At 46.6% G+C, this 72089-nt stretch overlaps 1 protein-coding gene and 1 pseudogene across 4 annotated transcripts; one reads left to right on the top strand and one right to left on the bottom strand.

The window, feature by feature from the left end:
- Positions 1-27101: 27101 nt before the first annotated feature.
- On the top strand, positions 27102-27320 carry LOC140208739 (U2 spliceosomal RNA; annotated as a pseudogene).
- A 248-nt stretch (positions 27321-27568) lies between these two features.
- On the bottom strand, positions 27569-54909 carry LOC140206723 (NACHT, LRR and PYD domains-containing protein 12-like). 4 transcript variants are annotated; one of them, XM_072274906.1, is made up of 13 exons: positions 54647-54909; positions 43957-44112; positions 40221-40322; positions 35987-36153; positions 34202-34373; positions 34038-34103; positions 31226-32981; positions 30572-30658; positions 30246-30416; positions 29920-30090; positions 29590-29760; positions 29267-29434; positions 27569-29102 (listed from the first exon to the last, which is right to left on the bottom strand). In XM_072274906.1, exons 3-13 carry the CDS (start codon positions 40228-40230, stop codon positions 29015-29017), a joined length of 3027 nt encoding a protein of 1008 aa, XP_072131007.1. In that variant the 5' UTR covers positions 40231-40322; positions 43957-44112; positions 54647-54909; the 3' UTR covers positions 27569-29014. The 4 variants fall into 4 exon arrangements, with proteins under 4 accessions (XP_072131007.1, XP_072131008.1, XP_072131006.1 ...); XM_072274907.1 differs by having other exon boundaries at positions 54594-54666; XM_072274905.1 differs by lacking the exons at positions 40221-40322; positions 43957-44112; positions 54647-54909 and having other exon boundaries at positions 35987-37707.
- Between the last annotated feature and the right edge of the window lie 17180 nt (positions 54910-72089).

Genomic DNA, 72089 nt, shown 5'->3' with positions numbered 1-72089 from the left:
CTACCATCACACTGCCTAACCTCTTTGCAATGGGAACGATCGGACCACTTTCTGTTCCCTGCCCTCAGGTTGCCCACGTTCGACGGCGACTGACAGCTGGAGCCGTGAGTAAGGAATTCTGTGCTGACTGGAGGAGTCCCGTCGCTCTGGGCTCTTCTGTGGGCTATGGGTTCCTGAGAGCTCTCTCTCTCTAGGGAGTTCGGCAGGAACCATGGCAACGATGAACCGCAAATACATTATTTGTTGGCTGGCGGCATTGGGGAACAGTACAATGGAAGGTCTGGAGGCTGTTAACAGAGAACTGGTAGAGTTGCGGCTTTACGCACAGCAGACCAGGTATGCAGTGGACTATCAGTTGCCCCCACAGGGAGGGGTGTGCGCCATAGTCAGAGACAAATGTATCACCCATGTCACTGACGAATCATACAACGTGACCCATGCTATTCAGTCAATGAAGAAACAATTGGATGATTTCAGCCAAGGTTCGGGGAAAGGGGACGGCTGGTTAGGATGGTTACAGGGAGGATCATGGGCATCTTATTTGCTGCATGGGCTGATTATTCTTATTGTTATAGTTATTGCCTGCTGTGTGATGATGACCTGCCTGAATGCTGGCGGCTGACTTTGCACGGAGAGACTGATGATGCTTCGCTTGGTCCCTGTTTAATTGTTCATCATAAAGTAATAAAAAGGAGGAATGATAGAATGAAGGGACAGGTAAATGGGGGAAAAACAGAGGACAATGATTAATTAATGATCAATCACCTTGTGGGCGCCTTAGCTTACTGTTTTGGACAGTCATAAAGAAACTTTACCCAGCAACCGGTGACGTACTAGTCATTGTTCTCTAAAGAGAGGCAAAGGCTCAAATCAGGAACTATCTGATCTTGCAGAAGCAGCTCAAGGTAGAGCTAAATATGGGAAGTATAATGTAGGGGCTAGGATGTTCTGGAGAAAAGGGGAAGGGTCCAAATGAGGAACTGAGGTGCTAGCTTTGGCTTAAAATAATTATAACTAACTGACCAATGATTATTTTACATCTAATTGTATCTTAATAGGTGATTAAAATGATTCTAATATTATCTAAACTTGTAATCGTAAGATTTCCTGCTACCTTATCAATGTTATAAATTGTGGAGAATTGTTTAATTCGAGGGCAGTGTCTGCACTGACTCTTTTGGGAGATCAGTCTGTAACTTCCCCCATAGCACGCTATGAGTAAAGAATAAAGGTTTGAAAAGAATTACATGTGTTAGTGTATTTATGGTACAATTGCTATTGCATTAGGTCGGATCGAGTACGACACTGGGAGATCCTGCTTTCTCCGGCGGACAGAGCGTAGGTGTTCAGCGAAAGGATTTCCCAGTCTGCGTCGGGTCTCACCAATATATAGAAGTCCACATCGGGAGCACCGGACGCAGTATATCACCCCAGCCGACTCACAGGTGAAGTGTGGCCACACCTGGAAGGACTGTCTGGGGCCCTGAATAGTGGTAAGGGAGGAAGTGTAAGGACATGTGTAACAATTTTTCCGCTTACAAGGATAAGTGCCAGGAGGGAGATCGGTGGGGAGGGATGGGGGGGGGGGTACGAATGGACAAGAGAGTCGCGTAGGGGGCGACCCCTGCGGAAAGCAGAGGGGTGGGTGGAGGGAAAGATGTGCTTAGTGTTGGGATCACGTTGGAGGTGGCGGAAGTTACAGAGGATAATATGTTGGACCCGGAGGCTGTTGGGGTGGTAAGTGAGGACCAACAGAACCCTATTCCTAGTGGGGTGGCGGGAAGATGGAGTGAGTCCCTTGAGTCTGGAGAAGAGAGAGTATAGGAAGCAGAAATTCAGGGTGAGGATGAAGGAGGGTTGTGGTGGAGGGGAACTGGTCATGTTGTCAGGAAGGAAGCAGAGAGCTTTAATACCTTCCTGCTGTGTGGGGATGGTTGGGTTAGAAGTGCATAGGGACTGGACAGCCCCGGTGAAAGTGAAACGATCAGGGCCAAGGATCTGAACGCTTCAAGGGGACATCAAGAGCGTGTGAAAGGTCATGGATGGAGGTAGTAAGGCAGGGGTCCCCAACCTTTATTGCAACGCGGAACGGTTTATTATTGACAATATACTTGCGGACCGGCCAACCGGGGGTGGGGTGGGGGGGGCGGCTGGTTGTGGTAGGGTTGCCAACGGACAAGAGTAGCAGTCAAATACGTTGTGTTTACCCTGAGAAATACTACAGAGACCATGAAGCCTTGCGCGGGCACCAGTGTGCATGCGTGTATGTGCCGATATTTTTCTCGCAAATCGTTTTTGGCGATCCTGTTCGGGGGTGGCGGGGAGTGTTAATCACAACTGGAATATAGCTGATAAGTGGCTAATACACTCAATTTCGTTTCTAAAAGGGTTTATCTAACGAATTTAATATTAAACACACAGCGCATATTTTCCCCGCATGAATATAGTGATAGGTCAATTATCAGGGACGCTTGAAGTAAGTGTTGAACGAACTTCCAGTAGAAGTGGTAGAGGCAGGTTCGATATTATCATTTAAAGAAAAATTGGATAGGTACATGGACAGGAAAAGAATGGAGGGTTGTGGGCTGAGTGCAGGTCGGTGGGACTAGGTGAGAGTAGCATTCGGCACGGACTAGAAGGGGAGAGATGGCCTGTTTCTGTGCTGTAATTGTTATATGATTATATAAGTCACTTATAAGTCAATAGCATCATAACATTTTAAGTTACGTTTGGATATTAAACACACAGTACATATTTTCCCCTTATGAACATATAAAATCATTGCAACACACCAATATCACTGAATCAGTGGGAGCCCTGGGCTGAATACTTGTTTTCCTGCAACAACACGGTCCTATCGAGGGGTGATGGGAGACAGCGATACTCAAACGGAGTTCCTTCTGTCCAGTATATTCTGCAATTTAGTTTTCGTTGCATTCATTGCAGAGATATGTTGGAAATAGAAGCAACGTTTTCGGTGCTTTCATGGCTATCTCAGGATATTCAGCCTTGACATTGATCCAGAATGCTGGCAGAGATGTTATATCAAACATACTTTTCAGCCCGCCGTCATTTGCAAGCTCGAGGAGTTGATCTTCCCGCACTCACATGGATGACGCGCAGGTAATGACCTCGCGTGTGTTCAAGCTCAACAGTGGGCGTGACAGGGAATGAGGAAAGGTGCAGCTGACTCATATCGCCAAGCCATCTTGTTTCCTCACGGCCCAGTGGTTGGGAGCCCCTGTAGAAAGGGACTGAACCAAATGGAGTCGAGGTATGTGGGCAGGAGCTCAGAGGAGCAGGAGCAGGCAGTGACAGTGGGCCTACTCGGACAGTCAGGGAAGAGTTTTTCCACACGTTCCCCTTGAATTTTCACCTTCCCCACTTACCCATGACCTCTGGTTGTCATCCCACCCAACCTCAGTGGAAAAAGCCTGCTTGCATTTACCCTCATATTTGTGTATACTTCCAACAAATCCTCAAAGCAATGTATAATTTCCTTGTTTATGTTCAGAGCCTCTTTTCGGTGTGTAAGATGATGAGGGGCATTGATCATGTGGATAGCCAGAGGTTTTTTTCCCAGGGCTGAAATGGCTAACACAAGGGGGCACAGTTTTAAGGTGCTTCGAAATGTGTACCGAGGGGATGTCACGGGTAAGTTTTTCACACAGAGAGTGGTGTGTGTGTGGAATGCACTGCCAGCAACGGTGGTAGAGGCGGGTGCAATCAGGTATTTTAATAGACCCTTAGATAGGTACATGGAGCTTAGAAAAATAGAGGGCTATGTGTTAGGGAAATTCTCGGCAGTTTCTAGAGTAGGTTACACGGTCGGCACAACTTTGTGGCCTGAAGGGTCTGTAATATGTTGTAGATTTCTATGTTCTCTGTTAAATAGCAAAATAACATTGGCTGTTCGCCAATCATCTAGTAACTCCCCCTGTCCCCAAGGATGATTTAATTATCTCTGCTAGGGGCCCGACAATGTCTGCACTTACCTCCCATAGGGTCCGAGGGAGCACCTTGTCATGCCCTGGAGATTTATCCACCCTAATCTGCCTTAAGACAGCAAACATCTCCTCTTCTTTAATCTGTACAGGGTCCACGATGTTAATGCCGTTTCCCACACTTCGAAAGACCCTGTGTCCATCTCCTGGGTAAATAGAGATGAAGAAAATATTCCCCGTCTGCTTTGGTTCCAAACATGGATTACCATTCTGGTCTTCCAGAGGACCAACGTTGTCCCTTGCAATATTTTTGCTCTTAATCTATCTCTAGAATCCCTTAGGATTATCCTTCAATTTTTCTGTGAGGGCAACCTCATACCTTTTTTAGTCATCCTGATTATTTCTTATGTGTTCTCTTGCATTTCTTATACTCCATAAGAACCTACCTGCCTATCCCTGTTATCCTGGTCATATTGCGACCGAGGAACGTGTTTGTAGGCTGGATATTGAACGTTTTGCTGTTGGATTCCGGCCACATTCCACCGAGATACAACACTGGGCGTTACGGGAGGTTGTTCCTGCCTGTGGCCATCGAACTTTGCAGCTCCTCCCGAGGAGTGTCAGACACCCTGAGCCAATAGGCTGGTCCTCGAATTATTTCCATCTGGCATAGTTTGCATATTGTTGTTTGATTGTCTGTGGTTTTTGTATTGCTATATTTATGCTCTATTCTTGTTTGGTGTGGCTGTAATGAAACCCAATTTCCCTCGGGATCAATAAAGTATACCTATCTATCTATCTATCTTATGCAACTCCATTTTGTGCCTCACTGGGGTCTCAATATCTCTTGAAAACCAAGGATCCCTACAGTTTCTAACTTTACGTTTTATTCTGACAAGCACATACCCGCATTGTACTCTCAAAATTTCGCTTTGAAGGCCTCCCATTTACCAAGCACACCTTTGTCATAAAGCAGCCTGTCCCAGTCCATAGTTGTCAGATCCTAGTGTCATAATTCCAGTGTTGTTCCATGCTCTGAACATATCCGCCTTTCCTACGCTGCTCCCTGTGTTGAAATATACAGGGCTCAGCATATTCACTGCACCATGCTCAACTTTTTCATTCCTGACTTTGTCTGAGGACTGAACAACATCTGTCTCCAGAACCCCTCCACTATCTGTTCTGTTATTCAGGCTCCCATTCCCCCTGTCAACTTTAGTTTAGTCATAGTCATACTTTATTGATCCCGGGGGAAATTGTTTTTTGTTACAGTTGCACCATAAATAATAAATAGTAATAGTAATATTACTATTAGTAAATAGTAAATAGTAATAGTCATAGAAATAATAATAGAAATAGAATAGTAATAGAAAATAGAAATAAATAGTTAAATAGTAATATGTAAATTATGCCAGTAAATTATAAGTCCAGGACCAGCCTATTGGCTCAGGGTGTCTGACCCTCCAAGGGAGAAGTTGCAAAGTTTGATGGCCACAGGCAGGAATGACTTCCTATGACGCTCTGTGCTGCATCTCGGTGGAATGAGTCTCTGGCTGAATGTACTCCTGTGCCCACCCAGTACATTATGTAGTGGAATGGATACATTGACCAAGATGGCATGCAACTTAGACAGCATCCTCTTTTTAACCCCCCACCCCTACCCCCACCTCCCACCATGCAGCTCTATCACCCCTTTGGCTTTCATCTCCCAGATCAATAAAAAGGGGGTGCATACCAATTGGATGAGACACTGGTTTTGGGGGAAGCCAGACTGTGGTAGCAGATGGTTGCCTCTCTGACTGGAGGCCTGTGACTAGTGGTGTGCCACAGGGATCAGTGCTGGATCTGTTGCTGTTTGTCATCTATATCAGTAATCTGGATGATAGTGTGGTTAGCTGGATCAGCACATTTGTGAATGACACCAAGATTGGTGGTGTAGTGGACAGCGAGGAAGACTATCATGGCTTGCAGTGTGATCTGACCAGCTGGAAAAATGGTTTGAGAAATGGGAAATGGAATTTAATTGAGACAAGTGCGAGGTGTTGCACTTTGGTACGACCTTGATCTTACACAGTGACTGGCCGGGCAGTGAGGAGTGCTGTAGAAGAAAGGGATCTGGGAATGCAGGTCGATAATTCACTGAAAGTGGTGTCACAGTTAGATAGGATGGAAAGAAAGATTTTGGCACGTTGGCCTTCATAAACCAAAGTACTGAGTACAGGAGATGGATGTTTTGTTCACATTGTACAAGACATTGGTGAGGCCTAACTTGGAGTATTGTTGCAGTTTTGGTCACCAATCTACAGGAAAGATGCAAAAGAGGTTGCAAAAATTCAGAAAAAATTCACAAGGATGTTGCCAGGTCTGGAGGACTTGGGTTATAAGGAAAGATTGAACAGATCAGGACTTTATTCCTTGGAATGTAGAAGATTGAGGGGAGATTTGATGGAGGTATACCACAGTTATGAGGGGTATAGACAGGGTAAATGAAAGCTGGCTTTTACCATTGATATTGGGTGGGACTACAACCAGAGGCCATGGGTTAAGGGTGAAAGGTGAAACGTTAGGGGGAATATGAGGGGAAACTTCTTCACACAGACGGTCATCCGGGTGTGGAATGAGCAGAAAGCACAAGTGTTGCCTGCAAGCTCAATTTCAACATTTAAGAGCTTCGTATCGGTACCTGGATGGTAGGGGTATGGGAGTAGAAAGTTTAAATAGCTCGGCACCAACTAGATAGGCCAGACATGTTTCTGTGTTGTTCTTTGTGAGAAGAATCTTAATTAATACTGATATTCACTCTCAAAGTTGCTGGTGAACGCAGCAGACCAGGCAGCATCTCTAGGTAGAGGTACAGTCGACGTTTCGGGCCGAGACCCTTCGTCAGGAGAATTCCTCGTGTTTGTGCTGATATTCACTGTAATTCCATTTAACAGCTGTGCAGACCAACCATACATCTCAGTAGGAGATATTTACATGGCGTTACAATTGTGGCACTTTAAATTAACAGTACGTAAAAGAAAATCCCAGCTGCACGTCGACAAAGGCTATTTGTGTGAGAGTGTTTCAGTTACTGTGGGGCCAGGCACCCATGCAGCTCAGTGGGAACAGGGCATAATACCAATGGAGAGAGTCAAACTGAGCCAGGTCACAGATTGGAGACAGTAGAAATGCCCCATTCTTATAGAGACAGAAAAAGCATCAGATCGTGTGATGGTCATCCCAGATACCAGCACAGTGCCCAGTTACAAGATGATTTCTCTCTCCAACTTGGGTTGACCCTCACTGTAACAGTGTGATACCAGATCACACCTTGGTGACTAAAGTAATCTCATCTGAAATGTTGTCCTTCACCCATTGATGGATTTTGTAAATCTTTTTACAGGTTAAAAATGACAAGGAATTTGTCTACAGGAATCTCAAACACAACACGCCAGTTTTGCTGTCTCTGTGCAGATATTTAAGAAGTGCAGCAAGGGATTCACTCGATCATCCTTCCTGCTCAGACCGTGGGGAGGGATTCACTCGATCATCTGAACGACTGGCATGCCCGTCATTTTACACGGGGGGGGGGGAGGGAACCCGTTCATCTGCTCAGACAGTGGGTTGGATTGACTCGATCATTTGAACTGAAGGTACATCAGCAAGTTCACACTGGGCAAGGCTGTTCATCTGTTCTGTGGGTGAGAAGGAATTCAGTCGGTCTTCCCGCCCGTGGACACACCAGTCAGTTCACACTGGGCAGAGGCTGTTCATCTGCTGAATTTGTGGGGAAGGATTCACTCGGTCATCTGACCTAATGGCTCACCTGCGAGTTCACACTGGGGAGCGGCCGTTAACCTGCTCAGACTGTGGGAAGTGATTCAATCAATCGTCCACCCTCATGGTGCACCAGCGAGTTCACACTGGGGAGAGGTCATTCACCTGCTCAAACTGTGGGGAGACATTCACTCGGTCATCCAAACTACAGAGACACCAGCGAGTTCACACTGGGGAGAGGCCATTCACGTGCCTGGACTGTGGGAATGGATTCACATCGTCATCTAAACTGAAGGTACATCAGCGAGTTCACACTGGAGAGAGGCTGTTCACCTGCTCAGATTGTGGGAAGGGATTCATTCAGTCATCCTCCCTCTTGGCACACCAGTCAGTTCACACAGGGGAGAAGCAATTCATCTGTTGAGACTGGGAAGGGATTCGCTCGGTCATCTGATCTACAGAGACACCAGCAAGTTCACACTGCAGATAAACCGTTCACTAGTCAAACTGTGGGAAAGGATTCCCTCACTCTTCCACCCAACAGATGAGATGTTAAAGGATAATTTGTCCTGTTAACTTGCTGGAAATTAGATGCTCTCAGGTGATTAAGTGGTCTTTGTCAAGTACTATTGAGATTTTAAAGGGTTAATTTGTGCTGATGACATGCAAGAATTTTGATACTAATCACACACATAGTACTTGGGTGGATGACCTTTGCTTCTGCTTTAGGTGCTGAAGTATCTTTGTCTCGTACTATTAGTGTTGCCAGGCACGTGACTGTGGGAGTAGCTAAAATTTGTATCTTGTATACGTGACTGACTGTGGTGTAAAACCCTATAAAAAGGGAGGACTGTTCCCCTGTTCAGAGAGCATCGCTTGACAGGGTTCTGCAAGTACTGCGAAGCTTGTTAAGCGAACCTCCAAAAAGTTTGTACTTGCTTAAATAAAGAATCGTGGCTATCCACAGAAGTTGGCGTATTGCATTTGTATCAACTGTGTAAGAATCTCAAGAAAACAAACCGACATGACATGTGGTGACGAGGATGGGATTATAACGTAAACGGAGCTCTTAGGTGGAATGAATAAGTGATCAGTTGTGTGACGGTGACGTGAGACGGATGGGCCCACAAGGTAAGATTTAACTTGATCTCTCTCATTAACCTATCACTCAGTCGACCCCTTGTCCCATAGAGCTCTGTCGTGACGGCACTTGTACGCCGACGGATTCGTCTCAGGGAGGTTCGATTCCCCGGAGTTCGGAGGTTAGAGTCCTCAGAGCTGTAAGTTTTCGGAAAAGGAGGTGAGAGTCCTCCGATAGTGGGGTTCGAGTCCCTGAAAATAAGGTTAATTACAGTGCCCATCTCAACCACCCGGTCTCAGACCGGTTGTTAAGACGGGAAGTCCCCCACGCAAAGGTCAGGACCCTGAAGTGTGTGTGGAGAGCAAAGACACTGGGCTAGTACATAGAGATAAGTTAAGGAGTTGGCACTTTAAGTTTGGGACAGACATTGGATAAGCCGGGTGTTGGAACCCCTTTGTATCGGTTATGTCGGGATAACCCCAAAGATGAGGAACGGTTCAGATGCCTGTCGCCATGCTGAAATTAAAAAAATTGAGAAATGAAATTTGGCCAATACAGGGAACTTAGGATGTAATTAAATGTATAAAAGCAGAAGAGGCAATTTGGAAATGTAATACAGGGACTAAATGGAAAACTTTAATATCCACGTGGAGGAAGTAACAAATAAATCTATGCAGATCAGCTGGGAGAATAACACGTGTCGGAGAGGGATAAGTTCATGTGATCTAAGCCAGGGTTCCCCAATTAGCTTTCCACGAGGGCCAAATTATGTCAAACATGCCAAGCCAAGGGCCATAACGTCCAGGGATTTTTTATTGCGCCAGTAAGTTGTGCACATTGGCTTGGCCCAGCGGATGTGCACACTACGAAAGAAGATCAGGGTCCTCCGCCGCGCAGAGTGGCATCGGAGGCGGTGTCGTGAAAGGGCTCGAAAACGTGCTGCCTTTATCGCCAACCCCTTCAAGTTCACCAAGGAGTTGCTGGGGGAGAAGCGTAGTGGGAAACTGGCTTGTTCGCAGGAAGACATAGACCAACGTCTGAAGAAGATATATAATGATCCTGAAAGGGAGCAGGAGTTGGGAGAGTGTGACATCCTAATAGACCCACCTGAACCGGATGTGCAGTTCGACGTGTCAGAGCTGCAACTAAAGGAAGTCAGAGAGGTCGTCCGCAAAGCAAGGGCAAGCTCGGCTCCAGGACCAAGCAACACCTCGTACAAAGTGTACAAGAACTGCCCCAAACTCCTGCTGCGTCTGTGGAAGATCCTGAGAATCTTCTGGAGAAGGACGAAGATCCCAGAACAGTGGAGAGTGGCTGAAGGGGTGTGGATACCGAAGGAGGAAAATGCCACCCATATAGATCAGTTTCGCATCATCTCCCTGCTGTGTGTCGAGGCGAAGATCTTCAGTGCAGTTTCTAACCGGCTGTGCACCTACCTAGCAAAGAACACCTATATTGATACATCAGTCCAGAAGGGTGGCATTTCAGCGATGCTGGGCTGTCTGGAGCACATCGGTGTGGTGACACAGCTCATCAGGGAGGCCAGAGAGAACAAGGGCAACCTGTCAGTGTTGTGGCTGAACTTGGCGAATGCATATGGCTCCATTCCGCACAAGCTGGTGCAGCTCACACTGACCAAATATCACGTCCCCAGCAGAATCAGAGACCCTATCGCTGATTATTACAGCAACTTCAGGATGAGGGTCTCTTCAGGAGCAATTACATCAACCTGGCACAAGGTGGAGATCGGCATCATCACAGGGTGCACTATCTCAGTGACACTGTTCTCCCTAGCCATGAACATGCTCACTAAGTCTGCTGAGCCAGAGTGCAGAGGGCCCAGAATGAATTCCGCTCAACAGCAACCACCTATCAGGGCATTCATGGATGACCTGACAGTCACCACAGAATCAGTCCCAGGCTGCCGGAGGATTCTGCAAGGGCTCGAAAAGCTGGTGGAGTGGGCCCGGATGCGTTTGAAACCCACCAAATCAAGATCGAAGGTGCTGAGGAAAGGGAAGGTGGAGAACAAGTTCCGGTTCAGCATCGCAGGCACAGCCGTCCCAACCATCACAGAAAAGCCAGTCAAGAGCTTAGGCAAAGTTTTTGACAGCTCTTTAAGGGACACAACATCCATTCAGGCAACCTGCGCCGAATTGGATGGCTGGCTGAAATCTGTGGACAAGTCTGGCCTACCTGGGAAGTTTAAAGCCCGGGTGTATCAGCATGGCATTCTTCCCAGAATTCTGTGGCCCCTCCTTGTCTATGCAGTTCCGATCTCGACAGCCGAAACCTTAGAGAGGAGGGTTAGCAACCACCTCAGGAGATGGCTGGGGCTGCCAAAGAGCCTGAGCAGCATCGCACTCTATGGACACCACAACAAACTGCAACTGCCCTTCAAATCCTTGGATGAAGAATTCAAGATAATAAGAGCCAGAGAAGTGCTACAGTATAGGGACTCAGGTGACCCGAAGGTGGCTGGAGCAGGGATCCAAGTAAGTACTTGCAGGAAGTGGAGGGCAGAGGAAGCTATTCAGGAGGCAGAGGCGAAGCTGCGTCACAGGAGGCTGGTGGGAGTGGTCACACGAGGCCGAGCTGGGCTAGGAGCCTTTCCAACTCCCCAAATGGACACCAGAGGGAAGGAAAGGCGTCGTCTAGTTCAGGAGGAGGTGAGAGCAGTAGTGGAGGAGATGAGAGCCTGCAAGGCGGTGGGAATGAAGCAGCAGGGAGCTTGGACAAGATGGGAGAATGCGGTTGAGAGGAAAGTGACCTGGGCTGATCTTTGGAAAGCCGAACCACACCGCATCAAATTTCTCATCCAGGCAGTGTACGATGTGCTTCCAAGCCCATCAAACCTGCATACATGGGGCAAGGCAGAGTCATCTCCGTGCCTACTGTGCTCCAAGCGAGGAACCCTGGAGCACATCCTCAGCGGCTGTGCAAGGGCACTTGGTGAGGGACGGTACAGGTGGAGGCATGATCAGGTCCTAAAGACCATCGCTGAAGCCGTCAGCGCAGGAGTTGAGTGGGCGAAGCGGTCCCGACCCTCCAAGCAGACCATTGTCTTTGTCAGAGCTAGGGAGCAGCCAATACCTGCCAAAAGAACATCTGCAGGCATTCTGACCTCTGCAAGGGACTGGCAGCTGTTGGTGGACCTCGGAGGGCAACTGAAGTTCCCTAACCATATTGCAGCCACCACCCTGCGACCAGACATTGTCCTAGTGTCTGAGTCTACTAAGCAAGTGGTGCTGCTGGAGCTGACAGTCCCATGGGAAGATAGCTTGGAAGAGGCCTTTGAAAGGAAGCTCTCCAAATACACAGGACTGGTCAGCAACTGTCAGCAGGCTGGATGGAGAGCGAGGTGTCTCCCAGTGGAGGTTGGTTGTAGGGGATTCGTAGCCCGTTCTTTAGTTAGAGCCTTCAGCATTTTGGGCATCGAGCGAGAGGGGAAGAGGAGAGCCATCCGCAGTACCACTGATGCAGCAGAGAGGGCCTCAAGATGGCTGTGGCTCAAAAGAGGGGAGCCATGGAGTCATAAGTAGCTAGCCATCTGGACACAAGCTGGGGTCTGATCAGCCCCGGCTGGGTCACCTGGAGGAGGCTGTATGATGTTGAAAGATCCGAAACACCCGATGATTCCAGGAACATCACTGAAGATGTGTCCAGAAGCATCAATAGATGTATGTACACAGCTATGAGCAGATGTTGTTGTTGCTGCTATTAACATTAATAGTATTGTTATTATTATTATTAGTAGTAGTAGTAATAATATAGGCCTGGGATTCTGAAAGCCTGTGTTGTGGGTCACACAAGAAAAAATGCACTCTTGCAACAAAATAAGTCCAAAACCAACCATTTAATTATGACTCTAGCTCTCGCAACTGTCAGCTGTCACATTGAGATGGTAGCGGACCCAAATGCAAGACACAGACACTGAAGTACTGGGAACAGAACAAGGAAGCAGGACCTAGGCTTAGACATGGACAAGAAACAGGGAAACCGGACAAGGGACTATGAACCAGGAACGTGGGCTAGGGAGAGCGGGACCACAACTAGAAACTATGGACTAGGAGACAAGGCCTGGACTCCGAGCCAGAGACTGGACAAGGACCCAGAACCTGGGACTTGCCTCGGGCTCGGACCTCGGAACCAGGCAAGGACATGACATGGCTACCAGACAGGACGTGGCTGGGGTCTTGGCTCTTGAACTCGGAGACAGGTTGGGGTTTAGGATCCCAAGGCTGCAGGCCGGGGTCTGGGCTCTCGTGGCTGCAGGCCGGGGTCTTGGGTCCCGCGGCTGCAGGCCGGATCTTGGGTCCCGCGGCTGCAGGCCGGGGTCTTGGGTCCCAAGGCTGCAGGCCGGGGTCTTGGGTCTCGAGGCTGCAGGCCGGGGTCTTGGGTCTCGAGGCTGCAGGCTGGGGTCTTGGGTCTCGAATCTCGAGGCTGCAGGCTGGGGTCTTGGGTCTCGAGGCTGCAGGCTGGGGTCTTGGGTCTCGAATCTCGAGGCTGCAGGCCGGGGTCTTGGGTCCCAAGGCTGCAGGCCGGGGTCTTGGGTCTCGAGGCTGCAGGCCGGGGTCTTGGGTCTCGAGGCTGCAGGCTGGGGTCTTGGGTCTCGAGGCTGCAGGCTGGGGTCTTGGGTCTCAAATCTCGAGGCTGCAGGCTGGGGTCTTGGGTCTCGAGGCTACAGGCTGGGGTCTTGGGACTTGAATGCGGAAGCTGATATCTCGGAGGCTGGAGCTTGGAGACAGACTGGGAAATGTACATCAACATAGAGCCGGGAGTTATCCTTCGAAAAGCCGGGACTCATCTTTAGCACGACACCAACATGAGACAGGACAGTACATAGACAGAGAGCCGGGATTATACTTAGACAGACCAGTAATCAACCTCTCCACACCAAGGTGGGACGGGACCATCCGTCGGGTAACGGCAGAACTGCTGGACTCACCCAACAGAGGCAAAGACCAAACAAGACAGGTCCCCCCATCAGGGCAACGGCAGAACGTCCTGACTTACCCCATGGAGGCGAGGACAAGACAAGACATGACATCCCCCTGCAGGGCAATGGCAGAATGGCCTGATTAACCCCACAGAGACGAGGACGAGAAGAGACAAACACCAAAGAATGACAGACAGTTCCATCTCTGCATTGGGGTTGCTCCGAGTAGCAGTTACGGCCGGCAAACTCGGCTGGCTACGGAAACAGCCGGCTCTCTGTCTAACTCGGAGTGACTGACGGCCACTCAGCTGGCTCAGGAAACGGCCGAATCCATACCGCAAAGACAGTTCCGACTACTGACAGCAAGGCTCAATGAGGGGATGGTTCCCCAATCGCGGCCTAAAGATGGCAAGTGGCCACCCCAGCCTTCCATCGGCAGGTTGCTCCCAGAGGATCTTGACAAGACATATCAGCAGCCCACACTCAACCCCAAGGCTACTTATATTCCAAGCCTCAAGTTGAGAATCAGGTGCCTATAAATAATTCAACCAAAACAAGGGACAGCTGGAAGACCCGGAGTCCCGAGTCAACGGACCGGACCGTGAACCGGAATGCGGACTTCACAGACCGGACCATAACATGAGACCTCATCTTGGAGTTAAAATACACACACACACACACCGACACACACAGAGTAAACATGGTAGTCTTCACCACTTCTCTTCCACACAAAGAACACATCTTCCACACGGAGTTTTGGTAGTACTGCCTTTTCCACTGTTTCTCTTCTCTCATTTAATCTATTTCTTCTTTTAAATTAAGCTATGTAGCATTTGAAGTATGAAGTGTAGCTATAAATGAAATTATCAGTATTATTGTTGCTGTAATATTATTATACCGCAATAAGATTGACAAATGGACAAAAGTAAATTGATTCACTCACCAATCAGTGAGAGAAGTGACAGTGATGGGATGAGGTAATCCTTCTGATGTCGGGCCTGTATTCTGTTGTGGGAATCCTGAGGCACTGGCCGAGATGTGCATTGGAGAGTCTGTTTCTGTCCTGGTTCTTGATAGAGTTCTTTGAAGGAAACAATGACTCACACATGTACACTTCTCCGCTAAAACCTCTATTCTTCTTGTTGCCATGTTAGCCGACAATGGCACCGTCTTTAATAGCTCCACAACCGTTTTCTCATCATGACTTAAAACTTCGCCGACTGTATCAATTGCTCACGTTTCAATCAACTCGGCATCAGCGAATGGCTTCTTAGCTTTGGCAAGATCCCATGACACATGCAATGATGCAGCTGTTGTGCTCTCTTGTGCAGATGTTGACCTATAGCTGGTAGAAATGGAGTGCTTTATGCTGTTATTATATTTGCGATGTTTTGTTAGTGTTGATCTGATTTTGCAGGGTAGTTGGCATTGAAACTGGCAGCATGCGTAGTGTTGAAGTGCTGCTTCAGATTTTCTGTTTTGCTGACAGCTACGGCAGCGGCGGATCTACTGACCATCGTGTTTGCGGTGATATTGTGGCGGTTCAGTTATTATTACCTCCCCGGGACTTTCCTGGACATCACCCCCGTGTGCAGTGTGATCTCTGCCCTGGGAGAGGCAGCCACAGAAATTTCTGTCTGGTTCACCGTCACTTTTACTTTTGATCAGTTTGTCGCCATTTGTTGCCAGAAGCGGAAAATAAAATATTGCACCGGGAAAACTGCAGCTGTGGTTCTGACGACAACCGGCGTTCTGCTCTGCTTTAATAATGTGCCCTTCGTCTTTATATATCATCCTGTGAATGTGATTGACAATATACCCTGGGACTGTATTGAAATACCGGGCTACTATATGAATCCCGGGTGGGTGGGATATGACCGGCTTTCTACCGTCCTCACGCCATTACTCCAGTTCCTGTTAATACTACTGTTCAACGCTCTGACAGTCAGACACATTTTGGTGACTAGTCGCGTCCGTAAAGGGCTGAGGAGTCAGAGCAAGGCGGAGAACCGCAGTGACCCAGAGATGGGGAGCAGGAGGAGGTTTGTGATCTTACTTCTCACCATCTCCGGAAGCTTCATCATCCTGTGGTCTGTAAGTATTGCCAAATTCCTTTATTACACCATTGCCGGACTGGATCCAAGTGTAAGGCGTTTCTTCTTTGTTATGTTATAATTGAAATGGCTTTTTTATTATGTTAACTGCTGAGAAAGTCCTCCCGCTAGCAGTTTGTTTGGATTATGTTACAGATAAGAGGGTAAACAAACCAATTGGGATAGATGTTATTCTTTCTGTGTGTCTGTAAGTTATTGTGATGCGCGGGTTTTTGGGAGAAGGCGGGAGAGGGAGACAGAGGATGGACAAGGTGCTGTGAGTCCACTAACAGGGTCGGACCCCGCGCAGGAGTCCGAGGTCCAGGGTATTCAACGAGGAGAGGAGACGGAGACGGACTCCTGTGGCGCGTCTGGTCGACCATGGTTGTTGGACCCAGGCGGCAGGTTGAGGTGGTCCGACGGAAGACACAGGGTGAAGAAGGAGGTTCCTGAGCTCCAACTGTTTGTGCACGAAGAGATAGAACTTTGATAGGTGTGGCGCCTTTTATTTTCCTTTTATATTTTATTCTCCATTAATTATATAGTTCCAGTAATATCTGTAAAACTGTAATTCATTTAATCGTATCTGGTGTACTGTCTGTCATTTGGGCGGGGTGGGGTACGTCACACCGCATCCACACAAACTAATTACCCAGTTTGGCAGGGCCGAGGGCTGTTTCCCTAGACGACCGCGAGCTGAGCGACCCTGAGGCTGGCCATGGGGGCTACATTTGGGGGCTCGTCCGGGATTTGAACCCGGGACCTCTCGCACCCCACCAGCTTCTTCCACCCTGACCTGAAAAGCAGCAGGTAAAGGATGTTCAGCCTTCAGTTTTTTTTTCTTCCTGATGACTTCTTTTGGGTCAACTTTCAGTTTTTCCACTTCATTTAAACTGTCGATAGTATCTTTTCCGAGGTCTGTCCTCCTTTGCTTCATCTCCTCTGGAGTGTAGTCAAACTCCCCTCTCTGGGCTCTCGGTTTTCTGTTCACCTTAGTCAGACCACTTCCTTGATCTTCTCCAACTTGTAAGTCTTCCAATCTTTTCTGAATTAATTCATCAGTACATGACCATAGTGTCGGCTCGGAATTCCGTTTCTCTTCACGGTCTCTCCTCCAACTCCCCGCCAAAAACCCCTGGTTCCCAGCCATATGTTCCATCAACAGGACATGCAACTGGTATGTCCGGTCATTTTTCTCACATTGCACCAAACTCCGCCAGCCAGTCCTGCAGACACAGAAGACTGTTATGGGAGAAGTACTTTGTTCATTATGGCCTCTCCGGGTGGATCCATAGTGATCAGTGACGGGACTTCGAGAGCAGACTTATCCATGAATTACTGGGTATGCTTGGGTTTGAGAAATCCAGGACCACCCCCTATCACCCGCAGAGTGATCCTCAGCCCAAGGGGTTTAACCGGACCCTGCTGGACATGCTCGGCACTGTGGTGATCGGTCAGAAGAGTAAGTGGAGTCAGCACATCGGCCATTTGGTTCACTGTTACAATTGTACTCGCAATGACCCTACGGGGTACTCGCCTTATTATCTGATGTTCGGGCGGGAAGCGAAGTTGCCCATTGATCTGTGTTTTGGGACTGAAGTGGGTGAATTACCTTTGAAGCCATATCTGAAGTATGTGTCCGATATAAGGAGAGAGTTGAAAAGGGTGTACGAGTTGGCTGAAACGGCGGCCACCAAGCAGAATTAGAGGAATAAGAAGAGGTATGATCAGAAAGTAAAATTCTCCCAACTATTGCCGAGAGACCGGGTCTTTATCTGGGATTTAGGACTACCTGGTAATCACAAGTTGGCGGATCGCTGGGCGGCCACCCCCTATGTGGTAGAGAGCCAGATGCCAAATCTACCTGTTTACCAGGTGAGGCCAGAGGGTGTGAAGGGGCCTGTCAAGGTACTCCATCAGAACCACCTGTTGCCTCTGGGTCGAGAGGTGAAGGTAGACCCAGAGCCCGAATGGGAGTTTACGGCTGGTATGAGAACTCTGCAAGGGCGCAGGGCGAGGGAAGAGCCCGCTGCGAAAGGGACGGGGCCGGTCCACACCCCGAAAAGGGATATGTCATCGGAAGACGATGATTCGGACGTGTGGCACCTCTTTCCGTTCACTGATTCCCCGGTACCGGAAGAAGAGGCTCCTGGCCCTTCCCCCACTGAGTTAGGGGAGAGGAGGGAGGGTGCTGAGGAGCCACCTGAAATACAGCCAGCATTGGGGAAAGAGAGGGTGAAACCAGAGCCCGAGGCAGAGGGCTCACAGGTGCCGAGGGATCCCAGTGAGGGTGAGGGTCCGACAGGTAGGCCCAGGGTGTCACCTGTGGAGTCTGAGCCAGAAGAGTCAGCTGAGGAGGTACAGAGGTCTCAGAGGAGTAGGCACCCCCCGGAGAGTTTGACTTATACAGCGCCGGGAGAAAATGGTGTGATCTCTACAACCCTGGGAAGTTATGTCACTGCTTTATGCACCTGGGTTGTGTGTTGTGTTTTGTAAGGAGAAATGGTGAACTCTGTTAATGTCATGAGGACATGAATTTTATTTGGTGGGGAAGAGTGTAAGGCGTTTCTTCTTTGTTATGTTATAATTGAAATGGCTTCTTTGTTATGTTAACTGCTGAGAAAGTCCTCCCGCTAGCAGTTTGATTGGATTACGTACAGATAAGAGGGCGAACAAACCAATTGGGATAGATGCTATTCTTTCTGTGTGTCTGTAAGTTATCGTGATGTGGGTTTTTGGGAGAAGGCGGGAGAGAGAGACAGAGGATGGACAAGGTGCTGTGAGTCCGCTAACAGGGTCGGACCCCGATCAGGAGTCCGAGGTCCAGGGTGTTCGGCGAGGAGAGGAGACGGAGACGGACGCGTGTGGAGCGTCTAGTCGACCATTGTTGTTGGTCCCAGGCGGCAGGTCGAGGTGGTCCGAGGGGAGACGCAGGGTGAACGAGGAGGGTCCTGAGCTCCAACTATTTGTACACTAAGCGATAGAACTTTGATAGGTGTGGTGCCTTTTATTTTCCTTTTATATTTTATTCTCTATTAATTATATAGTTCCAGTAATATCTATAAAACTGTAATTCATTTAATCGTATCTGGTGTACTGTCTCTCATTTGGGTGGGGTGGGGTATATCACACTGCATCCACACAAACCAATCATCTAGTTTGGCGGGGCTGAGGGCTGTTTCCCCAGACGACGGCGAGCTGAGCGACCCTGAGGCTGGCCAGGCGGGGCTACACAAATAATTAAAATGATTCTGAGCACATTTTTCAACACACCGGAGACATGCTGATGATATTATGTTGTTGCACAAACACGTTTGTTTATGGAGTAAAGCAGTCCAAGTTCAGAGAGCAGTTCATCAGCGCAGCAAAATATCCGCTCACGTCAATTATTCAACTAATTAATAAAAAAATATCTGAGCTCTTCTCGGAGGCGGTCGCAATGTTTTCGATCTTGACTCTACAGAACCGGCAGTCATCAGAGAACGTGGCAGCGGGGAGAGTAAATCTGGTTTAGTACCCGAGAGAAACACAGCACAGGAACAGACTCTCCGACACCCGCACCCCGCAACTCCACTCCTACCAATTATTAAGCTCATCCTACCTTTTATTTTCAGCTTTCCACCATATTCCCGCACTCGTCACCGCCAGACCCTTTTCGGTCTGAGAAAGCCAGACAGGTTCTGGGGACATTCAAGACCAAATCGGCAAAAATGCCGCTCATTTCCTACTTTAGTCTTTTGCATAAAAATTAAATTGGAAAAAAAAGGCCAACACGAACTTACAGTAAAGCTTGCAGTTGTCCATCACATTAGACAAAAATGTTATGGAGGAATGTTTAACACCACAGCACTGATTCCGAATTGCGTGATTTTTTTTTTACCGAAACCACCGATGCCTACTCTGCTTCGAGGAAAATAATGACATCTCACTTCCAGATTTCTAATAAATTTTCATCCGACTCCCCTCTGCATTCACTCCAGTAGAATTGCATGTTTCCTATTTTTACTTTTTATCTCAGCTAAAAATTCTGTTATAGATGCCGACAAGCACACAATTGCTTGGAAAAGGCAATGGGCTGAAAAGTAGGAATCCGACAGCATGGGAGAGTGGATCATGGGAGAAAGGGCAGGAGAGGAGGCACCAGAGAGAAATATGAGGCAGTGGAGGAGAAGCGAGGAGGGAGGACATAATGGGAGAGGGAAAAGAGAAGGTTGAGGTGGAAGTTAAAGGAATCGATGCTCATGATGTCAAGTTGGAGGTGACTCAGATGCAATATAAGGTGTTGATCCTCCAACCAGAGAGTAGCCTCATCTTGTTAGTAGAGCAATGAACCGGCATGTCAAATTGGCATGAAGCGTGGATTTTAAATGGTTGGTCATCGGGAAATACAGTTCGTTGCGGACGGAACGAATGTGCTTGATAAAGCCGTCTCCCAATCTACATTAGGTCTCACTGATGTACGGGAGGCCGCACTGGGAGCGCCGGATACAGTAGAAGAACCCAACAGACCCGCAGGTGAAGTGTTGCCTCACCTGGAAGGGCTGATGGTGATCCTGCATGGAGCTGAGGGAGGAGGTAAATAGGAAGGTGTAGCACTTCCCTCGCTTGGGAGGACACGTTCCAAGAAAGGGATTAGTGGGGAGGGGCGAATAGACAGGGAAATCTCTCTGGAAAGCAGAGTGTTGGTGGGGGGGGGGGCGGCGGTGGGATAAAGTTGTGTTTGGTGGTTGGAGATGAGAGAAGTTGTGGAGGATGATGCCTTGGATGTGGAGGCTCATGGGGCTGCAGGTGAGGACAAGAGGGACTCTGTCAATGTTAAGGTGACTGTAAGATGGAGTGAAGGTAGATTTTCAGGAAATAGAATCGATTGGACTGAGATCAGCCTCAATGCTGGAGGAAGGGAAATCCATTCTGTTCAAGAGGAGACCATCTGTGGTGTCCCGGAAAGGAAAATCTCATCCTGTGAGCAGATATGGTGTGGACAAATGAACTGAGAAAAGGGAATAGTTCTTTTTTAAACAGGAGACAATGTGGGAAGAGGTTTAGTCAAGACAGCCATGCAGATCTGAAGGTTTACAAAGAGAAAGTGTGAGGGTGTTTTATGAGCCCTGCCTTCTGCCACGGCAGTGTCTTTCTCGGGTCAACTGTCGCCTGAATGCACCAGGGTGGATGGCAGAGGGTTTTGCAGAGATAACGAGTGCTGTCGGGGTCAGAGGGGTTTACAGTGATGGGGTGTGGTGGAGGGGTTGGAAGGGTTTTCACAGATGGTGAGGGGTGTTTGAGCGTTTCTCCACCACTGTGGAAATGTACTTTACTTCTAGTTCCAAAATGGTACTTTTGTCTGTAACAAAATGAAGCACGTATTGTATCGGAGTGTTTGGCTGATAACGTTCGGCAACATAACCCTGAGGGAACCCGAGTACCTGAATGTAGACCTGCAGTCCCTACACTGTATTTCATCTGCCACTTTTATTCCCTTTCCAAAAGTGCATGCCTATACCCTTCCCTACACTGTATTGCATCTGCTATTTCTTTGCCCATTCTTCCAATCTGTCGAAGTCCTTTTGTAGCCTCTCTACTTCCTCAAAACTACCTGTCCCTCCACCTATCTTGGTATCATCGGCAAAATTTCCAACAAAGCTATCCATTCTGCCATCTAAGTCATTACCATATAATATGAAAAGAATCGGTCCCAACGCAGATCCCTGTGGAAAGCCACCAGTCACCGGCAACCAACCAGAATAGGTCCCCTTATTTCTATTCTTTGCCTCCTGCCAATCAGACACTGTTTATCCATGCAAGAATCTTTCATGTAATATCATCGGCTCTTAACTTTTAAGCAGACCCATGGGTGCCATCTTGTCAAGTACTTTCTGAAAGTCCGGGTGCACATCATCAACTGATTCTCCTCTGTCTGTCTTGCTTGTTACTTCGTCAATGAATTCAAAGAATGTCAACATACTTGTCAGACAAGATTTTCCCTTGAAGACAACATGCTGAAAATGGCTAATTTTATCATGTGCCCCAGACACCCTGAAAATACATCCTCAACATCCGACTCCAATATCTTCCCAACCACTGAGGTCAGACTAACTGGCCCATAATTTTGTATCTTCTACCTCTCTACTTTCTTGAATAGTGGAGTGGTATTTCCAAATTTCCAGTCTTCCAGAATCGTACCGGAATCCACTGATTCTCGAAGCATAGTTACTAATCCCTCCACAATCTTTTCAGCCACCACTTTCAGATGTACACCTTCTGGTCCAGGTGACCTATTTACCTGCAGACCATTCTATTTTCAAGAACCTTCTCCTGAGTAATGTAAAATTGCACAATTCTGACCACTGATATCTGGAGATCCACCACCCTGCTAGTGTCTTTCAGAGTGAAGACTGATGCAAAATACTTATTCAGTACATCCACCAGTTCCATGTCCCCCAATACTACTCCTCCAGCATCGGTGTCCAGTTGTCCAATATCCACTCTCGGCTCTCCTTTACACTTTATCTGTCTGAAGAAACATTTGGCATCCTCTTTAATATCACTGGCTAGATTAACTTGGTATTCCATCTTTTTTCTTCTTCTGAATTACTTCTTTTAAAGTTGCCATCTGTTGTTTTTTAAAAGCTTCCCAATCCTCTAACTTCCCAGCATTTTTTCTCTGTTATATGCCCTCTCTTTCTTGTTTTATGTTGGCTTCGCCATGATTGTTTCATCTTGTCTTTAGAATACATCTTCCTCTTTTTTATGTATATATCCTGTGCCTTTGAATTGCTTCCAGAAATTCCAGCCATTCTGTCGTCATCCCTGCCCATGTTCTTTTCTTTTCAATTTCGGCCAATTCTTCTCTCATAACTTTGTAATTCTATTCATTCTATGGTTATACTGGTACATCTCACTTTAGCTACTCCTTCTCATATTTCAGGGTGAATTCCATTACATTAAGATCATTGCCATTTTAGGTTCTTCATTAAGTAACTCTAATTAATTCCGGTTCAATGCACAACACCCAGTTGAGAATAGCTCATCCCCAGCTGGGCTCAATCCGGAGCTGCTGTAAAAAAGCCATCTTGTGGGCATTCTAGGAAATCTCCCTCTTGGGATCCTGCGCCGACCTGATTTTCCCAATCTGTCTGCTGACTATCTCCCATTACTCTTGTAACATTGCTGTTTTGGCATGCATTTTCTTTCTTCCGTTCTAATTTGCAGACAGTATACTTACTACTGTTTGGGGGTCTCCAAAACAAATCAAAATCTTTTCACCCTTGCAGTTCCTTAGTTCTACCCACGATGACTCCACACCTTCCAAAACCATGTCAACTTTCTGATGACTTGATTTAACTTTTTTACCAATAGAGCCACAGCACCCTCTCTGCCTACTTGCATGTCTTTTTCAGAAACATACAAGAATATGGGACACAAGAGATACTGCAGATGCTGGAAGTCTTAAGCCATACTCACAATGTGCTGGAGGAGCTCAGCAGGTCAGGCAGCATCTATCGATGGGAATCACCGTTTTGGTCCAGGTATCCGGAATATTAACAGGCAAATAAAATAGAAAATAGGGCGAAAATTAAAAAAAAAAACAACAACTGTTGACAAAATTTACTTAAGGGCATAATAGGATTTCCCAAGCAGATCTCCATGACATAGCAAATACAACAAAGGCAATATACACCTTTGTTATACCCATATTAGCATATTATTTCAGCAAAATATCTTGGTCCTATTCCAATCTGGAAACTTCACAAATAAAAACAAGAACTTAAATGACAAATTTAGAAAAGACTATTCACACTGTTACGTACCCCGTAACTGGGTTGCCAAACCAGCAGAAATGGATCGCTCAGTTGGAGTCTGGATTACTAGAACTAAGAAAGTTTTATTAAAGAAACAAGCAACACAGTAATCGAAAGGATAATAAATGCAACAGTTCAGCAATGATAAACACACGTGCACAGAATTAAGATAACAGGATCAATCAAGCTCTATTGTTGTCTAGGGGTAAATGACCAATTTCAAAGTGACACAAAGTCCAGTTCAATGTAGTTCAGTTCGCAGTAATCGTTGCCATGGCGATGGACAACGTGGGGGGAGGGAGAGAGAGAGAGAGAGAGAGAACGGGAACGACTGATCATTCAGACACGGCTTCCACTCACAGACCGGCGATATTGCTCACAAGCAGCTTTCGGGTGGGTCCTTTGTGATGTCACCTGAGGTCACCGACTGTGACCCCTCCTCCAGATGCGGTCGATCCTCTGCAGTGAACCCGGCACCCAAGCGAGGGTGGACACACACCGGGTTCCCATGATCGTACCTTTCCACCCTGTGCGTTTAAGGCTGATCCCCCGATCAGCCGTCCAAGAGTTTCCCACCGACTCGTGAGAGGCGCACCGCTTCCAGGGTCTCGTTACCTCGGGTGTCGTGTGTGTCCTGCCTTAGCGAACCTGTCCCTTTTTATCCCCCTGCTGGGGTATCGCCTGTCCATCACTTCAAACAGATCAGGGTTCAAAGGGGGAGCCGCTCTAGACAGCTCTCTCTCCCGTCCCTTCATTACACATCTCCAAATCGCCTGTCCATCACTTCAAACAGTTCAGGGTTCAAAGGGGGAGCCGATCTTGTCAATACCCAGACTGATGGCTCCTTCAGTAACATCTCCAAATGCTGCTTCATTGTGTGCCTTATCTCTCCCTCCCCTGAGGACAGGTGGCAGACCAACTGCTGATGCCACTGGTGCTAGCCCAGGCCAGCAAACATCTTAATTTATGTGTATTCTCGTCACTATATATATATACAAGTTCGCGCGGTTGCCGGAATTCCCGGCGAGGGCGGAGCGCGATGTTCGCACGTGAGCGGGGCTACCTGATCAATGATGGAGAGATTTCGGTGCTCACCAGTTTCTCGAAGATGGAGTAATTAATATTGATGTCCAGCATCCGTGCCTCCCCGTCCCATTTTGGGTGAGTAGGTGTCCGGGGCTTCCCTCCCTCTGCTGGGTTACATCTCAGTGACAGTAAAGTTGTCTCCAATCACACTCCTGCACTCAGACAGTAAAGCTCCCTTTACCAGGGATTCCCAGCTTTTCTCTGCCATGGACCTCTCCCAGTAACTGAGGGATCCCTGGACCCAGGGTGGGAACTCCTGCTTCTACACAGTCCGATCACACACTCCCGAAATCAGACACACAATGAAGCTCCCTCCGCAATGTCCAATCACACACTCCTCGGGTTTAGACACGGAGTACGGCTCCCTGCACACTGTGCCATCACACACTCCTGGGGTCAGACACAGTGAAACTCTTTCTACAGGCCCCATCACACATTACCGGTGTCAGACACTGTGAAGCTGCCTCTACACAATACTATCACACACTCCCACAATTAGATATATAGTGAAGCTCCCTCCACACTCTCCCATCTCACATTTCCGGGGTCAGACAGAGTAAAGCTCCCTCTACATTGTCCATCACATACTCCTGGGGTTCGGCCCCATCCACCCCTTGTCAATCAGCTTGCTGACGTCACTAGGGTGAAGGGTTCAATGTTCAGCTTCCTTCCCATGACCTTAATAGGAGGTTGGGATCAGTGGTTGTGGTTAGAAAATAGGAGTCACAGACCAACCCCCCACTACATTTCAATGGTTTTCTCAAACTATGCTGGAAGTGTACAACGCTATGCTTCTGGCGGGTAGCAAGTCAGAGTCCATGAGGAAGGGCATCATCACCCTCATCTACAAGCAGAAGGGGGAAAGGGAGGACATTAGGAATTGGAGACCCATCTCTCTCCTCAATGTGGACTACAAGATCCTGTCCAAGGCTATCGCCAGCAGGGTCCACTCTGCTCTGCGACAGGTGATCCACCCGGACCAAACCTGTGCTGTACCGGGCAGGAAGATCTCGGACAGCTTCGCGCTGCTGAGGGACACCATCGACTACGTGCAGGACGGGGGGTGAACGCCTGCCTGGTCAGCTTGAACCAGGAGAAAGCCTTCGACAGGATATCGCACACGTACATGGCGGACATGGTCTTCAAAATGGGATTTGGGGAGGGAATCCGGAATTGGATCAGAATGCTCGACACAGACATCCGTAGTGCAGTCCAGGTCAACGGGTGGGAAACAGACAGCTTCCCCATCAGGTCTGGAGTCAGGCCGGGTTATCTCCTCTCCCCTGTCTTGTTTGTCTGCTGCATAGAACTCTTTGCGGAAGCCATCAGGAGGGATGGGGCATAAGGGGGGTGACGCTGCCAGGCAGTGGAGGGACCCAAGTGAAAACCTCCCTGTACATGGACGATGTCACCGTCTTCTGCTCTGATCTGAGGTCAGTTCGCAGGTTGATTGGCATCTGCGAACAGTTCGAGCTAGCGTCGGGGGCCAGGGTCAACCGCACGAAGAGCGAAGCCATGCTCTTCGGCAACTGGCCCGACCGATCCAGCGTCCCCTTCACCATCAGGTCCGACCACGTGAAGGTGTTGGGGATCTGGTTCGGAGGGGCTGAGGCGTGCAACAAGAACTGGCAGGAGCGGACTGCCAAGGTGAAACAGAAACTGGGACTGTGGGGAGGGCGCTCCCTGTCGATAACGGGCAAGAGCCTGGTCATCAGGTGTGAGGTGCTCTCAGGGCTGCTGTACTTGGCGCAGGTCTGGCCCGTCCGCCACTCCTACAGCTCCGAAATCACCCGAGCTGCCTTCAGATTCGTCTGGGAATCCAAGATGGAGCGGGTGAGACGGACCGTCATGCATAAGTCCCTAGACAATGGGGGCAATTACTTCCCCAATGTCGCCCTCACCCTGATGACCAGCTTCGTGTGTGGCTGCATCAGGTTGTGCGTGGATCCCAGATATGTGGGCACCAAGTACCACTATGTGCCCAGGCTCTACCTGTTGCCCTGGCTACGAAGGATGGGTCTGGCCCCACTCCCGCGCTCGCCCAGTCAGCTGGTCGTTGCCGGCATACCTGTCCTACGTAGCAAAGTTCTTCCAGGAGAACGCCTTTGACCACAGGGCCATCAGGCAGTGGTCGGCACGTAATGTCCTGCAGGCACTGCAGGAGAAGGACGTGATGGACACAGTGGGGTGGTTCCCTGAGCAGACTGTCCAGTTCATCTGGCAAAATGTCTCATCGCCAGACCTCACCAACAGGCACCAAGACCTCGCCTGGCTGGCGGTGAGAGGGGCCCTCCCAGTCAGAGCCCTCTTAAAGGTTTTGTTCTTGACTAAGGTTTAAGAGTCAACGCATGATTTAATGTAAATAACTTTATTTATTGTAGAAGGACTCAGAGTGAACAAATGACTTTTTTTGCAAATAATTTTATTTTGTAATATTTCTGAATGAAGTATATTGTTCCAGAAAAAAAATCACTTATCAGTTTAATATCTGATACGTCCCTTATGTGGGGACCATATATTAAATTGATTTTTGGAACAGGGAGATGGAATAGGGGCTTGCTCCGTCCACTCCGCGCATCGACCCGGTATTGCAGCTCCTCCGGGAATGATGCACCTCCCCTCGGGGAGATTAAACAACAAATAAAGAGAAGAATTCAGTTATCCGTACGCATTAAGCTTCTTAGGCTTTTTCCCTATTTCTTCGTTGTACTTTTACAGGTAGTGTTAATGGTAAGACTCTTGGCAGTGTGCAGGATCAGAGGGCTCTTGAGGTCCGAGTCCATAGGACGCTCAAAGCACCTGCGCAGGTTGACTCTGTGGTTAAGAAGGTGTGCGGTATATTGGCCTTCATCATTCGTGGGATTGAATTTAGGAGCCGAGAGGTAATGTTGCAGCTATATAGACCCTGGTCAGACCCCACTTGGAGTACCGTGCTCAGATCTGGTCGCCTCACTACAGGAAGGATGTGGAAGCCATAGAAAGGGTGCAGAGGAGATTTACAAGAATGTTGCCTGGATTGGGGAGCATGCCTTATGAGAATAGGTTGAGTGAACTCGGCCTTTTCTCCTTGGAGCTACGGAGGATGAGAGGTGGCCTGATAGAGGTGTATAAGATTATGAGAGGCTTTGATTTTGAGGGTGAGAGATAGGTCGGTGTGGAGGGGGCTTCACTCAGTGTCTGATCCCGGGAGTGTGAGCTGGGACTGTGCGGAGGAAGCTTGATTCTCTCTGGCCCCGGGTTTGTTTGCCGGGTCTGTGCAGAGGGCCCTTCAGCCCGTGTTGATTGCTTCTGTTCCCTTCTGTTTGCGACCTTGGTGGACGCGGGTCCGATATTATACAGTATATGAGCTTCCAATCTCCTTTGTTGTTTTTGACTGTGAGAGCGAGAAAGCGCGCAGGAAGGTGGGGATCAGGATAGTGCGAGTATCTGGGTGAGAGGGAGTGGCGTGTCAGCCTGGATGGGGTTGGGGAGTGAAGAGATCCTGGGGACCAGACACCACCAGAATGACATCCCTCAGCCTGGAGCTGACACGCTGCTGTACCAGTGTGAGGAGCTCAGACCCATTATTGCAGTTCACCGGGTATGGGGGCAGCAGTAACCCCAGGTCACTGTTTCTCTTCGAATGAGACTCAAGTCCGACACCAAGGCGGGAAGCTACAGCGGTTTATTGATTTCATCATCACAAACGTAAATTAAACAATGTGTGAGCTGCTGACGTGTGGGAATAAATAAGCAACTCCTGACTCACTCACAGTCACACACAATTAACTGATCGGCGACAACGAGTGGCCGGTTGAATAGCCAGTCCCGTTTCTCACCGTCACTCTGCATCGAGGAACCGATGGTTATAAAATCACACTTCAGAGATCGCTGCAGATCCAGTGTCACTGCCGAGGTATGTGTCAATTTAACATCATTATATCGGCCAGACTGCCGAATGCAACGTGCTTAGCAAAGGGAGCAAAATGATTCTCTCCCGGGATAATCCTGCTCCGTGACACCAGAGTCCAAGAGTGATCCCCAGCCCCCAGGCTCTTCCTGTGCGTGTAATTCTCCGGGGTGTCACGTGGGAGGGGGTCTCGAGCACTTACATCCGGCGGAAGCAGCGCCGCTGGACAGGAGGTAGAACTATGTCTCTGCGGGAGCACAATGAACGCCCCACAGCGCGAGCGTGGAGCCAGTTCCGTTAAAACTGTTTGGAATTACACCTGGCGCGCGGTAGTTAAAGGTAAGGGCGGGAGTTAAAGGGGAGGGTGGGGAATCGGGCAAAATGTCCCCATCCCGCGGGCGGGGCTGTTCACACATTCAGATGTTCACAGGATCACTGTCAGTCCGGGTCTGACTCCCTGCAGAGGTCTCAGTTCCTTCCTCCCGGTCTCACTGAACCGATTCTGGTCCAGCCTGAAACAGACAGAAGAATAAAGATGTAATAAACAGATTACACAACAGTGTCAGTACCAGGGGACCGGGGTTAATGTTTCAAAAACACTCACAGACAAATATCAGCAGAAAACCCGCAGATCCACTGATAGTTTATCACTTTGAACATTAACACAAACACTCACCGGATCCGCTCCAGACTCGGGAGGTTTACTATGAGCCGGCGGAGGGCGGGGACGGATCGGTCTGTCAGCGAGTTGAATACCAGGTCCAGCTCCTTCAGTGATGGGTTTGTAATGAGAGCGGAGACGAGATCCTCGACACCAGAATCTGTGAGACCGACACCCCACAGCCTGGAGATGAGAGAGAGTGAGGATGAAGGACACAGAGAGGGGCAGGAGACGGTACAAATCCCCAGTGTTTATCAGTAACACAATTACTGATCTCATTAATGTTCAGTGTCAGACACTCAGTGACTAAACACAATCTCCCACAGTCTGGTACTTACCCCAGTTTCTGTATTTTACACTCCGGATTCCTCAGAGCCGCAGACACCAGTTTCACTCCTGAATCTTTCAGTTCATTAACACTCAGGTTCAGCTCCCTCAGAGATCTGTTTGTACCAAGAGCAGAGGCGAGATCCTCAGCACCAGAATCTGTGAGACCGACACGGTACAGCCTGGAGATGAGAGAGAGTGAGGGTGAAGGACAGAGAGAGAGAGAGAGAAGATGGTACAAATCCCTGGTGTTTATCAGTAACACAATTACTGATCACATTAATATTCAGTGCCAGACACCCAGTGACTGTAAACACAATATCCCACAGTCTGGTACTTACTCCAGTTTCTGTATTTTACACTCTGATTTCCTCAGAGCCACAGACACCAGTTTCACTCCTGAATCTCCCAGTTTATTAGCACTCAGGTCCAGCTCCGTCAGTGATGGGTTTGTACTGAGAGTGGAGACGAGATCCTCGGCACCAGAACCTGTGAGACCGACAGCCCCCAGCCTGGAGATGAGAGAGAGTGTGGGTGAAGGACACAGAGAGACAGGAGATGGTACAAATTCCCAGTGTTTATCAGTAACACAATTACTGATCACATTAATGTTTAGTATCAGACACCCAGTGGCTGTAAACACAATCTCCTACGATCTGGTACTTACCCCAGTTTCTGTATTTTACACTCCGGGTTCCTCAGAACTGCAGACACCAGTTTCACTCCTGAATCTCCCAGTTCATTAGCACTCAGGTCCAGCTCCGTCAGTGATGGGTTTGTACTGAGAGTGGAGACGAGATCCTCGGCACCAGAACCTGTGAGACCGACCTCATCCAACCTGGAAATGAGAGAGGGTGAGGGTGAAGGACACAAAGAGACAGGAGACGGTACAAATCCCCAGTGTTTATCAGTAACACAATTACTGATCACATTAATGTTCAGTGTCAGACACCCAGTGACAGTAAACACAATCTCCCAGACTCTGGTACTTACTCCAGTTTCTGTATTTTACACTCCGGGTTCCTCAGAGCCGCAGACACCAGTTTCACTCCTGAATCTCCCAGGTCATTCTCACCAAGTCTAAACACAAACAGAAAAATCCATGAACAAAGTGATTCATACTGTGCGCTGAGCAAATTTCTCCTACTCGGATATTTCAGGAAACATTAAACCAGTCAGTAAATCACTGATCGGAGTTCCCATCATTGTCAATGTCCCTCACTGACCAGCTCCAGGGTATTCACCGAATGTCAGTAATGTAGTCTGTCCGTGTGACCCTGTAAACTCCACATACTCTGTCTCATTCCCTGCTGGTTAGAAAAGTGTTCCTGACCTGAGAGGGTCAGGAGGGACAGGGATGAAGGGTGGGAGAATGTACCACAGTGAGGAAGATCTGTGAATGGGGAAATGTCGGTGGGAAATGACACCACCCGAGGAAAAGTATGGAAAGATAGAACCTGCAGGATGGGGAAGAGAGATCCCACTGGAAAAGGGTAATGAGTAAGAGAAATCCCACAGGACGTAGGGGGATGGCATTTGTCACAGTTCTTCACAATCATATTTACGACAGTTTACCCAACTTCATTTACATTGAAACAACACAGTGGGACAATTTCACAGCTCAGAGTGAGAAATAAATAAAGTTACCTCAACTCCTGGCACTTGTGCAGCCCGGGTCCCAGCCGCTGGATTCCTTCACACTGAATGTGGCAGCCAGCCAGATTGAGGTGTTTTATTGTATCACAGAGTCTGATGACATGAGACAGGATCGCGCAGTCAATCGGGGTCAGTGTCATTCCACTGAATGAAAGTGTTTCCACAGATTCCAGTGCGGCCTGAGCCAATGCACGATTCTGAGACTCAAACAGGTAGTGCAATGTGTTCAGGAGGCTCCTTTTACCAGCTTCACTCCATGTGTTTCCACTCCGGCGTTTAACCTCCTCCTTCACCCAGTCAATCACCCGGCAGGTTGTTTCATGAGGAAATGGACCCAGAAACTCCTCCAGGCCCCGAGCTGTCATTGGGGAGGAGAGACCAGCAACAAAACGGAGAAATACCTCAAATCGCCAATCTGTTGAGTTGTGGGCTTTTGTGAGGAATTTCAGGATATCCCCTGGATGTGGATTCAGGAACTGTGCGACTGCAGCTACAAAGTCTTGGATGGTGAGGTGTGGGAATGTGTACACCACACACCGGGCAGAATCCTCTCTCTCCAAAAGCTCCTTCAGGAATCCGGACAGGAACTGGGAAGGCTGCAGACTGTAGTTGATCAAATCTCCATCTGTAAACACAATCTTCTTCTCGAATACTCCTCTGAGGGCCATCTGACCAACCCTGAGTAACACATCACGGGGGTTCTCAATCTCACGGCCATGGTTTTTCAGGATGTTGTAAATATAGTAGGAATATAATTGGGTTATGGTCTTGGGAACTCGCTGCGGGACCCTGACTCTTTGTGTGAAGAAGGGGCCCAGTGCCAGAGCGAGGATCCAGCAGTAGGAGGGGTTGTAGCTCATGGTGTACAGGATCTCGTTCTCCTCCACGTGTTTGAAAACAGCTGCCGCCACCGTCTGATCTTCAAAATGCCTGATGAAATATTCCTTCCGTTCATCACCAACAAATCCCAGGATTTCAGCCCAGACGCTGATCTCTGCCCTTTCCAATAAATGTAACACAGCGGGACGGGTGGTCACCAGCACTGAACACCCTGGGAGCAGCTTGTGCTGGATTAAACTGTACACAATGTCCGACACCTTGCACTTGAATTCAGGATCTGTGCATGTGTCCTGAGTTTCTGTGTCTCCCTGACTGTCAGCAAAATTGATTCTGTGCTTGAATTCATCCAAACTATCGAATATAAACAACAGCCTCTTTGGGTTCTTCCAGACCTGTCTCAGGATATTCCCAAAGTAGGGATACTGATGCAGAATCAGTTCTTTCAGGTTTATTCTGCAGGTAATGGAGTTTAAATCTCGGAATTTGAAACTGAAGACAAAATGGAATTGTTTGTATATTTTCCCCGTGGCCCAGTCATAAACAATCTTTTGTACCATTGTTGTTTTCCCGATCCCTGGGACTCCGGCCACTGCTGCCGAAATCCCATATTTTTTTCCATAAAAAGAACTCTTCAATTTTTGAAGAAAACTCCTCTTGAATAACTGATCCACCCGGACTTTTTCCAGCTCTCTGCGGAGATGTTTTTCTCTCCACTCCTCGTGGTCTCTGCCTCTTGCCAGCAGCTCATGTTCCACCAGTCTCCGATCTCGAACAGTAGAAATGACCGTGAGCTCAGCGTATCGATCAACCAGCTGGAAAATCTTCACCTTCTCCCTCATCAGGATCGTGTTCACTCTCAGTGTTTCAGTTTGTTCCTGCAGAGTCTCCATATGTTTCTGTCGAACATCTGAGGATGTACAGAAATAGGTTGTCAATCCCTGAAGAACATGGAACACCAAACATATTTTTCCAAATTAAAAAAAAACTTATTAAAGACATTGTTTGGGTGAAATTGGGAGCTCAGTGGTAGAGCGTCTGAAAATGAGTTATGGCCCGAAACATTTCTGATCTGATTCAGATTCGCTGTTAAAGACACCACTCTCCCCTCTGTTCATAGTTTGCAGATTCCCTGGTGTTACAGCCAGCACCAAGTGCACACGTGATTCTGCAAAGGGGAGTGTTGTGTGGAGAGGCTGGTTTCACTGCTCAGACTCTGCTGAACTGTGCAACACCACAGGGGGTAAGTGTGGGGCGGGGGGGATTCACTTGCTCTTCCTGTTTTCACTTCTCTCACAATGGACCTGATGCTCCTGACACTCCTTTAGGTTTAAGCTGTCAGTACTGAGTCATGGAAAAGGAACACTATTCCTGTTTCCTGCTCTAGGTTGAGCCAGTCACGATAGAGCACCCTCCTCCTCCCCTCCCCCCCCCCCCCACCCCCAGAGTACCAGTGCAGTCTCATCTACTCTGGTGATCCAATACATGAACATAGGCAGCACAGCCCCAGTGCACCTCTACGGTCCCCTTTGCTCTGGGGAGCTAGTACATGAAGTCAGGTAATACATCCCCATCACATCTTTACAGTCCCCTCTGCTCTGGGGAGCTGGTGCATAAACTCTGAGGTGTGAGACTTCCTCTGCCAGAGTTGGATGATCCAAATAGAACCGGCTGGTTTCAGCTTTGCTAGATCTCGGGATATTCGGGGCTGGGTAATGGGGATCACCAAGGTTTGCTGTGTTACAGACAGGCGCATCTGTTTATGAATCTCAGAGGCCTCTGGGTACACAGGCTGAGACCTGGAAGGTGCCAGATGTTGTGAAAAATGCAAATGGTTTCCTGTGTTCCAGCCACAGCAACAACAACCCTTCTCCCAGGTTCTGACAGTCTCTAAACAGGTAGCAAAAGACAGGTATTCAGACTCTCAGAATGAAACAGACTCTGAGATTTCCGTTACATCGCTTACCTTTCAGATGCATGGGCACTTCAGATAAACCCCGCTCTGTGTTCAGGTAGGCGAACTGGGCGTCACCTGTTCAAACAGATTAACCTGCATGAAGTCTGTTCTGTGTAATACTGTAAATTCATTAGCATTTACATCTGTAACACACAGTGTATTGTTCACCCTACCACGTTCCCGTATTTCATCCAATATTCTGCTCAGCTTCGGTAAATGGTGATGTAGTTTCACGAAGGATTCCCACATCACCCTCCAGGCCCCGGAGCCCTTCTCCATCACCAGATCCAGGAGGAGTTTGGAAGCACCCGCTCGGTTTCCCTTCCCTGCGAGCTCAGTCACGCTCTGTGATGAACAACGGGGAACATATTGAGGAGCGGAGGGATGGCTACAAATCTACCCTGAACATGGACTGACCCAGCACATTCTGCACGCCACAGATTCAGAGGAGTAACTGGAGTGTGCGTTGCGGGAGCAAGGCTTTAAAAGGTGAGCTGGGTCAGTCGGGACTACGGGCTAATTTTGCACTTGGTAAGGGCCAGTAAAAAAGTAGTTTGGTTTAAGCGGAGTGGCTATAGTTAAGAGTGGGGAGTTGAAGCGTTGTGTCAGAGAGGCTTTGGTGATGAGTTATGGAAGATTTAGAGATTTTTGATGATACAGACCAGTGGAATGCTTCTCCTACCGGATGAGATTAGGAGCTATACCCAAACTGCAGGACAGGGGTGTTTGGGTGACTGCCGGGCTGGGGTGAGAGGATAAGCAGCAGGTGCAGAAAACCTATGTGGTCCCTTACCTCAATAACAGGTATACCGTGTACTGTAGAGGGGGGTGGGGGGAAGTGGGTATGACCCAGCAGAGGAAAGCCATTGCAGCAGGTCTCCGGTACTGAGTCTAGCTTTTAGATTAGGAAGGGATGGGATGAGACTTGCTGAGCTGAAGTTATGGGAGCTCAATAGTTAGGACATCAGACAGAAGGGTCCGTGACTGAAAATGAAATTACCAGATGGTATGTTGCAAATGTCAGGGAAATCTTGGATCAAGTCCACAACATTCATAAGATGGAGGCTGAACAGACTTTGACCTCATCTGTACCAATGATTTACTAATGAAGGGTGATGAGGTCTTGGAAAGTGAGTTCGTGGATTTAGGTGCTACGTTAAAGGGCAGGATCTCAGGGTTGTGTTCTCGGGATTGCTACCCGTACCACGCACCAGAAATAGGATGATAATACAGTCTAACATGTGGCTGATGAGATGGTGCATGACAGAGGGCTTCAGATGTTTGGATAATTGGGCTCTGTTCCAAGGGAGATGATACCTGTGCATACATCGTTTTGCACCTGAACTGGAGGGGAACTGATACGCTTGCGGGAAGGGTTGTTAGCGCTGCATGGGGCGGGGCGGGGGAGTCAGGTTAAACTAGAATTGCAAGGGGATGAAGAACCAGAGCAGACAGTGCAGTGGTTGTTTGGGAAACATGTTGTTAAGCCGACAAAGTCAGGACACTGGAGGATGAGCATGGTGAAACTAATGTTCCAAGATGCATATTATTTCAATGCAAGCTGTATTGTAGGGAAGGCAGATGAGCTTAGAGCATGGATCAGCACATTGATTGTGGAATTCAAGGAAACACTGTTGTCTGGCCAGTGAGGTCAAGCATTGGAAACATGCTGGAAAGACAGACAGATTAATATATTCCCTATCCACTGGCAGTCCCCATCGCATGTCACATGACCAACAGTCAGCTGTCAATCATTGTTTGTATCCTAACCAGACTAAAAATGACTGTGTCAGATCATTGGCAAGACTCCTGTCAGAACGTGTATCTACCGCATAAAGGCTCAGTGTGGATGCAGCCCCGGGCTGCCTTGCTGACCCACACAGACCAGTTTGTTTACATCGGGTCTGTCAGTCTGTTGAAAAATCGACACTCAGTCTATCGGTCTCCCTTTCACTTACGTGATACTCTCGTCCGGTGAAGTGATCCTCGCCAGTTAACATAAGGCCGAGACCCTCCACACCCTCTTCAATCGCCTGCTCCAGTCGCTCCATGTAGAATCTCGTCAACTGGAGCAGTTGGTGATCATCACAATTTGACAAGAAGGTGGAGATTGCGGAGTTCAGATCTGTGAACAGACATAGAACATGGAACAGTACAGCACAGGAACACACACTTTGTATCACTATGTCTGTGTCGACCATGATGTCAACTTGATCCACTACTATCTGCATGTTCATGGTCTCTATACCTCAAGTCCTTGCCTGTCCATTTGCCTATTTTATAATCTCTTAAATGATGCTCCCAGTGTAAAACCTGCATCGTAAATATCGTGGCACAATCACCCCTCCGACGCCCTCACATGAACTCATGCCTTTTGGTTAGGACTGTTGCACACTGAGTGAGAGACTTGAGTGTCCATGTAATCTGTGCCTCTGATAGTTTTAGATACTGCGCCACCAGTCTCCCCTTACATCTGATCCTCTAATTCACACAGCACTGTTCTGCACCTTCTCCGGAGTCTCCATATTCTTCTTTAATGTACAAACCAGAGCTCCACACAAACTGCAGTTGTGCCCCAATCAAAGTTCCTTACAGCAACAGCATGTCTTTCCCACATTTGGGCTCAACTCTCGACTGATGCTACAGTTCGTTTTTACAATCGGTCGACATGTTTTGTTTCTTTCATAGAGATATGCACATGTACCCACAAATCGCTTTGTCCATCAATTCGCCTGCTATCTCTCTGTTCATAGTTATAAATGGTCAATATTCTACTGTGTCCTTTCACAAATGTTTCAAATATCCATAACTCCACCAAGTTCTGTATCTTCTGTAAATGTGTGAATCAGAGTCATTAGAGTTTGCCAGTCATTGATAATATCACAGACAGCAGACGTCACTGAAACTTGCAGAGCACCACTGCTCACAGACCTCCCGGCCTCACCGCCAATACCTGTTTTGTGTGGCCAAGACAATTTTGCACTTCTCCAAGCACCTGATGTGCATAATCATTTGAGGGATATTTTGAAAGTTTCACTAACATCTTTGTATGCAAAATTCACTGTCCTCCCTTCATCAGTCCTCCTCCTAAGTGTCAGTCAACTGTACAAAACATGACCTTGCGTGCTGATCCCATACAAGTAGCACGGTTCCCTGGGAAGTTTCTCTACAAGTTCACCGACTGATGTTTTATTGGAATTCCTCCATGGCTCTTCGGAATCTAAGGAATAATACTGACTATTCCAGTGATGGTGGAGCGAAAGTTGTTTCCTAAAAGTTTGAGTATGTGTCTTCACTCCTGTGCGTCCTCATTGATGGAAGCGAGAAGAAGGGTTGTCATAGGTGATAGGGGTCTATACAGGACGGATAGGGTCTTTTTTTTAAGGTATTGTCTTTTGAAAGTGACCTTGATGCTGGGTAGGACAGTGTGCATGATGTTTCTGACTGAGTGTGCAAAGTTATCCCCGATCCTATACAGTGGTCCTTCATACCAGATATTGATGCGACTAGTCAGAAAGGCTCTTCACAGTACATCTGTAGAAATTTGAGAGCAACTTTCCCTCCGTTTGTTTTAAACAGCTGTATTGACTGACCATTGCTCTGAGCAGAGAATGTTCACACGGCCTGAAAACTGGGCATCCTCAAATGCCTTTTAGTAGTACGAATACTGTATATATCAATGTTGAAAATTAAAAAAAAAACATATTTGTGAGTTTACTTATTAATTTAAGTTTACAATGGTAAAAGTAAATTATTTTTTATAAAACGGCATCATCGTTCAGCAGCCGACCGTGCCAGAGACCCTGGCACAGCAGATTCCACCTTGTACCCCTGAACAACAAGAGATTGTGAAGGAATTAGTAATGACCATAAAGGAATCACTAGATTCTAGCATGGTTCTGGAGGACTAAAAAGTTGCAAACATCACTTCACACTTAAAAAATGGAGAAAAGCAGAATAAAGGAAAATTTAAGTCAGTTAGCCTGACTTCCGTGCTTGGGAAGATGTTGGGAGTCGATTCTTAGGGGTGAGGTCTCAGGGTACACGGAGGCACGATATAAAATGGGTCAAAGTCATCAAAGTTTTCTAAAGCGAAAATCTTGCCTGAACAAACTGATGGAATTCTTAGAGGAAATAATAAGCAGGATAGGCAAAGAAGAATTGGTGAATGCCGTGATTTTCAGAAGGCAAGGTGCCGTGCAGGAAGCTGCTTAACAAGTTGAGCCCACAGTGTTAAATGAATTATACAGTACTAGCATGGAGAGAAGACTGGTTGATCGTGAATAAATGGGAGCTTTTCTAGCTGGCTGCCAGAGACTAGTGATGTCCCGCATGGGTCAGTGTTGGGAACACTTGTTTTTACATTATATATCAATGCTTTCGAATAGGGAATTGATGGCTTTATGGCCAAATTTGCAAATATAGGGGGACGAGGAATACTATATAAGAAGCATGGAGGCTGCAGATGGGGAAACTCTGGAGAGCTGAGAATGGTTATACACTTTTTTAAGAAGGAAGAAAAGCATGGAGTATTTTCTAAAAGGCAAAAATTACGAAAATATGCGGTGCAAATGGACTTGGAAATCGTCATGCAGGGTTCCCTAAAGTTGCAGATTGGGTCGGTCGTGAGGAAGGAAATACATTGTCAGCAATCAGGTCAAGAGGACTAAAATGTATAGGCAAGGATGCGATGAGGATTATCTATAAGGCACTGGTGCGGACTCAGTTGGAGTTTCATCAACAGTTTTATTACCCGTCTCAGAAACGATGTGCTGATATTGAAGATGACATGAGAATGACACTGTGAATAAAATTGTTATCATACCAGGATGGCTCTGGGCCAGTACTCATGGGAGCTTAGTAAAATGAGGGGTGAAGACCTATTATAGAGGAATATGGAAAGGGTATTTTCAATAGTGGTTGTCCAGGTCTAGAGGGCACAGCCTCGGAATAGAGGCAAGTCAATTTAGAACGGATATGGAGAGGAATTTCTTTAGACAAGGGGTTGTTAATCGGATGAATTTATTGTCACAGGCACTTGTGAAGGCCAGGCCAGTAAGTATATTTAAAGCAGATTGTGATGGATTCTTCATTAGTCAGGGAGAAAGCAGGATTTGGGAGGGAAAATGGATCAGCCAGGATCAAGTGACGGAGAAGCCCCGACAGGGTGATTGCCCAAATTCTGCGCTGATCTCTTATGGTCTTATCCAGCCCTCAGTATACAGGTCTTATAAGTCCTGTATGCACTCCTCCATTTCCCTTGACCATACTTGCCTGGTCCTCACCACTTGCACTGTACTGTTTTGCCTGTGCCCATACACTGGGAGTAGATTTACAGCCAGATTCAATGAACTATCCAAGGTGGATGAGAACTTCATGACCTTCATGAGAACTGACTTTCCTTGGCCAGTCCTTTGAAAGAGTTTCGGCTCAAAACGCAGAGTTCTATTCATTTCAATGGATGCTGCCTGACCAGCTGCATTTCTCCAGCATTTTGAGTGTGACTGTTGTTCTGAATTTCCAGCATCAGAATATTGTTTGTGTTTATTCATGCATTAAAGCATTATAACAGACCGTATATCTGTAAGCATGGTTTATCTGCAATGAGCTCTTTCGTGGGTCATTTGCCATTGGAAGTATTTTCTAACTTGGCCACAGAAAACAGACTACCCGAAGCTCTCCACATCGCCACTGTGCAACTATGAAAACCCACAGGAAAGGGACCTTCAAAAATACAGACTGTATTCATATCGCTTGATCCCAGAACTCTTGAAAATACTCCAATCATCTGGTGCCAGATTTACGAAATGAGATTTGAAATTCCTCTCCATATCCGTTCTTCCACATCAGGGCTTGTATGGTGATGAAACAGATGGGCTATTCCTTGGACTGTTACCTGAAGAACAACAGCTATACTCTTGTCTGTGTTTCACTCACATTCATCTGATTCAGGATCTCCTGCTACTTTCACTCAGGTGAAGCTTTGCATGGTGAGCGGAGTCATTCGACTATTATAGGTGTCAGTTCCTGAGCTTGAACCAATGGATTGATTCATTACTCAAAGATACTTTATCAATGGGATCAATGAGGACACTTCTGTGAGCATTGTTTGCACCTGTATACATTTCTTCATCTGAACTATTGTGTACCAATGGGACAGAAGTTTAATTATAAAGATCCTAGTGATCATACCTGTAGCCATTCCGATTCTGACCGACCACTGTTGATGGTCACTTGCCGCCTTCTTGTCTGATCTTCGGTCCTGGTACAGCAAACCCGCACTTGCTGGTGAGGCTATGAATTACACAACAAGCAGAGAGTGACAGTACACTTATTTTGCAAATATGACAACATCTCTTGCATTATTGCAGTAGTTGGCTTAGGGTGCAAGCATTCCCCAATAATATCAACTTCCACACCACGTTCCTATGCCTGTCCAGTGCCTTCTGGTACATCCTACTGATAGTCATGGAGCGATGGAGCCGATACAGACACTTCAACCTAAGGAGACCACGTCGAACACAGTGAGGACCGTGATGGTCCCAATTTCCTGTGATGGGTCAATATCCCTCCAAGTCCCTTCACTCCATCTGCCCATCTGCACTGCATCTTAAATGATACTATTGTGTCTGCCTCATCCACATCCCCTGGTAGCTCACTCCACATAATCACGTGCCTTGCATGAAAACATTGCTTTTCATGCCCATTTTAAACTTTTCCCCATATCCTTAATCTGTTACCCTAGTTGTGGTCTCACCTGAAATCGGGAAAAGATTTAATGTTGACCTTATCTCTGTCTCTCATATGTTTAAGCATGTATCTAAAGTTTCTATTCATTTCCTGGTCTTCCAAGAAGTAAAGACCCAGCCTGGTTATCCTCTTCCTGTAATTCAGGCCTTTAGTCTTAGCAACATCATCGTAAATCTTCTCTACACTCTTTCCAGTTTAACCACAACTTTTCCGTAAATGTATTCCAAGTGCAGCCTCACAAAACTCAACTGCACAAGATGTCCTAGACTCTCTTCTCAATCCTGACCACTGAATGCCAGTAAGCCAAACATCTTTCTCTGTACCCTGTACTGCTAGGGCCCTCTGTTCCTTTACGCTACCTTATGCCCTACTACACACATCATCGGTACTACATTGCTTCATTTCCCAAAACTTCCAATAAGTATTTTTAATTCAATCTATTTATCTGTTCTCTGCCTATTTCCCAAACTGAGCAACATTCCCTGCAATCGATGATAATGTTCACTATTAGTAGCATTCCTAATTTTGTTTCAACTGTAAACCTACTGTTAAGGACACATGATATTACAGGAATGTTACTGGCATATTTAGAGCATTGGTTGATTGGTAGAAGGGAGTGAATGGGAATAAAGGGATCCTTTTTCTAGTGGGCTGCCAGTGAGTAGTGGTGTTCTGCACGGAGTCAATATTGGCACCACTTCTTTCTATGCTGTATATCAATGATTTAGATAATGGAGTAGATGGTTTTGTTGCCAAGTTTGCAGATGGTACAAAGAGTAGTGGAGGGGGCAGGTAGCGTTAAGGAAGCATGTAGGATGCAGAAGGGCTTAGACAGATTACCAGAATGGGAGAATAGGCAAGACAGCGGCAAATAAAATACAATGTTGGAAATGCAAGATCATGCGCTTTGGTGGTAGATATAAATGAGGAGAAAATCCAAAAAAATCTGAGATGCAAAGGAACTTCTTGTCATCGTGCAGAACAACCTGAAGGCTAACTTAAAGGTACAGTCATTGGTGAGGAAACCAAATGCAATGTTAGCATGCATTTCAAGAGGTGTAGGATACAAGAGCAGGGATATGATGCTGAGACATTAAAAGGCACTGGTAAGACCTCACCTTGAGTATGAATACAGTTTTGGACTCCTCCTGTAAAATATGTGCTGACATTGGAAAGGGTTCAGAGGAGGTTCACAAGAATGATGCTGGGAATGAAAAGGTTATCAGGGTTTGTTAGCCCTGGGTTTTTACTCGCTGTAATTTAGAAGAATGAGGGGGGATCTCATTGAAACCTTTCAAATGCTGAAAGGCCTAGACAGAGTCGATGTGGAAGGAATGATGGAGGGAGTCTCCGACAATGGTGAGGAGTCTCAGACAAGAGAGCACAGACTCTAGATAGAGGGGTGTCCATTTCAAACAAAAGTGCAGAGTAATTTATTTAACCGGAGTAAATTTGTGGAATTTGATACCACTGGAGGCAGGGTCCTGGTAGGTTCCTGATTGAACAATGCATCAGTGCTTACTGAGAGAAGGCTGGGGAGTGGCTCTGAAGATGGAAAGGAAAGGATTAGCCATGATTGAATTGGGGAGCAGACTCGACGGGCCAAATGGCCAAATTCTGTTCCTATGCCTAATGGTCTTATGGTCCTTGCTATGTGGCACCCTATTCTGAGGAGAAACCTTCAAACACCACGTTTTGCTTCATTCCTTCAAGCTAATTTCAAATACCCCTAACGAGCTCCCTCTGGACTTCATAGGGCCTAATCTTCTGGACAAATCTGCCATGATGCCCCTTGTCAAAGGCTTTGCTGAAGTCCAATGACCCATATTCCCTGCGTACCCTCATTCATACTTTTACTTAGCTTTTCCAACACAACTTTCCATGCACTACACCATGCTGATTCCTTATCAGACTGTCGATCCAAATCTTGGTAGATCCTGTCCATCAGAACATCATCCAGTGACTCTCCACCTCTGACTGTCTGTCTGACTGTTCTGTCCTGGCTGCACTTCTCTAACTACAAAGTGAATTTAGCTACCTGCCAGCTACGGAGAATCTCCGGAGTCTAACGGTGAAGCAAATATCTTCATAGGGGCTTCTGCTGGTTCTTCTCTACCGTCAAATTGTAGGAAAGCTTATGTTGGCTGAATTCACAAATTTTACATGTCTACTGTCTGAAATTACTTGCAGTACACAACAGCAGGGTGCTCCTGAAAGTTCACCGAGAGAATACTCAGGGAAACGAAGAAATATTATTCTACAGGTCAATACTGCAGTATCAAATTACTTTCTGCTTTATGGGACCACACCAATCCGATTTTCCAGGGAACTGTCAGGAGATCCACATGATCATGCTGGTAAGTTAAGAATTTCTGTGCTCGCAATCACAAGTCCGGAGGCAATAACTTGATTTAATGAAACGCCATAACACCTTACAGCATGGTCTGGTGCTGGAGTTTGGCAGCAGAGTCAGTCCACGTACCAACAGCTCAAGTCAGTAAACATCTCCATCCAGGCAGTGGGAAAACACACCAAAGCGCAATATACTTACACTCCGCCCAGTATCATTCCTTCACCTGATCCCTGACACAGGCCTGCTCTGAATCACATTCAACCTCACTTAAAACATGAGTGTCCCCAAAACAGGTTAATTTTAAACAATACAATACGTTGGGCGTAGGAACAGATGACAACAGAAATTGCAATGTTCTATCATATTGAAATCATGTATTGCATCTTACATTCAGACAAAGCAAATTTAACCTTAGAAAATCTGAAATTCCAAGTAAAGGTTAACATTTGAAGAATGTAAATAGCTTTCATGTACGTAAATGTTTCAACCAGAGAACAGAGAACATTACAGGACAGTACTACTACATCTCTGGTAGTTTGAGATGATTATGATGTAACACAGCCAGACAAGGTAACAATAGAACTGACTAAAACCTTCTTAGAGGATGCAAGACATTGAAATGAGGAAACACAGGAGATGTCAGTGGCTTTGAAGAGCTGGCCTGCTAACAGCACATTATCGAATCTGCAGTGATAACAGGAGAATTGACAAGAGGCGTCACTGTATCTCTGGGCATATTCAGCCTCACTCCAACTATTTCATATCCTCCTTTGTTCAGATATACGTAATGTCTAAAGGACAAGAGTTTGAGTAAATGAGACTCACCAAACTCTGTCCTGGCTGAATCAATTGAAACTCCGAGTCAGAAGGGGTCTCTCCAGTTGATGCTCTCAGTCCTCGGCCTGGTTCGCTTGTTGCTGTTCCCTCATCTGCAGTTATAGTTTGCTTCCCGTTGTGGGCTTTTCTTCACTGCAGGGATCACTTTATTCAGAGAGATAATGAAGCACATTAATAATACAAAGGTGAAAAAAAAAACAGTTCTGTTCAAAATTTCCAAAAACAAAACTCAAGACTTATACAGTGAATGGTAGGGGCCTGCGATGTGTGACAAAGCAAACTGACATGGGAATACAGATCCATAATTCCTTGAAAGAGTCGTAAAGAGAGTTTTGGGCATCTTGGCCTTAATAAATCAGGGTATTCAGAAGAGGAATTGGAATGTTAATACTAAAGTTGTAAAAAATACTGTGAATCGAAATTTGCAGAATGTTGATGGTATTTCAGGAAATGAGTTTCAGGGGTAAGTTTAACAGACTAGAAATTGATTTCCTGGAGCATAGGAGAATACAGAGCGGTCCTAGCAGGGATTCACAATCTTTCTAATGCCATGGATCTCACGTTGGAGACACCTGCTGGAGATATACAAAATATTGATGTTATAAATAGGGTGAATGCAGGTTGGGTGAGGTCATGAATTTAGGGTGAAAATTGAAATATTTAAGGGAAATCTGAAGGGGAAACATTTCACTCAGACAGTGGTGTGAAACATGAACCAGCTCCCAGTACAACGGGTAGATGCAGCTTTAATTGCAACATTTAAGTTTGTTTGGGTACACGGATGAGAGAGGTATGGAGGGCTATGGTTTGAGTGTAGGTAGATGGGGCCAGAACAGCATGAAGTAGATGGGCTGAAATCCCTGTTGGGGTCAATGCATCTGAATTGAGTGTTCCACAAATCCTTTCTCCAGGAATGTACCAAAAATGTCAAATACAAGAAATACTGAACAGATAAAGAACGCCTGCAGAGAGAAGAACAGAGTTTATTTTCTCAGGTCCAACACCCTGAATCGAATGGCTTCGAACTATTTCTGATTTTATTTAAGTTCTCTAGCAACTTGAGTGTTTCTTTAATTTCCACCTGCTCACAGACAGAGTGGAAATTTCCAAACCGTGACATTACTGAACCCAAGCTGGATAACCAACAATCCAAACACTGATCTGCTCTTTCCAGGTACTCAGTACCCTTGCATATTGAGATTACCTCTCAGGTCTCTAAAATCTCCCCACTTTTCTGCATATGGGCCCTTCAGCTTTCAACTCCTCAGCCTTGGGAAATAAGACCAAGGGTGTTACAGACTTCGCAAGGTAAATGTAACGTTGACTGTACCAGTGGCAGCACCTTCCCTGGCATTCTAAACCACGCCTTGAGTCATGTAACACAAACCAACAATGAAAGCTACTGCCCACAGGTGAGTAGCAACTGCCTGTAACAACAGCAGATAAGAGAAGGACTCCGCAGAGATTCAACCCCTGTTAGGACAGAAAACATACTAGACCAAGTACTCAGGCCGCTGATGTCTTGACGTGCATCTTCAACAAGGAGAGCTTCATGGGCGTTCGGACATTCCAGAGGCCCAGTCAGCGGAGGGAGCAGAGCACTGTGAATTAAATAAGAGTACAGAAAAGACAAGAGCCATTGTTGGGAGCAGACCAGCAGTGAGACAAGGATCATCATGCTTTGGCCCAAGAGGCTTTGATGACAGGAGACTGAGGCCAAAGAAACAGGTCAGAAAGATTTTCCTTTCATTATTGCTGATTTGGTCTTGGTTGCCCATTGTATAGTTCAGGCAGGATGGCTGATATGGCTGCGGAATGCTCCTGTAGGACATGGGAATTCATGGAACCTGATGGCCTCCCTAATGACCTCATCTGTGGGAGGTGCAGCCAGCTCCAACTCCTGAAAGACAGAATTAAGGAGCTGGAGCTGGATGAACTAAAGATCATGCGGGAAGCAGAGCAACCGACAGATATGACATTTAAGCAGGCGGTTACACACAGAGTGCAGAATTCGGAGAGTAGATGGGTGAACACCGTGAGAGGTAAAGGGAGAAGGAAGTGAGTGTAGGGTCACCCTACAGCCATTCCCCTCAGGAACCTTGCCCCTGCTAAGTGGGATGACCTATCAAGGCAAGGCAGCAGCAGCCAGACCAATAACCCTGTGGTCAGCTCTGAGCCTCAGAAGGGCAGGGTGTAGTCTGGGGGAGCAATCGTCATAGGGGACTCGATATTTAGGGGAACAGATAAGAGATTATGTGGCAGTATAGGGGCGCCAGGATAGTGTGTTGCCTCCCAGGTGCTACGGTCCAAGATGTCTCTGATCGGTTGCAGAATATTCTTGCAGCGGATGGTGAGCCAGCGGAGCTCATGGTGACTGTTGAAGCCAATGACATAGACAGGAGAGTAGTAGAGACCCTGCGCAGGAAGTTTAGGGAGTTAGGAAGGAGGTTAAAGAGCAGGACCTCCAAGGTAGTAAACTCCAGATTAGAACATAGAATAGTATAGCATAGTACAGGCCCTTTGGCCCACAATGTTGTGCCAACCCTCAAACCCTGCCTCCCATTTAAACTCCCACCTTAAATTCCTCGATATACCTGTCTAGTAGTCTCTTAACCTTCACTAGTGTATCTGCCTCCACCACTGACTCAGGCAGTGCATTTCACGCACCAACCACTCTCTGAGTAAAAAACCTTCCTCTAATATCCCCCTTGAACTTCCCACCCCTTACCTTAAAGCCATGTCCTCTTGTATTCAGCAGTGGTGCCCTGGGGAAGAGGCGCTGGCTGTCCACTCTATCTATTCCTCTTAATATCTTGTACACCTCTATCATGTCTCCTCTCATCCTCCTTCTCTCCAAAGAGTAAAGCCCTAGCTCCCTTAATCTCTGATCATAATGCATACTCTCTAAACCAGACAGCATCCTGGTAAATCTCCTCTGTACCATTTCCAATGTTTCCACATCCTTCCTATAGTGAGGTGACCAGAACTGGACACAGTACTCCAAGTGTGGTCTAACCAGAGTTTTATAGAGCTGCATCATTATCCTGTGACTCTTAAACTCTATCCCTCGATTTATGAAAGCTAACACTCCATAAGCTTTCTTAACTACCCTAGCTACCTGTGAGGCAACTTTCATGGATCTGTGGACATGTACCCCTAGATCACTCTGCTCCTCCACACTACCAAGTATCCTGCCATTTACTCTGTACTCTGCCTTGGAGTTTGTCGTTCCAAAGAGTACCACCTCACACTTCTCCGGGTTGAACTCCATCTGCCACTTCTCAGCCCATTTTTGCATCTTATCAATGTGTCTCTGTAATCTGCGACAATCCTCTACACTATCCACAACACCACTAACCTTTGTGTCGTCTGCAAACTTGCCAACCCACCCTTCTACCCCCACATCCAGGTCGTTAATAAAAATCACGAAAAGTAGAGGTCACAGAACAGATCCTTGTGGGACACCACTAGTCACAATCCTCCAATCTGAATGTACTCCCTCCAGCACCACCCCCTGCCTTCTGCAGGCAAGCCAATTCTGAATCCACCTGGTCAAACTTCCCCGGATCCCATGCCTCCTGACTATCTGAATAAGCCTACTGCGTGGAACCTAGTGAAATGCCTTACTAAAATCCATGTGGATCACATCTACTGCACTACTCCCGGTGCCATGAGCGAGAGTAGGTCAGATCAGGAAGACAGCGAAGATGACTGGGTGGCCGAGGAGATCGGGCAGGGGGCATGGTTTCAGTTTCTTGGATCATTAGAACCTTTACTGGGGAGGTAGTGCCCTGTACAAGTGGGACGGGTTGCACCTGAACGGGAGGGGAACTAATATCCTGGGAGGAAGTGATAAAGTTGAAGGGAATGGGGGATTCTGAGATTCCTGTCAACAATGGATTAAGTACTGACTATGTCTGTGACTGCAGTGAGTTTGAATAATGTCTCACAGCTGCTTTCTTTGGGGCGAGATAAGGGTTAAAGTTCACCCAGATCCACATAAGATGTCTTCTGTCTTTTCACACCTTTTGATTTTGACAAAAGGCGGTACTTGATGGATATCAGACAGAACATTCCTTTCTTAATTAAAGCATAAATTTGACGGATGTTTTTATCTTTGTAGTTAAGTTGTACCTCCAAGAAACCAGGTAGGACATTCCTTTCTCTAATTAAGGTGGTTGGAGTGTCTATGAAACTGACTGTTCTTTTCTATCAACAGTCCATTGACTTGACTGGGGTGCTTATCAAACTGATTGTTCTTTTGTATTGGAGGCCTTATAACTTGTAACAATTCTGACATCAGGCAGTGAACTTGTAGAACCGCTGGGGAGATGAGAACTTTCTCTCCCTGATGTCGGGTCGAAGTTCACTCACCGGCTGAGCTCGAAGACATAAACGGGTGAAAAGATAAGTAACGATCTTTTTGTATTGTCATTATTTTTATCCAGCAAACTTACGTTTACAGGAGGTTTGCTCCTGCTATTGGGGATGGTTTAAACTAGACTTGCGGGGGCTGGAAACACAAGTGAAGAGACAGAGGGCGGGGCGGTTGGTGCACAAGTAGAGACAGCTTGTAGGGAGTTTCTGAGGAAGGATAGGCAGATGACAGAACAAAGATGTACTCAGGCTGATAGTTTGAGATGTAAGCAACACACATAAAAGTTGCTGGTGAACGCAGCAGGCCAGGCAGCATCTGTAGGAAGAGGTACAGTCGACGTTTCAGGCCGAGACCCTTCGTCAGGACTAACTGAAGGAAGAGTGAGTAAGGGATTTGAAAGTTGGAGGGGGAGGGGAGATCCAAAATGATAGGAGAAGACAGGAGGGGGAGGGATGGAGCCAAGAGCTGGACAGGTGATAGGCAAAAGGGATACGAGAGGATCATGGGACAGGAGGTCCGGGAAGAAACACAAGGGGGGGGGGGACCCAGAGGATGGGCAAGGGGTATATTCAGAGGGACAGAGGGAGAAAAAGGAGAGTGAGACAAAGAATGTGTGTATAAAAATAAGTAACAGATGGGGTCCGAGGGGGAGGTGGGGCATTAGCGGAAGTTAGAGAAGTCGATGTTCATGCCATCAGGTTGGAGGCTACCCAGACGGAATATAAGGTGTTGTTCCTCCAACCTGAGTGTGGCTTCATCTTTACAGTAGAGGAGGCCGTGGATAGATATGTCAGAATGGGAATGGGATGTGGAATTAAAATGTGTGTCCACTGGGAGATCCTGCTTTCTCTGGCGGACAGAGCGTAGGTGTTCAGCAAAGCGGTCTCCCAGTCTGCGTCGGGTCTCGCCAATATATCAAAGGCCACATCGGGAGCACCGGACGCAGTATATCACCTCAGCCGACTCACAGGTGAAGTGTTGCCTCACCTGGAAGGACTGTTTGGGGCCCTGAAAGGTGGTAATTATTCAGGAGTTATTCAGAAATTAGGAGAGCTAGAAGAGACCATGAGAAGGCCTTGCCGAGTAGGATTAAGAAAACACCCAAGGCATTCTAGAAGTATGTGAAGAGCATGAGGATGAGCCATGTGAAAATAGGACCAATCAGGTGAGAGTGTGGAAACATGTTCATGGAGTTGAAGGAGATAGCGGAGGTAGTTAATGACTACCTTGCTTCAGTATTCACCAGTGAAAAGGACCTTGGGATTTGTGGGGATGATTTAGAGCGGACTGAAACGTTTGAGTGTAGAGACATTAAGAAAGGATGTGCTGGAGCTTTTCAAAAGGTATTAAGCTAGACAAGATGCTGGAGCTGGACGAGGTATGACCCAGGTTACTGTGGGAAATGAGGGAGAAGATTGCTGAGTCTCTGCATCATCAATTCATCATTAGGGACAGGAGAAGTACCAGAGGACTGGATGTTTGCAAATGTTGTTCCCTTGTTCAAGAAAGGGAGTAGACATATCTGAGGAAATTATCGACCAGTGAGTGGACAAATTGTTGGAGAAGATCCTGAAGCAGGATTTATGAGCATTTCGTGACATAATCTGGTTAGGGATACTCAGCATGGTTTTGTCAAGGCCTGACTGAATTCTATGAAGATGTAAAAAAACACATTGATGAAGGTAGAGCAGTAGATGTAGTATATATGGATTTCAGTAAAGCATTTGATAAGATTCCCTATACAAGGCTCATTCTGAAAGGAAGGAGACATGGGATACAAAAGGCCTGACTTTGTGGATCCAGAATTGGCTTGCCCACAGAAGGCAAAGGGTGGTTGTAGAGGGTTTATATTCTTCATGCAGGACGGTGCCCAGTGGTGTTCTGCAGGGATCTATTCTGGGATCACTCCTCTTTGTGATTTTTATAAATGTCCTGAATGTAGAAGTAGAAGTAAGTTTGTACCTTCTCAGGGTTAGTAAGTTTGCTGATGACAGAACAGTTGGGAGTGTTGTGGATAGCCTGGAGTGTTGTGAGAGGTTACAGCGGGACAACGATAGGGTGCAGAACTGGTCTGAGAAGTAGCAGATGGACCTCAACCCAGATAGTGAGAGTAGTTCATTTTGGTAGGTCCAATTTAAAGACAGAATATTATATTATTGGTAAGATTCTTGGCAGTGTGGAGGATCAGCAAGATCTTGGGGTCCATGTTTAATGGGCACTCAAAGCTGCTGTGCAGGTTGACAGTGTTAAGAAGGCGTATGGTGTGATGGCCTTCATCAACCGTGGGATTGAGTTCAAGAGCAGTGAGGTAATGTTAAAGATATTTAAGACCTTAGTGAGACTCCACTTGGAATATTGCATTCAATTCTGGTCACCTCACTACAGCAAGGATGTGGATACTATAGAGAGAGTGCAGAAGAGATTTACAAAGGATGTTGCCTACATTGGAGAGCATGTCTTTTGGGATTATGTCAAGTGAACTTTGTCCTTTCTCCTTGCAGTGATAGAGGATGAGAGGTGACCTGTTAAGAGGTGTATAGGATGATGAGAGGCATTGATCATGTACATAGTCAGAGGCTGTTTCCCGGGGCTGAAATGGCTAACATGAGGGGGCACAGTGTTAGGTGCTTGGAAATCGGTACAAGGGGTAAGAGGTAAGCTTTTCCACACAGAGAGCAGTGGGTGCGTGGAACGCACTGCCAGGGACAGTGGTAGAGGCAGATACCAATAGGGTATTTTAAGATACTCTTTGATCCGTTCATGCTCAGAAAAATACAGGGCTATGCGGTGAGGAATTTGTAGGCACTTTCTAGAATAGGTCACAAGCTTAGCACAACGTTGTGGGCTGAAGGGCCTTTAATGTGTTGTAGATTTCTATGTTGTATCTTCTAATGCCGTTATCCAGGCTGCTGTCCCCACATGGTTCCAATCAGCCACCATAATCCCTGTACCAAAGAACTCTACACCTTCAGAATGAAATGACGACCATCTAGAAGACTGGCACCAATCATGATGAGGTTTCAAAAGTGATTATGGCATGTATCAAAAACCTCAAATCCTTGCTTACTGGTCATTCACCATTATGTTTACTGAACGAATCGCTCTGCAACAGATGCTATAGCATCTGACACTCAACTTGGCCTGACACACCTAGAAAACTAACATCAAATGTTGTTTCTGGATTTCATTTCAGCATTCAGCACAGACCTTGGTGAACAAATTCCCACGCCTCCTCCTAGACACACCACTGTACCAGGGGATACTGGACTTCCTCACCAACAGTCCTTAGACAGTCAGGATATACAACCGCTCTTCTCTCCCCGTCATCCTCTACATAGGCTGAGCTGATCCAGTTGCTGTACACCCTCATGGATGACTGCACGGACAAACACCTGTGTGATCACGTTGTCATTTTCGCCGAAGTCAATGCAGTGGCGGGACACATCACAAATATCAATGAGATAGCATACAGAGAGAAGACCTGTTTCCAGGCAAATAGCCCCTTCCTCAATGTCAGCAAGATAAAGGAGATGGTCATCAACTTCAGGAGAACTCACATCTCTCATACACATCTTTACATCGGCAGCAGAACTGTGGAAACTAAGTAGTTTCATACTCCTGGGCATGCATAGCTTACAAAACCACTCATGCTCCCAGGACACATTTAACAGAATTAGGAAAACTCACCAACTTTATGAGGAGGCTGAAGAGAGCTGGACAGTGTATGAACTGTATGTACTTTCGTCCTTCTGCAGATGTGCAGAGGAAAGCATCCTAACCTGCTGGATCACTACATGGTTTAGAAACTGCACTGTGGCGGACAGGAAGCTTTCACAAAGTGTAGTGAAACTGCCCAATGCATCACCAGCACACCCGCCATCAAGGACATATATACATGATTAGAGACACGATTAAAGCCCTACCTTCTACCCTTTACACTTGCTGTCCACTTTCAGTGAACTGTACACTTGACTCCCAGGTGGATCTGTTCCTCAACATTTGGCACCCTCCTATTCACTACACAAGTGCTACCATGGTCTGTCTGTCCAAAATGCACCATTTCACACTTGTGCAAGTTGAGAACTATTTGCCATTTCTCAGCCCATCTCCATAACTGAAGAAGATGTTTTTAAATCTCATTGTTGCAATATCAAGCAGACTCCTGAATTTAATATTAAACTTTGTACATTCAAATACAAATCAACGGCATGAATAATGAATTACAGAGGTCTCAATACTGACACACATATCCCACTCATCACAGGCCTCCGTTTCTTAAATCCTCCTTCAGTCATTACCCTTTTGTTTCCTGTCATGAAGCCTCAGTAATCTCCTCAATGAATTCGACAGGTTCGTCAGGCAGGATTTTCCTTGAAGGAAACCACATGGACTTTGTGCTATCTTGTTCTGTGTCCCCAAGTACTCCATCACCTCATCCTTAACAATTGAATGTAACATCTTCACAACCACTGAGTTCAGGCTAACTGGTCTATAATTTCCTTTTCTGCTGCCTTCTTATGCTGTTTGGGGCTTCAGTTTGCCTCTAGCAGCTAAACGGAGCACATTTGATCACTATCTTATCGCTGTGTGGGATCTTGCCCTGCACAGTTGGCTTTCATGTTTCCCCCAGTGTAGCAGGAACAGAATTTAAAATTATAAAGTAGAAAATGCTGGAAACGCAGTACACCAGGCTACGTCTATGAAAGGACAAATGATGGCAGACCCAGTTTCAGAAGTGGGACTGCCCAAGATACTGCCGATCTGCTGAATGTTTCCAATATTTTCTCCCTTCTTTAAATTTCTTACAACTGTACTCCCCCCCCCACTTCAATTTAATGCACAGATAGTAACTGACTGCAAAATGTCAGCAACACACTCCACCCCCACCAGTTTGTAAGTTCATTCTGACCCTGGTGTAACTCATTCCATGCAGTCAATGCTCACAGCATCCTTTCCTCCCGCTTTCATTCTGTTACATTTGGTCCCGAGGCCACTGTCTCCACGCTGAGCGGCAGTGACCACAGCGCGATAAAAAAAGTGCAACAATTGCTGCAGATCTGACGAGCTGTTACTCTGGAAACAGAGGATGTGGCTCACAAAAATAACCGAGAAAGGAAACAACAAATTCACCGTATGCTACAAGTCTCATTATGACAAAGGTTAACACTGCAACCATTTTGTAACGGTGAAACTAAAATTGTAATGGCTGCTTCGTACCCTGCTAAATGCTGTGCTCAATTAAACCTCTGGTAGCTCCAGCTATCAAAAACCTATTCCTGGAAAACTCTGAGGTGCAAAACAACAGTTCACAATGAAGGCAAAGGTTAGAGGAAAGATTGCTGAAATATATCATTGAGACGATGGGATACAGTCTGAACAAAGACTGTATAAGATGGGTAGGGAAAGACCAGATAGAACCAGGTGGGAAAAGGGATCAAGGACAATCTCTGATGGTCCTCCAGCAATACATAGATTCTGAATTAATACTACATACTAGTAGATAACAGATTGTAAATTAACAAAGCTAGAACAAACATTAAGAATTTTGGTATATGCCCTTTTCCACTCAACAAGCTTTACAAACGCACCACAGAAAGTATCCATCCAGATATACTTCACGTCTTCTTCCAAGAAACCCAGATAAATGAACAAGACTTAATTCTCACATTAATAGGGCAATATATCGGGAAACATTGTTAGCATTTCGGCGAGTCGTAGCCATGAAAAAAAAAAGATGGAAATAAACTTCCCAGTCCCCCGAGAGTACGTGAGAGATCTGGATCTCACTGTCCTGTCTGAACGGGGAAAGATGAAACTACTCACACACGTGGAGCTGCGTTCCGAGGCTGCGATTACTCTGTTTAACCCTCGTGTCTGCAAGAATACAACAGGCCGAACGGTCGCTTCCAGTGTGTTGGAAATATGTAAAACAATTATCGACCCCAGGCATCGATCTAGGTGAAGTTTGGATCTGCTACCGGGCCGAGTGACGGAGGCAAAGTTTCCCAGGTAAAACTCAACGGAAAGGGTTAGTCCCAGAATCGCCACCTCATCCTGTTCCTAGGACCAAAGTAACAAGGACTGAGGGGCAGCTCATCTCAGGTGGTTCGGTGTGAATGTCCCACAACCGGGACCGACCCCGGCAGGTTATATCCTGGAAGCGGGACGAGGCCTCCAGTTCGGGGGAAGTTAACGGAACTCACCGCCCAACATCAGGTCATTCCTCGGGTTCGGCCTCAGTACTCACCGAAGGGAAATTGTCGGTCTCGTCCTTCGCTCAGGACCGGCCTCAATACTCACCGATGATCTCTTTGCCCCGCAGACAGCGATCCGTCCCCCGACTCTCCGCCGCCGATCCGATTCAACAAACAATCGAAAGAAAACCACCGCCCATCCGGCGACTGCGAGTATTTGAAAAGTGATCGCGTCTCAGAACGGGGGCGGGGCCTCGGAAGCAAAACCCGCAAATGCTACAGAAACACGAGGAATTCCGCAGATGCTGGAAATTCAAGCAGCACACATCAAAGTTGCTGGTGAACGCAGCAGGCCAAGCAGCATCTCTTGGAAGATTTAATCTCTTACTAGCTTTTCGTTCAGTTAGTCCTGACGAAGGGTCTCGGCCCGAAACGTCGACTGAACTTCTTCCTAGAGCTGCTGTCTAGCCTGCTGCGTTCACCAGCAACTTTGAGATGCTACAGATCTGCGTTCAAATGGGAGCGAGGAATTGGATCACGTGACGGGTGGAGGGTCTCCCACCTGAATCGATGACCCTGTTCTTCGCCCCTCACACGCTGCCCGACTCACCTGCGGTATTTTCCACATCATTTCATCTTTACACGAGCTAACATTTTAATATTTGCTCCGTATCTTCCCCGTCCCCATTGCTCCACCCCCCCCGTCCCCATTGCTCCACCCCCCCCCCGCCCCCCGCCGGGTCTCAGAATTATAGTTTGAATTCCATCCCGGTCCGACACACAATTCAGACCCAAACGCGAATTGTGCAAGCTTAATTCAAATCACTTGTATGCTTATAAACACTCATTTCCATTCACCCTACTCTGGCCTCACAGGAAGGGAACACTGAACCATCAAGTGAGAAACAGCAGGAGGTGGCCATTCAGTTCCTCAAACCAACAACTTAATGACGACTGCTCTTGCATCGCAGCCACGTGTTCCTGCCTGATCCTCATTTCCTCGATCCCTTCGGTCTCCGCACACCTGCTGACCTCTGTTTTACGTGAAGACGATAACTGAGACTTCATCATCTTCCGGGGATCAGACTGGTGAATCTCCATAACAAATACTCTCTAACCTCTTTGTTAATCCTCTATGGAATTAGTTTCCATCTTCTGCAGCCCCGTGTTGTCCCAACCACTCACCTCCCACCCCTGTCACTATTTCCATCTTCCCACCTCCCCCTCACCTGGATCCACCTCTCACTCCCCAACTCTTGCCCCATCCCCACCCCTCACCTCTTTTCTCGGACTATTTCCCGTCCACTCTCAGTCCAGAGGGAGGGTCTCGGCCCGAAATGTTGACGGTCCATTTCCCTCCACAGATGCTGCCCGACCCACTGAGTTCCTCCGGCAGTTTGTTCTTTGGTCTGTATAACCCGTGTTAGTGTGGGGAGCGGGATTTTACACCATATTCCAGGTACAATCTCAGCAAAACCCAAGTAATTGTTTTGATAATTACCACACAAACATGAGAAAGCCTGCAAATGCTGAAATCCAAAGCAACCACTACAAAATGCTGGTGAGGACGGCATCAATAGTGAAAGGAGGACAGCCACATCCTGGGAATAGATGCAGTGGAAGCGAAGAAACTGAAAAAAGGGAACAGCATTTTAAAGGAGATAAATTGGGAAGAGCTATGGTCGAGATTATCATGGGAATCGTTCAGCTTAAGATGGAGGCAGAGAGAGATCAGGAAAGGGCACGGAAGTGTTAGAGATGGACCAACTTATACTAAATAGCTCTTGCAATAAATTCAATGTACCTTTGAATTCCCCCCCTACCCACTGCACCTCAATCCCTCACCATTTAAGCACACTCTGCATTTCTGTTTCTCTGACAGAGATGGGTGATCTCACGTTTCCCACATTGGGCTCCAGCTGATCTGTTGTTCCCACTACTCCTTTTGCCTCCATTACCCCGAAACTTCAGGCGATACAGATCATAGAACAGTACAGCACAGGAACAGGCCCTTCGGCCCACAATGCTGTGTCGAACCAATTAAATTAGTAACCATCTGTCCAACTAAACTAATTATTTCTGCCTGCACAATGTCCACAATCCTTGAATTTCCCTCACATTCACGAGCCAATCTAAACATCTCTTACAAGTTCCCAATATACCTGCCTCTAACACCGCCCCCCCCCCCACCGACAGAGAGCACATTACAGTCACACCACTCCCCGTGGAAAAAAAAAACTTGCCTATCACACCTCCGATGAAACAACTCTATCGCATTTTAAATGCTTTCCATCCGGCATTAGATATTTCTACGCTGGGGGAAAGATGCTGTCAATCTACACTACCTGTGCCTCTTTACAAACCTCTATCAAACCTCACCACAGTCTGCATCACTCTAGAGAAACAACCCTGGTTTTATATTGGAATGATCAGGTTCCTGGGAAATGGGTTTGTCAATTTAAATTCATTCTCCTACAGCACAGAGCTTGTCCAACCTCTCATTATAGCTCATGCCCTACAACCTATATCCACCCACCTGACTAGAAACTCTGCTTCATTGCAGAAGGAGGAACATCCAGCCTCATCTACAGAAGCACAAACCTAGGCCAAAGACAAAGCCGAAAGCCAGTTCCGCATTCCAAGACCCCATCACAGGATTATAACCAAAGCACCAACACTCCAGGACTCTTTCCAGTCCGCAATATGCTGCAGTGCCTTGGCTATTCCCAGTTCTAAAATTAACACCCTCTTCCATCCCACAATGCAATTGGAGCCTGATGATGCCTTAACTGGGCAGACAACCTGCGCCGTGGTCACCAGCAACTGGGAATATATTTTAACGTCCAGAGCAGCTAAACATTTTTCCATTATCTTATTGCTGAGCGGGACCTGGAGCAGCACAATTCGCCGCCACATTTCCCGTAGTGTTGCAAAAACAAAATGCTTTTAATATAAAATTGAAAATGAATCACTGGAAACTCAGTTCAGGTTTCTTTTTGATGCAAAAAAGCTTGACTGACTGCAGGATATTTGCGATATCCTAGGCAGATTTGTATAAATACAATCCCTACCTACAGTCATTAGTTATCTCTTCATTCCAACACAAACATCATATATTCCGTACAGTGAATGATCAAGGCATCCTGGCATCCACACCGGCTTCTGTGGCCACTGAGGGGCAGTGAGCAGAGGGCGATATAAATGTTCAACACTCCTTGCAGCTCTGGTGGGCTGTTACTCTGGTGATGGAGGAAGTGGCTCAGCAGAACTAACTGAACATAGGAAATAAGAAACTTAACCTCACGTGCTCTGAGTTCCATTGTGAGAAAGATGAACAGTGAACACTCAGCTATTTTGTAACAGGGAAGCTAAATTCCCATAGGTTCTTTTAACCCTTCCTTGCGGTGCATCCAGTACATATGTTGGCAATTCCATTTCTGCAGAACTTTCAGCAGAAGCTGTAAAAAAATCAAAACACATTGTTAGATGCGGCCTGTCTTCTCCAAATGGCAACTCTGGGATATTTACAAAAGACATCACACAATGCATTGTGGTGATAACCATGAAGTTTCCTTCTTCGTTCAATTAAGTGGTTAAACATCGCATCATATTCTTGTGTCTGCAAATAACAAACAGCTACGGTCAACCCCAGGCACTGATACAGGTGCAATTCAGATCCTGCTGCTGGACTGAGTGATGGAAGGGAAGATCCCCAGATACAATCCAATGGATTGAGATTGTGATCCCCTATTCCCCTACTGTTGAAAACATCTTGTCCCCATTCAATCTATCCAGAGCTCAGGATTTCATTGAGGTTCCTGTTCCCAGAGTCACAGCCCCAGAGACACCAAATAGTCCCCATACATAAAACGTTTCATTCCAGAATCACTCTTGTGAACTTTGTAAACAGCAACTGTAATGAGCACATTTCCATGTGTAACAGACAATTTGGTGGCCAGATAATTTATTGAGAAAACCTGTGGTTTCCTTACTGCCCCAATAACTGTCTCAAAATATCTGCCGATGATCAGCGTGCTCATCTGTGTATGGAGCCAAAAGAGATGGGAGAGATCTTCAATGATTTCTTTGTGCTTAAATTTACTTGGGAGTCAGAGATAGAACCGAGGGAAGTTAATCAAGTCATGGATTTCATACTGATTATACAACAGGTGCTTATGTCTTGAGGTGAATTAGGATAGATAAATCCCCAGGTCTAGTGTGGAGACTGCAAGAGCCCTGGCAGACACGGTTGTTGCTGGTATTTAAGGAACTGAGTTGAACAGGTTGGAAATTAATTCCCTGGAGCACAGGAAAATGAGGAGAGATGCTAGCAGGGGTTCCCAGCCTTTTTATGCTACACCAGTTGGGAACAGCTGCTGGAGGTATACAAACTATGATGGTAGAATTAGGGTGAATGCATGTAGGCTACTGCCCCTCAGGTTGGGTGAAGGCATGGGTTTAGGGTGAAATGTTACATACTTAATGGGAATTTGTGTGGGAAGTATTTCACTCCGAAGTTGGCACGAATGTTGGATGCAGATTTCAATTGCAGTACTTAGGAGAAGTTTGTACGGGTAAGTGGAAGAGGAAGTTATTAAGGGCTATGCTCTGGATGCATGTGGACGGGTCCTGGCAGAGAATGGCACAGATTTTTTAGTGCTATAAGAGAATGAATTCAGATTGAGCGCCCTACACAAGTACCTTTCCCAGCAGGTTTAAAACATGGAGTCCTGTGCTCAGTTCTGGTTGCCTCACTACAAGAAGGACGTGGGAACCATAGAAACGGCGCAGAGGAGATTTACAAGAATGTTGCCTGGATTGGGGAGCATGCTTTATGAGAATAGGTTGAATGAACTCAGTCTTTTCTCCTTGGAGCGACGGAGGATGAGAGGTGACCTCATAGATGTGCATAAGATGATGAGAGGCATTGATCGTGTGGATAATCAGAGGCTTTTCCCCAGGTCTGGAATAGCTAGCACGAGAGGACATAGTTTTAATGTGATTGGAAGTAGATACAGAGCAGATGTCAGGGATATTTTTTTTTATGCAGAGAGTGGTGAGTGTGTGGAATGGGCTGCCGGCGGCGGTGGTGGAGGCGGAAACGACAGAGTATTTTAAGAGACTCTTAGATGGCTACATGCAGCTCAGAGAAACAGAGGGCCATGGGTAAAGTCTAGGTAGTTCCAAGGTAGGGACATGTTCGGCACAGCTTTGTGGGCCAAAGGGCCTTTATTGTGCTGTAGGTTTACTATGTTTCTATGTTTCCATTCCAACGTAATGTTATATATATAAAAAAAAACTGCAAATTCAAGAAACACTCAACAGTTAAAGAATATCTGTGGAAAGGAAACAAAGTTAATGCTTCAGCTCCAACACCCTGCGTCAAAATGGCTTCAAAGAACTTCTGATCTGCTCCAGCATCTAGAGTGTTGCTTTAATTTCCAGCTGCTCACAGACAGGCGACAGTGAGTGGGAATTTCCAAATCTGGTGAGAATACTGAAACCGAGGTAGATAACCAACGATGGAAACACTGAACAGCTCGTTCCAGATACTCACTAGCTCTGTGTATTGAGATTACCTCTCAGGTGTCTCTGAGCTCTCTGCTCTTTTGTATCTGTGCCCATTCACTTTGGACTCCCCAACCATGGGGAACAATCCTTGGCATATTCGGCTGGGCATCAAGGACATTACAAAATAAGTTAGGAAAAATAGCTTTGACTCTACCAGTGATGACCCCCACGTGCTCCAAACAATGCTTCGAGGCGCGAAACACAAACCAGCCACGAAAGCTATCCCCTCCTAAGTTTGAATAGATTTCAACAGGTACATTTAACGTCAGAGAAATGTATACAATATACATCCTGCATATTTTTTTCTTCATAAACATCCATGGAAACAGAGGAGTGCCCTAAATCATGAATGACAGTTAAATGTTAGAACCCCAAATCCCCGCAAGATCCCCCTCCCATATATAAGCAGCAGCAAAGCAACACCCGCCCCCCCAACCAGCAAAAAGCATCGGCAATCCCCACCGAATACTCAAACATGTGTCAAAGCATCAGTAATGACACAGACTTGCAATACCCCGAAGACTACTCGTTCACCCGGTATTCGACAGACCACAGGCTCTCCCTCTCTTCCTAATAAGGGAAAAAAAAGAGGTTTTCCCATTTCACAGGTGCGCAGCCACTCTTTGTAACAAGAGCAGATGAATGGACTCTGCAGAGGTTAAACCCCTGTGAGGCTGCCGGGACAGAAAGCATACCAAGCCGAGTGCTCCGGCAGTACGCACACCAGCTCACTGGTGACTTCACGGCCACCGTCAACACTTCACTCATCCTGGCTTCAAATCAACCAGCATCATCCCTGTACTAAAGATCTCTACACCTTCAGAACCAAATGACTACCGCCCGGTGAAACTGCCACCAATCATCACAAAGAGAGTTAAACGGCTGATAATGGCACATACCAAAAACTCCAATCCTACCACACTGGTCACTCACCAATATACTTACTGACAGAACAACTATTTGACAAATTCCAGCTATTCTGTCTAAACACACACCTGTGCTACTGGGTGTTGGGCTTCTTAACCAAGAGGCATCGGACAGTCAGGATGTACATCCGCTTCTCACTGCCCAGCATTCTCAACACAGACTGTGTGCTGAGCCCAGTACTGTACACTCTGCTCACACAGGACTGCACGGCCAAATACCCAAGCAATCACATTGTCAAGTTCGCCAATAACACGACAGTGGTGGGGTCCATCACTAATATCAATGAGATGACATACAGAGAGAAGGGCTGAGGGGCTGGTGCCAGGCAAATAACCTCTTCCTCAGTGTCAACGAGATAAAGCAGGTGGTTCTCGACTTCAGGAGAACTTTCACCGCTCGCACACATCTTTACATCAGCAGCATAGCCGTGGAAACTGGAAACAGTTTCAAAGTAATGGCCATGCACATCTCACACAACCTCTCATGGTCCCAGAAGACATCCCATACATTCAGGAAAGCTCCCGAACATCTCAACTTTCCGAGGAGGCTGAAAAGAGATGGACTCTGTATAGTACATGTAGACGCACGTTCTTCAACAGATGTACAGTAGAGAACATCCTAAGAAGCTGCACCACTGTACTGTGGCAAACAGGAAGGCTCTACAATGGTTAGTCAAACTGCCCAACACATCACTGTCATCAGCCAACCCACCATCAAGGTCGTAGATGCAGACTGGTGCCGGAAAAAGGCCAATAAGATCATAAAGTCTCCCACCCACCTTGCTCATAAATTGCATGTCCTACTCCCACCAGTGACGAGGCCACATAACATCCACACCAGGACCAGCAAACTCAAAAATAGTTATTTTCCACAAGCATTAAGCCTGATCAACACCTCAATTCCCTAAACCACCCTCCACATTTCCTCTCAGTCACCGTATATCCAGACACTCCTCTGCCTAGCGTCATTTTATGGACATACAATCAATGCTTTAAAGAGCTATCATATATTATGCGTTTTTTTTTAATTATTATTGTGGTCTTTATCTTATTGTGTTTTGTTTTCTGCATTTGCTCCAGGGTAACAATTATTTAGTTCTCCTTTACACATGTATGGGAACGACGTTAAACAATCCTGAATCTTGAAACCTGAGGAAAATACCACAATCTACCACATCGTCTATACTCCCTCTTGATCTTATAAACTCCTACAATGTCACCCTCATTCTCCCGTGGCATAAAGATCCATCTCTCCCAACCTCTCCCTATAACTCGGCCCTCTAGTCCAGACACATCCTCATCAATCTCCCCTGATCCCAGTGAGCTTGATCATGTCTTTCCTACAATAGGGTGAACAGAATTGTACATAATTCTCTGTGTATCCTCACCCACAATTTATATAACTACAATGTCCATAATCCAAACGCAATTTCCTAACTGATGAAGGCCAGCATCATTAAAGCCTTCTTTCCCACCATCTATACTTGCCCGTCCACTTTCAGTGAACTGTACCCTTGTACTCCCAGGTCACTCTGTTCCACAACACTCCGTGCCCTCCCATTCAGTATACCAGTCCCACCCTGGTTGGACTGTCCAAAATGCACCATCTCCCACTTGTTCAAGTTGAAAACCATTTGCCATTCCTCAGCCTATCTCCATAACTGACCAAGATCTCTTGGAAATTCATTGTAACCTGCTGCATTATCAACCAGACTCCTGAATTTCGTATCAAACCTGCTAATCGTGCCATGTACATTAATGTACAAATCTATGGCATGAATAATGAATTACAGAGGTCTCAATAGTGACTCGTACATTCCAATTGGCACAAGCCTGCATTCGCTAAATCCATCTTCAATCATCACCCACTGCTTCTTGTTCTTGACCCCGGTGTGAATCCTTCTCGTAAGCTCCCCGTGAATCCCACGTAACCTAACCTTCCAGATCAGCTGTCATGCAGGATCTTGTTAAAGTCTTTACCAAAGTCATTTCAAACAACATCACTGCCCAACTTCGTCTATCCCTAATTACCTCTTTAGAAAACTCCGAAACATTTGGCATTCATGACATCCTACTGGGTAGTGTAGTCTGTGATTTCCCCATAAGCAATGTCTAACCACCCGAGACTGCAACTTCAACTGCAGTCTGAGAAAATTCCAATCCCAGTTGTAGAATTACCATCCTGGACTGAAGCCCTTGTAGTGCCAGTCCTATATTCTGAGAGACTCGCCACCTGAATATTATAATCCACATACAGACGCTTCATTGCCGGCGATTTGCCGTGATATTCCTGCCATTTTCGACTCACAACCTGACGTAGAACTGGAACCTAAGGACCCTCTGTCTGTGGCAATGCTCAAGCTGGTTAACCATGCTGTTAACCAGATTGTGAGAGGATGCAGAAACACTTAGATTATAAGACCATAAAACATAGATGGAAAATTAGGCCATCTGGCCCATCGAGACTGCCCCGCCATTCAATCATGGCTGATCATTATCTTTTTTCTCCTCAACCCCTGTTCCCGGCCTTCTCCCCGCAATCTTTGATGCCATATCCAATCAAAAACCTATCAATCTCTGACTTAAATACACCCAACGACTTGGCTTCCAAGTAGCTCGTGGCAACCAATTGCACAGATTTACCACCTTTTGGCTTTTTTTTTAATTAAATGCAATCGTGAACAATAGCCAGATCAGAAATGCTGATCAAGTCAGCTAGTTCTCAAAGAGATCTCTGCTAGGCCAATCAGATGGCTCACTGCTGCTCAGCTAGAAACAAACCCAAGCAGTGCGGCGGAGGTATGTGCTAAGCATGACCTGATCTGAAAGCAGAACTTTTCTGCTGAAGAAAGTTCTCCTCATCTCTGTTTTGAAAGGGCACCCCTCTATCTTGAGGCTGTGCCCTCTGGTCCTAGACTCTCCCACTATGGGAAACATCCTTTCCACATCTACTCTGTCTAGGACTTCCAACATTTCAACAAGGTTTCAATGCGATATCCCCTCATCCTTTAATTCCAGTGAGTACAGACCCAGAGCCATCAAACGCTCCTCGTATGATAACTCTTTCATTCCTGGAATCATCTTTGTGAATCTCCTCTCGACCCTCCCTAATGCCAGCACATTTTTTCTAAGGCGAGGGGTCCAAAATTGTTCACCATACTCAAGGTGAGGCCTCACCATTGCCTTATAAAGCCTCAGCATCACATCCTTGCTCTTGTATTCCAGAGCTCTTAAAATTAATGCTAACGTGGCACTTGCCTTCCTCGCCACAGATTCAACCTACAAGTCAAATTCCAGGGTGTTCTCAACAAGGACTCCCAAGTCCCTCTGCATCTCAGATTCCTGCATCTTCTCCCAGTTTAGAAAATATTCTGCACATTTATTTCTACTACTAAAGTGCATGACCATGCATTTTCCGACATTGTATTTCATTTGCCACTTTCCCGTCCATTCTCCGAATCTGTCGAAGTCCTTCTGCATCCTACCTGTTTCCTCAACACTACCTGCGTATCCACTGATCTTCGTATCATTTGCAAACTTGGCAACAAAGCCACCTATTGCACATCAAAATCATTTATATACAGAATAAAAAAAGTGGTCCCAACACCGACCCCTGCAGAACACCAGTAGTCACTTGCAGCCAACTAGAAAATGATCCTTTTATTCCCAGTCGCTGCCTCCGACCAACCAGCCAATGCTCGAAACATGTTAGTAATATTCCTGTAATACCATGGGCTCTTATCTTGGCAAGTATCCTTATGTGTGGTACCTTGTCAAAGGCCTTCAGAAAGTCTAAATATACAACATCCACTGCATCCCCTTTGTTTATCCTACTTGTAATCTCCTCAATGAATTCCAACAGGTTCGTCAGGCAGGATTTTCCTTGAAGGAAACCACATGGACTTTGTGCTATCTTGTTCTGTGTCCCCAAGTACTCCATCACCTCATCCTTAACAATTGAATGTAACATCTTCACAACCACTGAGTTCAGGCTAACTGGTCTATAATTTCCTTTCTGCTGCCTTCTTATGCTGTTTGGGGCTTCAGCTTGCCTCTAGCAGCTAAACGGAGCACATTTGATCACTATCTTATCGCTGTGTGGGATCTTGCCCTGCACAGTTGGCTTTCATGTTTCCCACAGTGTAGCAGGAACAAAACGCAACATTATAAAGTGGAAAATGCTGGGAACTCAGTACATCAGGCTACATCTGTGAAAGGACAAATGGTGGAAGACCCAGTTTCAGAAGTGGGATCGCCCAAGATGCTGCCGATCGGTTGAGCGTTTCCTGTATCTTCTTCTTCTTGCATTTAATTTCCTGCAACCGTAGTTCTTTTTTTCCTCTTCATTTTAATGCACCGATCGTAACTGATAGCAAAATATCAACAACACCCCAAACTGTGTAAATGTCACCTCATTCCACCAGTTTGTTAGTTTGAGTTCATTCTGACCCTGGTGTATACAGTCAATGCTCACAGCACCCTTTCCTCACACAATCATTCTGTTGCATTTGCTCCCGAGTACACTGTCTCTGCGCTGAGGTGCAGTGACCACAGAGCGATTAAAGAAAAAAAAATGTGGAACACTTCTTGCAGCCCTGGTGGGCTGTTACCTTGGAAACGGAGGAAGTGGCTCACCAAAAATAACCGAAAAGGTAAATAACAAACTCAACATCTTATGCTGCCAGTTTCATTGTGACAAATATTAACACTGCAGCCATTTTGAAATGACAAATCTAAAATTATAAAGGCTGTTTTTAACCATGCCTCGTGCTGTATTGAATTAAACCTCTCGTAGTTCTGGCTAACAAAAAATGATTCATACTTCACGATCAATAATATATTGCCATAAATATACCCAATGACAGCCTCAACCACCATCTGTTGCAAAAAACTCCTCAGATCGACCACTCTTTGGCTGAAGAAGTTTCTCTCATCTCAGTTTAAAAGGGAAGCTTGTTTACTCTGCGGCTGTCCTCTCATTCCCCAGACTCCCCGTCTGATGGAAACATTCTCCTCACGTCCACTGTATCCAGGCTGTTCGGCATTCTGTGGGTTTAAATAAGATCCCGTCCACCTCTATACTTCTGAACTCCGTGGAGTAGAGGCCCAGAGACATCAAATGCTTGTCGAACAAAAACCCTGTCAGTCCTGAGATTTTTCTTGCGAACCTTGTGAGCAACAATTGTACTGAACACATTTTCAGGAATAACTGGGAAATTGGTAGCAGGATGATTTACAGGGAAAACACGATGTTTTTTTTTACTGTTCCACTAAGTATCACAAAGCAAAAGCCGGTGCACAGGTCCATTTTCAGAAGAACACAGTTAGCGATTTGGGCTCACAACCATTTGTTAGAATGGCTTCAAATATTTCCCATTTTTAGTGCAGATTTCCAGCATCTTGAGAGTCTGCCTGATTTCCACCAATTAATAATTTTTCAAAACTCGTTAGATTCTGGACTAGTTCCTGAGGATTGGAGGGTGGCTAATGTAACTCCACTTTTTAAAAAAGGAGGGAGAGAGAAACCGGGGAATTATAGACCGGTTAGCCTAACGTCGGTGGTGGGGAAACTGCTGGAGTCAGTTATCAAGGATGTGATAACAGCGCATTTGGAAAGCGGTGAAATCATCGGACAAAGTCAGCATGCATTTGTGAAAGGAAAATCATGTCTGACGAATCTCATAGAATTTTTTGAGGATGTAGCTAGTAGAGTGGATAGGGGAGAACCTGTGGATGTGGTATATTTGGATTTTCAGAAGGCTTTTGACAAGGTCCCACACAGGAGATTAGTGTGCAAACTTAAAGCACACGGTATTCGGGGTAAGGTATTGGTGTGGGTGGAGAGTTGGTTAGCAGACAGGAAGCAAAGAGTGGGAATAAACTGGACCTTTTCAGAATGGCAGGCGGTGACTAGTGGGGTACCGCAAGGCTCAGTGCTGGGACCCCAGTTGTTTACAATATATATTAATGACTTGGATGAGGGAATTAAATGCAGCATCTCCAAGTTTGCGGATGACACGAAGCTGGGGGGCAGTGTTAGCTGTGAGGAGGATGCTAAGAGGATGCAGGGTGACTTGGATAGGTTGGGAGAGTGGGCAAATTCATGGCAGATGCAATTTAATGTGGATAAATGTGAAGTTATCCACTTTGGTGGCAAAAAAGGAAAACAGATTATTATCTGAATGGTGGCCGTTTAGGAAAAGGGGAGGTGCAACGAGACCTGGGTGTCATTATACACCAGTCATTGAAAGTGGGCATGCAGGTACAGCAGGCGGTGAAAAAGGCGAATGGTATGCTGGCATTTATAGCGAGAGGATTCAAGTACAGGAGCAGGGAGGTACTACTGCAGTTGTACAAGGCCTTGGTGAGACCACACCTGGAGTATTGTGTGCAGTTTTGGTCCCCTAATCTGAGGAAAGACATCCTTGCCATAGAGGGAGTACAAAGAAGGTTCACCAGATTGATTCCTGGGATGGCAGGACTTTCATATGAAGAAAGACTGAATGAACTGGGCTTGTACTCGTTGGAATTTAGAAGATTGAGGGGGGATCTGATTGAAACGTATAAAATCCTAAAGGGATTGGACAGGGTAGATGCAGGGAAATTGTTCCTGATGTTGGGGAAGTCCAGAACGAGGGGCCACAGTTTGAGGATAGAGTTGAAGCCTTTTAGGACCGAGATTAGGAAAAATTTCTTCACACAGAGAGTGGTGAATCTGTGGAATTCTCTGCCACAGGAAGCAGTTGAGGCCAGTTCATTGGCTATATTTAAGAGGGAGTTAGATATGGCCCTTGTGGCTACGGGGGTCAGGGGATATGGAGGGAAGGCTGGGGCGGGGTTCTGAGTTGGATGATTAGCCATGATCATAATAAATGGCGGTTCAGGCTCCAAGGGCCGAATGGCCTACTCCTGCACCTATTTTCTATGTTTCTAATATACGGGTGACAGTGAGGGGGGATTTCCAAACACAGTTTGAACACCAAACTCACGGGTCTATATCTACTGTTGCAAACACGGAACAGCCCATTTACTCACAGCCTCTCTCTGTGAGGGATGGGATGGTAACTCATCCTCTCCTCAGATTAGCAGTCATTGCTTCCAAAGGAACTCCAGAAACAAACATCTGAGCGCATAGCAGAAATACTCGCTCAACACCTCATAAACCTGGGCAGCTCGATCCCCGACTCTATTGTACTTAGATCTAAATCTGTGAAATGCCAGGACCCAAACTCACAGGGTCACACAGCTATATCTGCCACCCAGCGACCCCGAAATCCTCGCACATCGGCCCACATCTCACAGTGAGTGGTGTAATCAGCGATTGCCCCACAACCAATGTCCAGCTGCCCGTGACTTCTGATTCATTGTGGATGGAGGAACATCCAGCCCCGTCTGTATAACTACTGACCTAGGCCAAATCCCAAATGCTGCGAGCTCCATATGCCCGGTGTTTCCCAGGAATGCAACCCAAGCACTGATTTTCCAAGGACTCCTTGTTGCCGGTAATATGCTGCAAGTTTCTCGGATATTCAGAGTTCAAAAAACTAACACTCCTGTGTCAACCTGTGTCAGAACGGGAATCTGATGATCCTCTGACTGGGCCAGAGATCGGTCTAGAAAACCTGGGCGTGGGTCACTAGATACTGGGTTACGTTTCACCGAGCACTCATTCCACAGAGACGCAACACAGGGCGTCATAGGAAGTCATTCCTGCCTGTGGCCATCAAACTTTACAACTCTGCCCTTGGAGGGTCAGACCCCCTGAGCCAATAGGCTTGTCCTGGACTTATTTCCTGGCATAATTTACATATTACTATTTAACTATTTATGGTTTTATTACTATTTAATTTTTTATGGTGCAACTGTAACGAAAACCAATCTCCCCCGGGATCAATAAGGTATGACTTAAAAACTTCTTCGAGTACAAGAAGGACGAGACTGCGCAGATGCGTGACGTCACAGGACAGCGCGGAGAGTTTAAAAAGGCAGGTTGCTGCCAACGGCTATCTTTTGGATCGGGACTACAGAGCGTCGTGGGAGCTGAATTCTGAAGGAAGGCAGTTTTTTTAAAAACTTCTTCGAGGGCAAGAAGGATGAGACTGCGCAGGCGCGTGACGTCACAGGAGAGCGCGGAGAGTTTAAAAAGGAGACCACCCTATACAGCGGGCAGCGGAGTCAGTGGGAGCAGAGTGTAGGGCTTTGAGTTCAACGGGCTTCGGCGGTAAACGGGAAGAGGCGAGAGCGAAGCACCAACTCTTTTTTTCTCTCCCCCTCCCACCCTTTTCGCGAATCGGCCCGGGCAGACAGGAACAGCAGTGCTCTCACAGCTAACGGGTACGAGCTAACTGTTTGAAGTTCGTCTGTTTGGCGAGGTATGTGGGTGAGCAGACTTATTTTTCCTGTTTCATTCCTGTAGAATTAGATAGCATGCCTGCAGGGTTAGTGCTTTGTTCAGGGTGTCAGATGTGGGAATCCTGGGAGACCTCCAGCCTCCCTGATGGCTACATCTGCGCCAGGTGCACCGAGATGCAGCTCCTCAGAGACCGTGTTCGGGATCTGGAGCTGCAGCTTGATGACCTACTGCTTATCAGGGAAAGTGAAGATGTGATAGACAGGAGCTACAGGGAGGTAGTCATCCTAGGCTACAGGGGTCAGAACTAGGTCACTGTCAAGAGAGGGAAGGGGAATGCCCGGATAGTGGAGAGCACACCTGTGGCTGCCCCCTCAGCAACAAATATATTGTTCTGGATGCTGTTGAGGAGGATGACCTGACAGGGGACGCCCACGGTGATCGGTTCTCTGGCACTGAGCCTGGTGCTGTTGTGCAGGACAGACGGAGGGAAAAGAGGAATGTGGTAGTCGCAGAGGATTTCATAGTCAGGGGAACAGACAGGAGATTCTGTGAGCCTGACAGAGATACCCGCATGGTGTGTTGCCTCCCAGGTGCCAGGGTACGGGATGTCTCGAATCGGGTCCTGAATATTCCGAAGGGGCAGGGTGAGCAGCCAGTTGTCTTGGTATATATTGGTACCAATGACATAGATTGGACAAAGGAGGAGGTCCCGAAGAGAGATTTCCAGGAGTTAGGAAGGAAGCTGAGAAGCAGGACCTCCAGGGTAGTAATCTCGGGATTGCTACCTGTGCCACGTGCTAGCGAGGGCAAGAATAGTAGGATCAGGCTGATGAATGCGTGGCTGAGAGACTGGTGCAGGGGACAGGGCTTCAGATTCTTGGATAATTCGGATCTCTTCTGGGTGAGTGTGAGCTCTTCCAAAAGTACCAGTTACACCTGAACCCGAAGGGGACCAGTATCCTGGCAGGAAGGTTTAATGGACCTGTTAGGGAGGGTTTAAACTAATTTGGCAGTGGGATGGGAACCGCCACGATAGAATGGAGGAAGGGGAAAAACGAAATAAATCCAGGAGAGTGAGCAGTAAAGATGTCAGGAAAGACAGGCAGGTGATGGGGCAAATTTGCAGCCATTGGGATGAGTTACAGTGCAATAAACTTGCCGTGCAATCAAAGCCAAAGCAGAAAATACCAAATGCTGGTCTTAAGATGCTATACTGAAATGCACGCAACATAAGGAATAAGGTGGATAATCTTGTCGTACAGCTGCAGATTGGCAGGTATGATATTGTGACCATCACTGAGACGTGGTTAAAGGATGCATGTCTCTGGGAGCTGAACGTCCAAGGATACACGGTGTATCGGAAAGATAGGCAGGTAGGCCGAGGGGCTGGCGTGGCTTTATTAGTAAGAAATGATATTAAATCATTAGAAAGAGGTGACATAGGATCGGGAGGTGCAGAATCTTTATGGGTTGAGCTAAGAAATCGCAGGGGTAAAAGGACCCTGATGGGAGTTATATACAGACCTCCAAACAGCTGCAGCGATGTGGACTACAAATTACAACAGGAAATGGAAAAGGCTTGTCCGAAGGGCAGTGTTATGATAATTGTGGGGGATTTTAACATGCACGTGGATTGGGAAAATCAGGTCGGCACTGGATCTCAAGAGAGAGAATTTGTAGAATGTCTGCGAGATGGCTTTTTAGAGCAACTTGTTGTTGAGCCCACTTGGGGATCGACTGGATTGGGTATTGTGTAATGAACCGGAGGTCATTGGAGAGATTGAGGTGAAGGAACCCTTAGGAGGCAGTGATCATAACATGATTGAGTTCACTGTGAAATTTGAAAAAGAGAAGCTGAAATCTGATGTGTCAGTATTTCAGTGGAGTAAAGGAAATTACAGTGGCATGAGAGAGGAACTGGCCAAAGTTGACTGGAAAGGGACACTGCCTGGAAAGACGGCAGAGCAGCAGTGGCTGGAGTTTATGCGAGAAGTGAGGAATGTGCAAGACAGGTATATTCCAAAAAAAGAAGACATTTTCGAATGGAAAAAGGATGCAATCGTGGTTGACAAGAGAAGTCAAAGCCAAAGTTAAAGCAAAGGAGAGGGCATACAAGGAAGCAAAAATTAGTGGGAAGACAGAGGACTGGGAAGTTTTTAAATCCTTAAAAAAGGAAACTAAGAAGTCATTAAGAGGGAAAAGATTAACAATGAAAGGAGGCTAACAAATAATATCAAAGAGGATACTGAAAGCTTTTTCAAGTATATAAAGAGTAAAATGCAGGTGAGAGTAGATATAGGACCGATAGAAAATGATGCTGGAGAAATTGTAATGGGAGATCAGGAGATGGCAGACGAACTGAACAAGTATTTTCCATCAGTCTTCACTGAGGAAGACAGCAGTATACCGGACACTTAAGGGTGGCAGGGAAGAGAAATGTGCGCATCACAATTACGGCAGAGAAAGTACTCAGGAAGCTGAATAGTCTCAAGGTAGGCAAACCTCCCGGACCAGATGGAATGCACCTTCATGTTCTGAAGGATGTAGCTGTGGAGATTGCGGAGATATTAGCAATGATCTTTCAAAAGTCAATAGATTCTGACATGGTCAGGAGGACTGGAAGATTACAAATATCACTCCGCTATTTAAGAAGGGGGAAAGGAGGCAAAAAAAGGAAATTATAGACCTGTTAGCTTGAC

The sequence above is a fragment of the Mobula birostris genome, chromosome 13 (genome assembly GCF_030028105.1).
Source record: "Mobula birostris isolate sMobBir1 chromosome 13, sMobBir1.hap1, whole genome shotgun sequence".
NCBI lineage: Eukaryota > Metazoa > Chordata > Chondrichthyes > Myliobatiformes > Myliobatidae > Mobula > Mobula birostris.
The sequence above is the reverse complement of the archived record's forward strand: the minus strand, read 5'-3'. Positions and strand labels throughout refer to the sequence as shown.

Excerpts from the sequence above, each read along its gene's own strand:
- LOC140206723 (XM_072274905.1), bottom strand. The coding sequence starts at position 36,265 with ATGAACATGCAGATAGTAGTGGATCAAGTTGACATCATGGTCGACACA. Across the intron at positions 32,982-34,037 it reads AGTGCCCATGCATCTGAAAG|ATGTTCGACAGAAACATATG; the intron begins GTAAGCGATGTA and ends GTACATCCTCAG. Across the intron at positions 29,761-29,919 it reads TGTAAAATACAGAAACTGGA|GCTGTACCGTGTCGGTCTCA; the intron begins GTAAGTACCAGA and ends TCTCATCTCCAG.